Source organism: Gossypium hirsutum, chromosome A06 (genome assembly GCF_007990345.1).
Source record: "Gossypium hirsutum isolate 1008001.06 chromosome A06, Gossypium_hirsutum_v2.1, whole genome shotgun sequence".
Classification (NCBI taxonomy): domain Eukaryota; kingdom Viridiplantae; phylum Streptophyta; class Magnoliopsida; order Malvales; family Malvaceae; genus Gossypium; species Gossypium hirsutum.
In genome coordinates, this window is record NC_053429.1 from 69,137,606 (window position 1) to 69,209,694 (window position 72,089).

General features: G+C 34.8%; 1 long non-coding RNA gene and 1 pseudogene across 1 annotated transcript; one reads left to right on the forward strand and one right to left on the reverse strand.

The window, feature by feature from the left end:
• Nucleotides 1-36,867: 36,867 nt before the first annotated feature.
• On the reverse strand, nt 36,868-38,007 carry LOC121230677 (uncharacterized). The gene is made up of 2 exons (XR_005928769.1): nt 37,871-38,007; nt 36,868-37,576 (listed from the first exon to the last, which is right to left on the reverse strand). It is a non-coding gene; the product is annotated as an uncharacterized lncRNA (long non-coding RNA).
• A 27-nt stretch (nt 38,008-38,034) lies between these two features.
• Nucleotides 38,035-58,760, forward strand: LOC107962953 (protein TSS-like; annotated as a pseudogene).
• The last annotated feature ends 13,329 nt before the right edge of the window (nt 58,761-72,089 follow it).

Here is a 72,089-nt window from a genome sequence, read left to right on the forward strand (position 1 = left end):
AGGCTCGATATGAGTATTAGAATTGAGTCGGGACTAAATCAAGAACTAAGAGAATTTTTCATGAAATTTTAATTTTTTTAATGCAGGACATGTACGCCCCTGTGGTCTAGGGACACGCCCATGTGACCCTAAGACACACTCGTGCTGTAGGCCGTGTTTGACCCCATGTAACTCTTTAACTTGTACCACACGACCAACCACACACCCGCATGAGTAGGCCATGTGATCAATTTAATTTTCAAGAATTACGTACAGGGTTCACATGCCCGTATTCTACGCCATGTAGCTCACACGGCTGAGATACACGATCGTGTCGTTGCCCTTGCGCTCAATTCTGAGCATTTTCTTTCTCAATTTTAAGATGCAGGGGACATACAGCCAAACCACACACCCATGTGCCAGGCCGTGTGTCACACACGGTCAATACACACGCTCGTGTCTACCTGTGTGGACAAAATAAAGTCATTTCCCAGCTTTATTTCTCACCCAAATTAGCCAATAACCTACACCAACACTTACAAGTATATACCAGCCAATCCAAGCATTATAACCAAACTAATTTTAACATCTAACATGGTATATCGTTACATGCATACATATTTATAATTTTCTCTTTATTAAGTATATTTATTTAGCATAACTCAATTAATCCATAATATATACTCATGATATTGCAATAGTATAACCTTATTAGATATACCAAAACATAACCATTACTAGAAATTCCAATGGCTAGTTTACAAACAACATTTATAAGGAAACAATGGCCAAGTTACCTATACATGCCATTATACCAAAATGAGTTTACTATTTATACCAAAACAAAACCTAGTGGATAGTGTGATGATGCTCCAACCAATCTCTAACCATCGCAAGCTTTCGAGCATTATAAAATAGAGAAAATAAAACCTAATAGCATTATATGCTTAGTAAGTTTGTATAACAGGAATTAAACTTACCAATCTCATTTATTAAAATTAAACATACAATAACATGTTTTTCCATCAACTTGGCAAATTTCCTAAATACATACATTCAATCAAAACAAGTTAGTTACATAAGTCTCATGTATATCAAACAAGCATAGATGAGCTCATCATAAGACAATTCATCAGATTACTCAGAATTATTCAAAATATAATTTTATTTATCTCATCGCTTTCTCTTGTCAGGAATTTTATCCGTTGAATTACTGAAATATCGATGAATACTTAAATATTTAAGGTGTACATATCTATAAACTGTCAATTCTTATTCAGGGAGCATACTCTCGAGCCACATGTCAAGATGCTCAAATGGGCCTTGTAATCATGTAACAGGACACTTAATCAGGAAACTCATAAGAGGTTTTTTTACTCAAGAAGCTTATAGAGCCTTTCAGATATCTCCAAAGAGATAATATTAGGGAGATTCGGATAAGGTAACAGAGAGTTCAAGTGAGCTTAACAGGATGCCCATGAAGAGCTACGTTTATGTCCATATTATATGCCGGATCACAATTGATCGTATGTCAGGACGCTCACGAAGAGCTGTTGTAATGTGCAACAAATGCAAGACTACTACCGATCAGGATGCTCGCAAGAACTACATATATATCATTATGCTCGAGAGGCTATATCAGGATTACTCGTCCAAGCTAAATCTCATCTACAACAAATGCATATTCACATTCATATACAGGAAATCACATGTATCCATCGATTTTCATTATTCAAATTGAACTTAACATTTTAATTGTAGCAGCCCGATATTGGGGCTAGTTGGAATAGTGGTATCAGAGCTATGGTTTAGTCAGTTTTAGAACTAACCTAGCGAGAGTACGAGTCTAGCTATACATGCCATAACTGTATATTGATAGTGTGACGATTTCTGATGATTATAAATTATGTTTTCATATAGTAAATGGATCCTGATAGAACCACGGCGGATGACGTGGAAAGTAATGTGCCGACTCCCGTTGAAAGGACCGCGCCAGTAGAGAGTGAGCCGGTAACTATGGGTCAAGGTGAAGGGGCTAGATAAGCCTACCTCCGGATGATGGACGCTGGGTAGATGGAGATTGCTTATGCGAACCCGAACACTTCACCTCTCCCACCTCCTCCGATTCCTCAGTATGCCCCGATAGCTCCGCAATGTGCAAACATGTTTAGAGAAGAGAAACCTCGGGTACACAAGATCAGGAAACAAGTGGCCTAGAAATTTTGGGCTAGCATAGATGATGACCCGGAGAGGGCAGAGCTTTGGCTAGAAAATACCATTAGGGTATTTGATGAACTATCATGCACACCTGAAGAGTGCGTGAAATGCGTAGTGTCGCTTCTATGAGATTCGGCTTATCAGTGGTGGAACACTCTCGTGTCCATCATACTGAGAGAGAGGATCACATGGGAATTCTTCAGGGAGGAATTCCAGAAAAAATATATTAGCCAAAATTCATAGCCAAAAGAGGAAGGGATTCCTAGAGCTAAAGCAAGGCTAAATTTTAGTGACGGAATATGAACATGAGTTTGTGAGGCTTCGCAAGTATGCTCGGAAGTGTGTATCTACAGAAGCCACCATGTGTAAGAGGTTTGAGGACGGCCTCAATAAAGATATCCGAGTGTTTGTTGGCATCATAGAGCTGTGGGAATTTGTAAAGGTTTGAGGACGGCCTCAGTAAAGATATCCGAGTGTTTGTTGGCATCTTAGAGCTTTGGGAATTTGTAGCACTTGTTGAAAGAGCCTGTAAAGCCAAAGTGTTGATTAAAAAAAAGAGGAAAGTGGCTTTTGAGTCGCGGGATTCAAAGAAGAGACAGATGGGGAAATCATATCAGTCCTCATTTAAAAGATCGAGAGAGTTCACTACCAGATCGAATGCTTCGGTGGGGTATTCGAATAGGAACAAGAACCAGCAGAACACAACTTCTAAACCCAGACCACTTTAGTTGCAAGTGTTGGTAGCACTCAGTCAAATAGGCCAGAATGCTCGCAATGTGGTAGGCGTCATTTTGGCGAGTGCCGAAGGAATGAAAAGGGCTGTTTCAAGTGCGGATCATTGGAACACTTCATCCATGATTGTCTTGAATTGGATGAGAGAGAGAAAACAAGATGTGAAAGTGAGTAGTGCCCCTTTGAGGGGTAGGCCACAGAAGAACCCCAGAAGTGGGGCTAGCAGTAGAAGCATGCCAAGAGATGTTGTGTTGAGGTCCGAGGGTAGAGCGCCTGCAAGAACTTATGCTATACGAGCTCGAAAAGAGGTAGAGTCTCCCGACGTGATCACGAGTACCTTTTCTATCCATGAAATATCTGTAGTTGCTTTAATTGACCCAGAATCTACCAACTCTTATATTTGTATGGAATTGATACCTGGTATGAGCATGCTAGTGGAGTCCATACAGTTTGTAATAAAAGTGTCTAATCCTTTAGGCAGACATGTACTAGTAGTCCAAGTATGTAGGAATTGTCTTTTGACAATTAAAGGTCATTGTTTTCTGGCTAACTTAATGTTATTTCCATTTAATAAGTTTAATGTAATCCTTGGGATGGACTGGTTAACTTCTCATAGTGTTGTGATGGGTTGTGGAAGAAATGTTATTGAGCTGAAATGTGAAAACGATAATGTTCTTTGAGTTAGACCAGATGAGTCAGATAATCTGCCTGTAGTAATATCATCTTTGACTACCGAAAAATATTTAAAGAAAGGATACGAGACTTATCTAGCTTATGTGTTGAATACTCAAGTGTCTGAATTGAAGCTTGAATCGGTACCAGTGGTCGTGAGTTTACAGACGTGTTTCCAAAAGAATTACCTGGATTGCCTCCAGTGAGGGAAATAGAATTCGAAATTGAGTAAGTCCCCGGTACGACACCCATTTCTATTGCTCCGTATAGAATGGCCCCAACAGAGTTGAAAGAGTTGAAAGTACAGCTGCAAGAGTTAACAGATAAAGGTTTTACGAGAGCTAGTTATTCACCGTGAGGAGCACCAGTGTTGTTTGTGAAAAAGAAAGATGGGATGATGAGGTTATGTATCGACTATAGACAACTCAATAAGGTAATTGTAAAGAACAAGTATCATTTGCCAAGGATAGATGATTTATTCGATCAGTTGAAGGGAGTCACGGTGTTCTCCAAGATAGACTTAAGGTCTGGTTATTATCAGTTGAGTGTTAAAGAGCAAGATGTATTGAAGATTGCTTTTTTGACAAGATATGGGAATTATGAGTTCCTCGTCATGCCCTTTGGTTTGACTAATACCCCGGCGGTGTTTATGGATTTGATGAACCGCATTTTTCGGTCGTACTTGGACAAGTTCGTGGTGGTTTTTATTGATGACATACTGATTTACTCGCGAGATGAGAATGAACACGCGGAGTATTTGAGAATTGTGTTACAGACTTTGAAAGATAAGCAGCTTTACTCCAAGTTCAGTAAGAGTGAATTTTGGCTTAAAGAGGTCAGATTTTTAGGGCACATTGTGTTGGGTGACGGAATTAGAGTTGACCCAAGCAAGATCTCGGCTATTGTTGAGTGGAAATCGTCGAGGACTGTAACTAAAGTTTGAAGCTTTTTGGGTTTAGCTGAATATTATAGATGGTTTGTAAACGGATTCTATATGATAGCTACACCAATGACAAGGCTGCTGCAAAAGGATGTCAAGTTTAAATGGACAGAAAAGTGCCAACAGAGTTTTGAGAAATTAAAGGCTTTGTTGACCGAAGCCCCCGTGTTAGTGCAACTAAAGTTGGGTAAGGAGTTTGTGGTATATAGCGACGCCTCCTTGAATGGTTTGGGGAGCATGCTTATGCAAGAAGGTAAGGTCATAGCTTACGCTTCAAGACAATTAAAGCCACATGAGAGAAATTACCCTACGCATGATTTAGAGTTGGCTACCATAGTATTCATGTTGAAAATTTGGAGACACCATCTATATGGCGAGAAGTGTCAGGTGTTCACTGATCACAAGAGCCTTAAGTACTTGATGACTCAAAAGGAGTTGAATCTAAGGCAACGATGATGGTTAGAGCTAAAAAAGGGAAAAGATATCATCTTTTTGTTCCCATCCTCTTCGCCACCAAATTTTCAACAAAAATTAGGGGTTTGAGAGCTTAAAATTTTTAGCAACTTGAAGCACTCACAAGTAAGTGATTTCCATACCATTTGTTGATATGATTTTTGAATTTTTGAGACCCTAGTAGCATGAGCTTTCAAATGAGGGGTATATCTTGCAAAATGGTTGAAGGTCTAGGGTTTTTCCATTAGAGCATTTAGGGTGTTTTATGAAAGAATATAAGTCTTACTTGTGTAATAGTTAGCTTTTTTGAAAGGTGTTACCATGAAAACACCTAAAAGGACTATTTTGCACAAGTTGTAAAATGAATGATAAATGTGTAAAATAGAGAGAATTTGAGGTTTTTATAAGAGTAAAAAGAGTTTAGCCAGGCTTAAGATGTGAAGAAATTCGATAAAATCGATTTTCCAGCATAGGGGTAAAGTGGTCATTATGTCAAAGTTTAGGGGAAAAATAGTCATTTTATCGAAGATGTGAATTTTTTTTATTTGCTTAAATTTATTTAGTGATTAAATGAGTGCATTTTTTATTATAGATCACGAAATACCGAATTCAAGCCTAGACCGGAGGAAAGCCAAGCAAATCGACTAAATTGACTAGTCGCCACATTTTGTAATTCGAGGTAAGTTATATGTAAATAATACAACTACATTGTTTAATGTATGTATTGAATTGTATTAAGTTAATATAGCATGAATTGTTTGGTTGTGAAATTGAGAATGTATAATGATAATTGAGATAGTTGAAATTCTGATGTAACCTTAAGAAGTAAATCGGATATTCATGCCATGACGTTTGGGTAATTTGTTTGTGAGCTAGCCTAAGACATGCCTGGGACATGCATCAGCCACATTATGAGAGCCAGTGTAAGAACATGTCTGGGACATGGCATCGGCATTGAGATGAGATGTAACACCCCTTACCCAAGACCGTCGCCGGAGTCAAGCACGAGGTGTTACCAGACTCAGCTTACTAATTCGGGGCATAAAAATTTTCTTTTAAAATTAATATAGTTTCATTCATTCATTATGTTCATAAAAAGGGTCCTCGAGACCCTAAAACATGAAATTGAAACGGTTCAGGAACAAACTGGAATCAATAAAAATTTCTCGATCACTTAAACAAATCAAAACAATTTATTTTATCTTTCATAAATAAACTGTCCATCTGTGTCATGTCAATAAATAAATGATAACTCGAGTTACGAAACCCAAAATTCAAATCCATAAATTTTACCTAAAACTAAACTTGTATATCTTTTTAGTAATTCTTTTTCAGAATTTTTGGTCTAGCCAATTAGTACAGTTTATTAGTTAAAGTTTCCCCTATTTCAGTGTTCGACTGCTCTGACCTCTATTCACTACGAATTAATCATCTCCCTGTACAGAATTCAAAAAACCATGCCATTTATTACTCTTAAAAAGTAGACTCAATAAGGAATCTATACATATAAATTATAACTCCTAATTAGTTTTTTACAATTTTTAGTGAATTTCTAAAGTTAGAACAGGGGATTCAGAAATCACTCTAACCCTGCCTCACCAAAATTTAAATATCTCATACAATACAACTCCTTTATTTACTCTGTTTCTTTCATATGAAAATATACTCAATAAGCTTTAATTCTATATCTCATTCACTATCTAAATCCATTTCTACTTTTTTTATTGATTTTTCAAATTCACATCACTACTACAGTCTGATACTGTTTTAAAGCTAATTTCACCTCTTTCATGATTTCCATGGAATAACTAGCATTTAGGCATACATAACACCTAACATGTCCTTGATTAGCCATTCCAATAGCTAATCATTATCAAGCATTTACATACCATTCATTAGCCATATCATAAGGTCATACACACAAAATGGTTACGACGCTATACATGCCATACTCAAAATGAAACGTCTGGCTATACCAAAATAATCCTTGTGATAGTGTGCCCGGACCTCCGACGTATTTTACGATCTCCGAGTTAGCTTGACAAAACTATAAAAAAATGAAAATAAAGGGGGTAAGCATTAAGCTTAGTAAGTTTGCATGCAAATAAATAACAACATTCATAAGAATTATCTTACTACTTGGCATGATACTACTTAATGTAACTTCATTAATTGTCATAGACATATTTTAAACTTCTTTACTTACTCACTTACTTAAATACTTACTTAATTAATCAAATTTATTAATACATTTTACTTACCATTTTCCTTATCAAGCATACATTTTACTCAACTTCTCTAAGAGGAGGCAAACCTGGTAGTTCTTCCGGAAACACATCAGGAAACTCACATACCACAGGCATTGATTCAATTTTCAATTCTAGATCTTTAGTGTTCAACAAAAAAGCAAGATAAATTCCATACCCTTTTCTCAAACATTTCTGAGTAGACATAACAGAAATCATGACAAATGAACTATCTAACTATTCTGAATTAACCTAAAGAGTTTCACCATTTTTACATTTCAACTCAATGAATTTCTATCCACAATTCACTATCACATCATGTGTAGTCAACCAATCCATACCAAGAATCACATCAAATTCATCAAACGGCAATAGCATGAGATCAGCTGGGAAACAGTGACCTCTAATCATCAAACGGCAATTTCTACATACTTTATCTATTAATACATCCTTGCCTAATGGATTCAAAACTTTAATCACAAATTCTGTAGATTCTATAGGCATACTCATACTAGGCATTAATTTCATGCAAACATATGAATGGGTCGAACCCGAATTAATCAAAGCAATAACTCTAGTATCATGGAGAGAAAATGTACCCGTAATCACATCGGGGGAGGATGCCTCTTCGCGAGCACGGATAGCATAGGTCCTCGCAGGTGCTCTAACATCTGGCCTTACTAATGAATCTCTAGATGCACCTTTATTACATGCCCCAGCTCCCGGATTTCTCAGTAGTCTGCCTCTGACAGGAGCGTTTCCTGATCTTACACTCGGTATTGCTTCTCTTTTAATCATCTCGGGACACTCCCGAATAAAATGGTCTGGTGCACCACATCAGAAACAACCTGTCTCAGTTGCTCAACACTGACCTGGGTGACGTCAACCACATCAGGGACACTCTGGTCCATCAGGCTGAACACTGCCAACACTTGCAATCGAAGTGGTCTGAGCTTTCGGACTCATAAATCTTCTGCCTCTATTTCGGCTAGAATATCTAGCTGAAAAATTAGATCTAGTGGAGAACTCTTTAGGCCTCTTCGATGTGGACTGAAATGACTTGCTCATTACTCTTGTGTCTTGCATCTCAATTTCAACTTTGCCCTTTCTTTTTAACAGCTCCTCTGCCTCACAGGCTCTCTCAACTAGGACAACAAACTCTTTTATTTTTAGGACACCAACCGACAACCGGATATCATCATTAATCCCATCCTCAAATCTTTTGCACATAATAGCCTCTGTGGACACACACCCTCGAGCATAATTGCTGAGTCTAAGAAACTCACGCTCATATTCAGTCACTGTCATATTGCCCTGTTTCAACTCTAGAAACTCTTTTCTTTTCTGGTCAACAAACCTCTGACTGATGTACTTTTTACGGAATTCCTCCTGAAAGAAATCCCAAGTGACTCTCTCTTTCGGTACAATTGATACAAATGTCTTCCACCAATGGTAGGTCGAATCTCTAAGAAGTGATACAACACATTTCGTACTTTCCTCAGGTATGCAGGATAACTCATCAAAGACTCTGATAGTATTCTGGAGCCAAAATTCTGCATTTTCTGCATCATCATCTTTTGTAGCTCGAAACTCTTTGGCTCCTTGTTTTCTAATTTTATCAACTGGTGGCTTTTCTCTTATAACCGTACCTATGACTAGGGGAGCTACATGGGTGGTCTGATGATCATAAGGGGGTGGAGGTCTAACAACTGGATTCGTACGAACAAACTCGACAAACCATTCATTCATAGCTTGGAAGAAGGCTCCTCGAGCCCCTCCTCCTTGACTAACTGTAACGGGCCTTTCACTACTATCTGGTGGCATCGTCCCTTCTGCAGGAGCCGGTGTGTTACTCTCTATATCATCTGCACCAGCTTGTTCGGGATCCATAACAATAAAAGAAAACATTTTTAAATCGTTAGGAGTCGTCACACTATCAACATGTAAGTATGGCATGTATAGCTAGACTCTTACTCATACTAAACATTCCGAGAATAGACTAAATCTTCGCTGTGATACCAAAAAATATAACACCCCTTACTCGAGACCGTCGCCGGCATCGAGCACGAGGCATTACCAGACTTAGCTTACTAATTCGGGGCATAAAAATTTGCTTTTAAAATTAATATGGTTTCATTCATTCATTATGTTGGTAAAAAGGGTCCTTGAGACCTTAAAACATGAAATTGAAACGGTTCGGGAACAAACTGGAATCAATATAAATTTTTCGATCACTTAAACAAATTAAAACAGTTTATTTCCTCTTTCATAAATAAACTATCCATCTGCGTCATAGTCACTAAATAAATCATAACTCGAGTTATGAAGCTTAAAATTCAAATCCGTAAATTTTATCTGAAACTAGACTCGTATATTTTCTTGCGAATTCTTTTTCAAAATTTTTGGTCTAACCAATTAGTGCAGTTTATTAGTTAAAGTTTCCCCTGTTTCGGTGTTCAGCTGCTCTAACCTCTGTTCACTACGAATTAATCTTCTCCGTATACAGAATTCACACAACCATGCCATTTATTTCTCTTAAAAAGTAGACTATACATATAAACTATAACTCCTAATTAGTTTTGTACAATTTTTAGTGAATTTCTAAAGTCAGAATAGGGGATTCAGAAATCACTCTGACCTTGTCTCACCAAAATTTAAATATCTCATAAAATACTACTCCTTTATTTACTTTGTTTCTTTCATATGAAAAATAGACTCAATAAGTTTTAATTCTGTATCTCTTTCACTATTAAATCCATTTCTACTATTTTTAGTGATTTTTCAAGTTCACGTCATTATAGCTGTCCGATACTGTTTTAAAGCTAATTTCACCTTTTTCATGATTTCCATGGAATAACTAGCATTTAGGCATACATAACACCAAACATGTCCTTGATTAGCCATTCCAATAGCTAATCATTATCAAGAATTTACATACCATTCATTAGCCATATCATAAGATCATACACACAAAATGGCTACGATGTTATACATGCCATACTCAAAATGAAACGTCTAGCTATACCAAAATAATCCTTGTGATAGTGTGCCCGAACCTCCGACGTACTTTACGATCCCCGATTTAGCTTGACAAAAATATAAAAAAAAGGAAAATAAATGGGGTAAGCATTAAGCTTAGTAAGTTTGCATGAAAATAAATAACATTCATAAGAATTATCTTACTACTTGGCATGATACTACATAATGTAACTTCATTAATTATCATAGACATATTTTAAACTTCTTCACTTACTCACTTACTTAAATACTTACTTACTTAATCAAATTTATTAATACAGTTTACTTTCCTTTTTCCTTATCAATCATACATGAGCATTACATACTCACCTTTGCTCTTCTAGCATGAACTTGTCTTACCCTTTTTAGTATAACTCGTTTTACCTTACCTTACCTTGATATTCTCTTTAAATTTTCCCATTGAACCACTTGGAATACTAAGGATACACGGGTACCTTACCATTGCCATGACTTGTCATGGTCTTACGTGGTATCCTTTTCAAACTTACCATTGCCATGTCTCGACATGGTCTTACATGGTATCCTTGCCTTATGAACTCACCAATGCCATGCCTTGGCATGGTCTTACATGGGACCTTTGCCTTATAGAAACTTATCAATGCCATGTCTTGACATGGTCTTATATGATATCCTTGCTTTAGAAACCTTACCAACTGCCATGCCTTGGCATGGTCTTACAAGGTATCCTTAAACCCTAATGTCATGACATTTGTATCCTACACATTCCTAAGGTTCAACTGGGACTTTCTGAAATTACTTCTCCGTCAATTCATGCTTGAGTCTTCTTTGAATAATTTCATAAAATAAATTTACACATGCTGGAAATTAACAACATTAACATGAAATAATAGAATATTACATTTATTTATCGCAAACTTACCTCGAAACAAAATACGATCAACTATATCGATTTAGTCCACTATCTTTTTCTTTCCCCGATCTAACTCCAAATTTCATTCTTCTTGATCTATAATAAAAAAAATTAGCTTATTTAATACTCACATTTATTAAAACAATCATTGACTCAAATTTTGGCAAAATTACATTTTTCCCCTAAACTTTTACATATTTACACTTTTTTCCCAAGGCTCAAAAATTAAACTTCATCCTATGTACTTATGTTTTATGACATGCTGATCATTTTTCCCTTCTATGGTAACATCAAATTCTCACTCTAACATGTACTTATGAACATTAGGTATTTTTACCGATTATGTTGTTTTAATCGTTTTCATGTAAAATCGCTTCAAAAAGGTTGTTTAACACAAATTCAAGCTTTATATTCTACCATAAAACATCAAAACAAACACATTTCACCTATGGGCATTTTTAAAAATATAAACCCTAGGTTAAATTATTGCTAGAATAAGCTTAATCAAGTTACCGGAACTCCAAAAACGTAAAGAACATTAAAAACGAGGCTAAAACGGACTTACAATCGAGCTTGGGAGCTTGAAAAACCCTAGCTATGTCTTCCTCATGTGAAATTCGGCTGAGGGGTTGAAGATGGACAAAAATTGGCTTTTAACTTTGTTTTTAATTCATTTTAATAACTAAATGACCAAAATGCCCTTAATTAAAAACTATGGTGTTTTATCTTCCTTTAGGTATTTTTGTCCAAACTAGTGTAATGGTCTAATTACTATCCAAGGACCTCCACTTTAAAAACCCATTACTCACAAGTACTTAGTACCTTTGTGAACTAGAACACACATTTTTACAACTTTTGCAATTTAGTCCTAAATATCAAATTGGACCCTCTATCGATAAAATTTCTAAACGAAATTTTCACACAGTCATACAATCATGCCATAGACCTTAAAATGATAATAAAATAAAATTTTTTACCTCAAATTTATGGTTTCATAACCACTATTCCATTTAGGCCCTATTTCGGGATGTTACATTTCTCCCCACTTTAGGGATTTTTGTCCCCGAAAATCTTACCTGTGAAGAGATTTGGGTACTGTTTTTGCATAACCTCTTCGGGCTCCCATGTAGCCTCGTCTACCCCAAGTCTATTCTATAATACTTTCACAAGTGCAATACTTTTGTTCCTTAATTTCTTTACATCTCGAGCTAGAATCTTTACCAGTTCTTCACCGTAAGTCATGTCTGGTTGAATCTCAACCTCTGTCTGAGAAATCACATGTGTCAGATCTGAACGATAACGACGTAGCATAGACACATGAAATACATCATGAATCTTCTCTAACTCAATCGGCAAAGCTAACCGATATGCTAATGGTCCGACTCTTTCAATCACTTCAAACGGTCCAATAAAACGTGGACTTAGTTTGCCTTTCTTGCCAAATCTAAGAACTTCCTTCCACGGGGATACTTTCAAAAACACTTTACCACCAACTTGATACTCAATCTCTTTTCTCTTCAAATCTGTATACGACTTTTGTCTATCTGAAGCTGCTTTCAAGCAATCTCTGATGACTTTTACTTTCTCTTCTGTTTCTTTAACTAGATCAACCCCGTAAATCTGATTTTCCTTAATCTCTGCCCAATACAAAGGTGTGCAAAATTTACGTCCATACAAAGCTTCATAAGGTGCCATCTTCAAACTCGACCGATAACTATTATTGTAGGCAATCTCTACTAATGGTAAGTATTTTTCCCAACTGCCTTGAAATTCCAGTACACAGCATCTAATCATATCTTCAAGTACCTGAATAACTCTCTCTAACTGACCGTCGGTTTGAGGATGGAAAGTTGTACTAAAAATCAACATTGTGCCCAAAGCTTCCTATAACTTCTTCCAAAACAGTGATGTAAATCTCGGATCTCTGTCTGAAATGATCGATAATGGTACCCCGTGTAGTCTAACTATCTCTGAAATATACAACTCAGCCAACTTGTCAAGTGAATAATCCATATGAACTAGGATAAAATGAGCTGACTTCGTTAACTTATCAATCACAACCTATACTGCATCTTTCTTTCTTGGTGTCAACGGTAATTCTGTCACAAAATCTATAGTAACTCGGTCCCATTTCCACTCAGGGACTAGCACAGGCTGCAATAAACCTGAAGGTACCTGATGTTCGGCTTTACCTTCTGTAGATCAAGCATCTAGAAACAAACTCTGAAATGTCCCTTTTCATTCCTACCCACCAGTACATTTTCTTCAAATCATTATACATCTTTGTACTACCTGGATGAATAGACAAAGAACTACTATGTGCTACCTATAAGATCTTTTGAATAAGCTCATCATTCTTCGGTACACATACCCTGTCTCTGAATATCAAACAACTGTCAGAACTGATCTAAAAATCTGAATCTATATCCAACTCACACTGAGCTCTTTTGGCTAACAACTCACTGTCATTTTTCTGAGCTTCACAAATTTCTTTAAGAAACATCGGTTTAGCTTTCAACTCAGCTAAGATAAAACTATCATCTGATAAGGCTAGACTAGTGTTCAAAGCTCTTAATGCAAACAAAGATTTCCTACTCAAAGCATTAGCAACAACGTTTGCCTTACCTGGGTGATAATCGATCACTAGCTCATAATCTTTAATAAACACTAGCCATCTTTTTTGCCTCAAATTAAAATCTTTTTGAGTCATCAAATATTTCAAACTTTTGTGATCAGTGAATATTCGACACTTCTCACTGTAAAAATGATGTCTCCAGATCTTTAGTGGAAAAATAATGGCAGTTAACTCTAAATCATGTGTTGGATAGTTCTTCCCATGTGGCTTTAGCTGTCTAGAGGCATAAGCAATTACCTTTCCTTCCGGCATAAGTACACAACCAAGTTCATTCAAGGATTGATCGCGTGATTCGTAACAAGTAATAAATATTTATAATGAAAATAAAACCTAGACTAACTATTACACCACGAAAAGGCAAGCGCACCTATCGAACAATAGTATAGTAATGGCGAGACTGGGATATCGTACCCAAGGGAACCAAAAGTACTAGTAATAACTATCTTTTTATTATCTAACCTAGAAATAAAGAGGGGTTGTTTATTAAACTAATTAAACTAATTAACTAAGTAAACTAAAGTAAAGAGAAAAGTTGGAAAAAGACTTGAAGAAAATTTATTTGATAAAGACGACACCCAAAGAGGAATCCACCTAGATTTCACTTGTTATCTGACTCTGAACCAGACGATTTATTCACTTGACTTGATCCGTGAGACTCCGTAACCTATGTTATTATCCCTTTCGAGACTAACAATGTCTAACCCTCAGTTGAATTAATCGAAATTTCTTTCTTAATTAAAACCCCTAGGGAAGCAGTAAATCACTCTATGGACTCCTATATTAGGTTTCACCCTAATTCAGTAAAATCTCGTAACCTTATTTCTAGGCGTTCGATCAACTCCGCTTAATTATGCCAAATCTACTCTTAGACAGGGACTTTTGCTCCTCTACATAAGCACATCAAATCATAAATTAATAGCCGGAATATCAACTCAAGCATTAAGAACACATAATTAAGAACAAATCAAGTATTTATCATACATTTCAGATAATAATAACAAGATCTATCATAGGTTTTAACCCCCTTAGGTATCTAAGGGGTTTAGTTCATAATAAGATAAGAGTACATCTCAAAAGTATGAAAATAACAAAACATAAAGAAAACTCTAAAACCCTTGAAGGAATTCTGAGAGAGATCTTCAGTCTTGGAGTAGCTCCGGCTTTTGGGATGGATCGTCTTGCTTTCTTCAAGTAATTCCTGGCGTGTGGTTCTGTATTCTAGAAAAGTTTCGGAAGAGGCCCCCCTTTCTAGGTCATACTTAGGGTGTTTATATAGGCTTTGGATTGGCTTTCTTCCTCCCTAAGTACCCTTTTTCGTGTAAAATAAAACTCTTTGAAAAAAAGACACGCCCGTGTGCCACGGTCGTGTGACATGTTTTCCAAGCCGTGTTCGATCCGTTAAATTGCACACGACCGTGTGGGTCAATGGCCAGGCCGTGTGAATCGTGAGAGCCTTGGTTGATACCCTCGAAGGACACGGGCGTGTGAGCAGCCTGTGTGGCAAGGCTTAGGCCGTGTGATCTTCTCGATTTGGTCCATTTTGTCTTTTTTAGCTCTTTTTTGGCTCATTTTGACTCTTGGTGCTCTCCTGAGTACAAAACATGAAATAACTGGATTAATAGCACCAAAATCTACAAATCTAGTAGTAAACATCCATAAATATGCTAAGTATTTGGGGTAAAACTATGTATAATTTGGCGTTTATCAAATACCCCCACACTTAAGCATTTGCTTGTCCTCAAGCAAAACTCTCATTACTGCTAGAATTCATTCCTCTCAATCACATAATCATTACTGATAATGTTACAAGTTATTCCACAGAAAATCATACAGAGAGAATTCAACTATAGAGGCATTAAAAGCCTCAAACAATCTAAGTCGAATATTTTGATAATAAAATCATAGGAAATCTCCTTCCTCTAAGTAATTAACTTTAGTCCTAAATATACAAGAGATGGCATCCGCACTAAAGATTCACTCAAATCACTCAAAGTGTTTAAGGTTCAAGATTAAGCACTCGATTGTCTAACATGAGAAGTTATTACCATAGGCTTGCATGAAAATAAAATCTCCACCACTTGTAAATGATATGATACACTAATCAAAAGGTCTTTGCATGGCTGTAACGGGGTTTAGGTTACAGGTATGGATACAAGCTGAAGAGACAAAGGTTAAAATCGAGATAATTTCAATATATTACCCCACTATAAAAACTTAATTACCGAACCACAAACAAATATCTAAAACTATATTACATGAGCTCATGACAACTTTAGCTTGCTGAGAATTACAATAATAATACTGAGTTTTTTTTCTTTTTAAGAACAAATCAAGTTAATACAGTATAGAAATCATACTTCATGATTCAGTAACAAAAAATGGTGAACATAGGGAGGTAATAGTATTAAATTTAATCTCGATAAAAAAATACAAAGTAAATTAAGTAAGAGGATTTCAACAATAATAGGTTAATGGGTTAATGATGAAAGTTAATCAATAAAAAAAAGGTTAGTAGGCTCAAAGGGGGTTCACTAAGGGTTTAATTATGTGGGAAGGCTTTTTATGGAGTGAATGGGTTAAATCCTAAGTGCTTTATCTTCTCAGTATATCAAATCATACGTGCGATCCTGACAAGTATAATCGAAACAAGTTCTAGAATAACAGTTCAATGTTGACACACTCAAACCACAAAAGAAGTGAGCAAGAAAGAATGCTATATGCTCAAAAGGCTCAAAAATCTCACCAAAAATTTGGGTTTTGATGTCATTCATGTATACTTAAGATTTCAAGATAATACCTCAATTTAGGAAAATAGTCTAAAGATTTTAGTTCTCAAATTATCAACTTATCATGCTCGATTCTCTAATGTCTTATAATCAAATAATCATGCATAATTCCCATGGTCTAATTCATGACATATCAACAATAATTATAGATCAATCAAAATTCGTTCGATCAAGATTATGAGAAAATCACTTAAGCACAAGACCAAATTCAGGGATTTGAGAATAATGCAAAAAGTTAGGTTTCATGTTCACCCCCCACACTTAAGATGTACATTGCCCTCAATGTAAAAAGATAGATTATTCAAAATAAAGAAAATCATAAGAGGAAAAAAGGTGAAACTCCCTGGTATATGGATGCGGAGCTTGATTCTGAGGCTGGAGTGTTTGGGGAAAGTAGTAGCTGCCATTGTTCTTGGCTAGATGGAGAAATTGGGTCGTTGAACATGGCATTCGTTTTGTATTGTTCCCTATTTGTTTCCTCATTCCGTAAAATACTCCTAGCAGCTTTGCTTGAAAGTCTGTAGAATCATGAAGAGCTTATTAAGAGTTAGTGTGGAAAAGAGCGTAGTGGAATTACTTTGTTAAAAATACCAGAAAAATGAAGAAAGTAAAATTTACTAATATAGATATGTCTTTCAGAAGAAAATAATAAAATTGAAATGAAAATGAAAATAAAAAGAAAAATTAAAATTAAAATTAAAATAACAATATAAGAGGATTCAATGATCCTCGTTAGTGGGGCCCTCAGGTGGTGGTGCTGGAGTGGCGATGTGAAAGTACTGGCACAGCTACTGCATCATGGCCAGCATGACATCCATCTGTCTATCACGTCATCGATCTCGCTCGTGAATCATCTCGAACTGTGTAGTGCAATACTGCTCGAAGTGAGCGAGTCGGTCGGAAAGGTGTTCCAATGAAGCTGCCACATGAACTGGTCATTCCCTAGGTGGAAAGGCTGAAATAGGGATTAGGGAGTGGGGAAGGGTAGATTTCGACCAGGGTTTTGAAAGGAGAAAGAAAATGAACAGTGATTTGCTTATATAGGGGAGGCACACACGGCCTAGGGCCACGCCCGTGTACTTTAAGGGTGAGCCCGTGTTTTTCAAATTTTGCGATTTAGGTCGTGCTCGGCTACTACCCCACGCCCATGTGTCTTGGGCGTGTGTGGCACACGACCATGTCGGACGGTCGTGCCTAGCTTTGTTCGCTTCTCCCACGCTCGTGTGTTAGGGTACCACGCCCGTGTATTGTTGTCCACGGCTTAACGGCAACACGCCCGTGTCGAAGAAACAGAATCGAGCCTTGCCCCTGGCACGCCTGTACTTTTCAGTCCCACGCCCGTGGTCTCCTATGAAGTTCATCCACAGCCATGTCGCACGGCTGTGGGGATTTATCGCATCCCGTGTTTTGGGGAAATCATGTCCTGCTATCACATGACCGTATTGCACGGCCGTGTCTCTTCCCCTGTTTTGCCACGGCTTTACGCACGCTCGTGTGTTCTGAAAAACTTTGCAATTCAAAGATAAATTTAATTATTTAAAGTTTTAGAAATAAGAAATCAAAATATGTTAGTGCTCGAGTTGCCTCCCGAGAAGTGCTTATTTATAGTCTAAGCTTGACTTACCTCTCTAGTGAATAATTATGGTGGTTCGAGGAGTTTATACTCCTCATTTCGGCTATCAATTTGAAAATAAGGTTTTAAACAAGTGTTGTTTACCTTAAAAGTGCCGAACTTGAGATGACTCACCTCCACTGTACCAAATGGGAAAATGCTAAGTACCGTAAGAGGGATTTCTTCATTCGGTGTGGTAGTGACAATGTGGGGATTTGCGGCATCTAACAACACTTTATCTCCAATTTGAAGTTGATTTGGAGAGGTAGCAAGCTCATTCTGGCGTAATTTTGGTTTATCGCGTGTTTTCGGTTTATGTGTTCGCCATTCATCTAGCCCCCCTATTTGCAGCCGTCGTTCCTCATGGACGTCTTTGTTCTCTACATGATAGTAATGCACTGTCTCTGTTGTCTTGGTTTGAGGAGGTTCCTGTAAGGACGATTGAATATTAGTTTTATCATCGACAGGTTTTATAGCATTATCTTGAGTCTTAGAGGTTTTAACTGAGTTGCGTGCTAGGAGTGTTACTGCGTCGTCACCTGCACGAAGTGTTAGCTCTTCTGTACCTACATTAATAATGGTTCTGCCAATTGCTAAAAAGGGTCATCCTAAAATTAAAGGTACCTCATTATCCTCATCCATATCCAAGATGACAAAGTCTATGGGTAAATAAATTTATCAATTTTAACGAGAACATCTTCAATAATACCCTTAGGAAATCTAACTGTTTTGTCATCCAATTGTATGCTCATCCTAGTCTGTTTGGGTTTACCGAGACCTAGTCATTTAAACATTTTATACAGCATAACATTTATACTTACCCCTAGATTAGCTAAAGCATTATTCACTAATAAACTACCAATTAAGCAAGGAATTGTAAAACTCCCTGGATCTTTCAATTTGTTAGGTAGCTTATTCTTTAGAATAGCTGAGCAGACTGCATTGAGCTCCACATGCGTTGTAGTGTCTAATTTTCTTTTATTGGCCAGAAGTTCCTTTAAGAATTTTGTTGAGTTGGGCATCTGCGAAAGAACTTCAATAAAGGGTAAGTTAACATGTAATTTCTTTAAGAGCTTGACAAACTTACCGAATTGTTCTTCTGTTCTGTCTTTCATCATCGCTTTAGGATATGGAACATGAGGTTCATAATTCGTACTTACCTATTTAGGATCATTATCGTTTACCTCTTCTCGACCTTTGTTCATCACGTTGTATTGCTGCAATTCTGGCTCAGGTGCAATGAATCCTTCCTTATTTTGAGTACTAATTGCATTGAGGTGTTCCCTCGGATTAGGTTTAGTATTACTTGGTAAGCTACCTTGTGTCGTTCGGAGATTGGTTCAGATAGTTGGCCTATCTGAGTTTCGAGCCCTTGGATCGATGCTTTTGATTCTTAAGTGCTGTCTTGATATTTTGGAAACGGGTTTCTGACACCGAGATGAATTTAGAAAGCATCTCTTCAAGGTTTGGTTTCTTCTCTTGTTGATAAGGTGGCTATTGAAAACCCTGAGGATTTTGTGGCTTTTGATTCCCTTGACCACCCCAGGAGAAATTTGGGTGGTTCCTCTAACCTGCATTATAAGTATTACTGTATGGGTTATTTTGAGATAGAAAGTTATTGTTACCATATAGTTGACTTGTTCTTCTTCAGTTGTAGGATTAAAGGGTTGGTATTCTGTCTGCACACCTCCGCCACTTGAGTCACACCTCATTACTGGATGTACCTGCGTAGAACGAAGTAAATCGTCAATATTTTTATTGAGAAGTTCTACCTGATTAGAGAGCAAGGTGACCGAATCGATGTTATAAACGCCGACTGTTTTCGTTAACTTTCTCCTCATAACTTGCCACTGATAGTTATTCAGTGACATCTCCTCTATAAATTCATAGGCATCTTTCGGTATTTTATTGTTGATGGTTCCGCCAGCAGCTGCGTCAACCATTTGCCAAGTCAAGGGATTCAAACCATTGTGGAATGTTTGTACTTGCAGCCAAAGTGGTAACCCATGGTGAGGGAACCTTCTCAATAAGTTCTTGTATCTCTCCCATAAGTGTTTCTAAATCCATCTATACAAAAAAAGAGATATCATTACGTAATTTAGCCGTTTTAGCCGGCAAAAAATATTTTAGTAAAAATTTATCGGTCATTTGTTCCCAAGTAGTGATGGACCCTCGTGGTAACGAGTTCAACCACTGTTTAGCTTTGTTTCTCAATGAAAAGGGAAATAACCGAAGAAAAATGGCACCATCAAAAACGCCATTGATTTTAAATGTATCGCAAAATTCCAAAAAGTTCGCTAAGTGAGCGTTGGGATCTTCATCCTGCAAACTATCAAACTGAACGAATTGCTGTATCATATGAATAGTGTTAGGTTTTAGTTCAAAAGTATTTGCAGCTACAGCAGGTCTAACTATGCTAGATTCAGTTCCTGTTAAAGAAGGTTTAGCATAAACATACATAATACGTGAAACAGGATTTTGATTAGCCGCAATTGCAGGCTGATTGCCTTGGTTTTCAGCCATCTCGTCGGTTGGAGGTTGAATATTGTCTTCTTGCTCGATCTCTATGTATATTAAGTTGTGCCTTATTTCTCTTTGATTTTTGTGAATTGTACGATTGATTTCTTCGTTAAAAATTAATGGTCCCGACGGGTTTCTTCTAGTCATTAACTATAAAAACCTGCTAAGAGAGAAAAAAAGTAAATTAATAAATAATAAAATAAAATAAAATTGCAAGAAAATAAATGGCTAAAGTAATAAAAATTTAGCATTCCTAATATTTCAGTTCCTTGGCAACGGCGCCAAAAACTTGATCGCGTGATTCGTAACAAGTAATAAATATTTATAATGAAGATCAAACCTAGACTAACTATTATCACTATGAAAAGGCAAGTGCACCTATCGAACAATAGTATAGTAATGGCAAAACCAGTATATCGTACCCAAGGGAACCAAAAGTACTAGTAATAACTATCTTTTTATTATCTAACCTAGAAATAAAGAGAGGTTGTTTATTAAACTAATTAAACTAATTAACTAATTAAACTAAAGTAAAGAGAAAAGTTGGAAAAAAACTTGAAGAAAATAAATTTGATAAAGACGACACCAAAGGAGGAATCCACCTAGATTTCACTTGTTATCTGACTCTAAACCAGACGATTTATTCACTTGACTTGATCCGTGAGACTCCATAACCTATGTTATTATCCCTTTTGAGACTAACAACGTCTAACCCTCAGTTGAATTAATCGAAATTTCTTTCTTAATTAAAACCCCTGGGGAAGTAGTAAATCACTCTATGGACTCCCATATTAGGTTTCACCCTAATTCGGTAAAATCTCGTAACCCTATTTCTAGGCGTTCGATCAACTCCGCTTAATTCTGCCAAATCTACTCTTAGATAGGGACTTTTGCTCCTTAGCATAAACACATCAAATCATGAATTAATACCCGGAATATCAACTTAAGCATTAAGAACACATAATTAAGAACAAATCAAGTATTTATTATACATTTCAGATAATAATAACAAGATCCATCATAGGTTTTAACCCCCTTAGGTATCTAAGGGGTTTAGTTCATAATAAGATAAGAGTACATCTCAAAAGTATGAAAATAACAAAACATAAAGAAAACTCTAAAACCCCTGAAGGAATTCTGAGAGAGATCTTCAGTCTTGGAGTAGCTCCGGCTTTTGGGATGGATCGTCTTGCTTTCTTCATGTAATTCCTAGCGTGTGGTTCTGTATTCTAGAAAAGTTTCGGAAGAGGCCCCCCTTTCTAGGTCATACTTAGGGTGTTTATATAGGCTTTGGATTGGCTTTCTTCCTCCCTAAGTACCCTTTTTCGTGTAAAATACAACTCTTTGGAAAAGGGACACGCCCGTGTGCCACGGTCGTGTGACGTGTTTTCCAAGCCGTGTTCGATTCGTTAAATTGCACACGGCCGTATGGGTCAATAGCCAGGTCGTGTGGATCGTGAGAGCCTTGGTCAACACCCTCGAAGGACACGGGCGTGTGAGCAGCCCGTGTGGCAAGGCTTAGGCCGTGTGATCTTCTCGATTTGGTCCGTTTTGTCCCTTTTTAGCTCCTTTTTGGCTCCTTTTGAATCTTGGTGCTCTCCTGAGTACAAAACATTAAATAACTGGATTAAGAGCACCAAAATCTACAAATCTAGTAGTAAACATCCATAAATATGCTAAGTATTTGGGGTAAAACTATGTATAATTTGGCGTTTATCAAGGATGCATCACTGTAAATCACAAACTCCTTACCTGGTTCGGGTTCTACTAAAATAGGAGCTTCAGTCAACAATGCCTTTAACTTGTCAAAACTCTGTTGACACTTCTCAATCTATTCAAACTTGACATCCTTTTATAGAAATCTTATTAGCAGGGTAGCTATCATGGAAAATACCTCTACAAATCGTCTATAATATTCGGCAAGACCAAGAAAACTTCTGACTTCTGATGCATTTCTAGGAGGCCTCCAATCAACAATAGCTGAAATCTTGCTCTGATCAACCCTGATACCTTCACCTGAGACAATATGTCCAAGAAAACCAACTTCTCGTAACCAGAACTCACTTTTACTGAACTTGGCATACAACTGATTATCTCTCAGAATCTGTAAAACTGTCCTCAAATGCTCTGCATACTCAGTCTCATCATGAGAATAAATCAAGATATCATCAATGAACACAACTACAAACTTATCCAAGTACAGTTTGAAAATTTGATTCATTAAGTTCATGAAAATGGCAGGAGCATTAGTTAAGCCAAATGGCATCTCAAGGAACTCATAATGACCATACCTAGTCCAGAAAGCAGACTTCGAGACATTTGACTCTTTAACTCGCAACTGATAATATCCCGATCTCAAATCAATCTTGGAGAACACAGTGGTTCCCTCTAATTGATCAAACAAATCATAAATTCTAGGCAGTGGATACTTATTCTTTACTGTTACCTTATTAAGCCGCCGATAATCTATGCACAATCCCATCGATTCGTCTTTCTTTTTTACAAATAGCACTGGTGCACCCCATGGTGAACTACTAAGTCTTGCAAAGCCTTTATCTGTTAATTCCTGCAACTAAGCTTTCAATTTTTTCAATTCCAACGGGGCCATTCTATAAGTAGCAATAGAAATGGGTGTGGTACCTGGAATCAACTCAATGCCAAACTCAACTTCTCTAACGGGAGGCAAACCTGGTAGTTCTTCCGGAAACACATCAGGAAACTCACATACCACAGGCATTGATTCAATTTTCAATTCTAGATCTTTAGTGTTCAACAAAAAAGCAAGATAAATTTCATACCCTTTTCTCAAACATTTCTGAGTAGACATAACAGAAATCATGACAAATGAACTATCTAACTATTCTGAATTAACCTAAAGAGTTTCACCATTTTCACATTTCAACTCAATGAATTTCTATCCACAATTCACTATCACATCATGTGTAGTCAACCAATCCATACCAAGAATCACATCAAATTCATCAAACGGCAACAACATGAGATCAGCTGGGAAACAGTGACCTCTAATCATCAAACGGCAATTTCTACATACTTTATCTATTAATACATGCTTGCCTAATGGATTTAAAACTTTAATCACAAATTTTGTAGATTCTATAGGCATACTCATACTAGGCATTAATTTCATGCAAACATATGAATGGGTCGAACCCGAATTAATCAAAGCAATAACTCTAGTATCATGGAGAGAAAATGTACCCGTAATCACATCGGGGGAGGATGCCTCTTCGCGAGCACGGATAGCATAGGTCCTCGCAGGTGCTATAACATCTGGCCTCACTAATGAATCTCTAGATGCACCTTTATTACATGCCCCAGCTCCCGGATTTCTCAGTAGTCTGCCTCTGACAGGAGCGTTTCCTGATCTTACACTCGGTATTGCTTCTCTTTTAATCATCTCGAGACACTCCTGAATAAAATGGTCTGGTGCACCACATCAGAAACAACCTGTCTCAGTTGCTCAACACTGACCTGGGTGACGTCAACCACATCGGGGACACTCTGGTCCATCAGGCTGAACACTGCCAACACTTGCAATCGAAGTGGTCTGAGCTTTCGGACTCATAAATCTTCTGCCTCTGTTTCGGCTAGAATATCTAGCTGAAAAATTAGATCTAGTGGAGAACTCTTTAGGCCTCTTCGATGTGGACTGAAATGACTTACTCATTAGTCTTGTGTCTTGCATCTCAATTTCAACTTTGCCCTTTCTTTTTAACAGCTCCTCTGCCTCACAGGCTCTCTCAACTAGGACAAAAAACTCTTTTATTTCTAGGACACCAACCGACAACCGAATATCATCATTAATCCCATCCTCAAATCTTTTGCACATAATAGCCTCTGTGGACACACACCCTCGAGCATAATTGCTGAGTCTAAGAAACTCACGCTCATATTCAGTCACTGTCATATTGCCCTGTTTCAACTCCAGAAACTCTTTTCTTCTCTGGTCAACAAACCTCTGACTGATGTACTCTTCTCTGGCCAAGTGACTCTCTCTTTCGGTACAATTGATACAAGTGTCTTCCACCAATGGTAGGTCGAATCTCTAAGAAGTGATACAACACATTTCGTACTTTCCTCAGGTATGCAGGATAACTCATCAAAGACTCTGATAGTATTCTGGAGCTAAAATTCTTCATTTTCTGCATCATCAACTTTTGTAGCTCGAAACTCTTTGGCTCCTTGTTTTCTGATTTTATCAACTGGTGGCTTTTCTCTTATAACCGTACCTATGACTACGGGAGCTACATGGGTGGTCTGATGATCATAAGGGGGTGGAGGTCTAACAACTGGATTCGTACAAACAAACTCGACAAACCATTCATTCATAGCTTGGAAGAAGTCTCCTCGAGCCCCTCCTCCTTGACTAACTGTAACGGGCCTTTAACTACTATCTCGTGGCATCGTCCCTTCTGCAGGAGCCGGTGTGTTACTCTCTATATCATCTGCACCAGCTTGTTCAAGATCTATAACAATAAAAGAAAACATTTTAAAATCGTTAGGAGTCATCACACTATCAACATGTAAGTATGGCATGTATAGCTAGACTCTTACTCATACTAAACATTCCGAGAATAGACTAAATCTTCGCTATGATACCAAAAAAATATAACACCCCTTACTCGAGACCATCGCCGGCATTGAGCACGAGGTGTTACCAGACTTAGCTTACTAATTCGGGGCATAAACATTTGCTTTTAAAATTAATATGGTTTCATTCATTAATTATGTTGGTAAAAAGGGTCCTCGAGACCCTAAAATATGAAATTGAAACGGTTCGGGAACAAACTGGAATCAATATAAATTTTTCGATCACTTAAACAAATTAAAACAATTTATTTCCTCTTTCATAAATAAACTATCCATCTGCGTCATAGTCACTAAATAAATCATAACTCGAGTTATGAAGCTTAAAATTCAAATCCGTAAATTTTATCTGAAACTAGACTCGTATATTTTCTTGCGAATTCTTTTTCAAAATTTTTGGTCTAGCCAATTAGTACAGTTTATTAGTTAAAGTTTCCCCTATTTCAGTGTTTGGCTGCTCTGACCTCTGTTCACTACGAATTAATCTTCTCCGTATACAGAATTCAAACAACCATGCCATTTATTTCTCTTAAAAAGTAGACTATACATATAAAGTATAACTCCTAATTAGTTTTGTACAATTTTTAGTGAATTTCTAAAGTCAGAATAGGGGATTCAGAAATCACTCTGACCTTGTCTCACCAAAATTTAAATATCTCATAAAATACAACTCCTTTATTTACTCTGTTTCTTTCATATGAAAAATAGACTCAATAAGTTTTAATTCTGTATCACTTTCACTATTAAATCCATTTCTACTATTTTTAGTGATTTTTCAAGTTCACGTCATTACTGCTGTCCGATACTGTTTTAAAGCTAATTTCACCTTTTTCATGATTTCCATGGAATAACTAGCATTTAGGCATACATAACACCAAACATGTCCTTGATTAGCCATTCCAATAGCTAATCATTATCAAGAATTTACATACCATTCATTAGCCATATCATAAGATCATACACACAAAATGGCTACGATGTTATACATGTCATACTCAAAATGAAACGTCTAGCTATACCAAAATAATCCTTGTGATAGTGTGCCCGGACCTCCGACGTACTTTACGATCCCCGATTTAGCTTGACAAAAATATAAAAAAAAGGAAAATAAATGGGGTAAGCATTAAGCTTAGTAAGTTTGCATGAAAATAAATAACATTCATAAGAATTATCTTACTACTTGGCATGATACTACATAATGTAACTTCATTAATTATCATAGACATATTTTAAATTTCTTCACGTACTCACTTACTTAAATACTTACTTACTTAATCAAATTTATTAATACAGTTTACTTTCCTTTTTCCTTATCAAGCATACATGAACATTACATACTCACCTTTGCTCTTCTAGCATGAACTTGTCTTACCCTTTTTAGTATAACTTGTCTTACCTTACCTTACCTTGATATTCTCTTTAAATTTTCCCGTTAAACCACTTGGAATACTAAGGATACACGGGTACCTTACCATTGCCATGACTTGTCATGGTCTTACGTGGTATCCTTTTGAAACTTACCATTGCCATGTCTCGACATGGTCTTACATGGTATCCTTGCCTTATGAACTCACCAATGCCATGCCTTGGCATGGTCTTACATGAGACCTTTGCCTTATAGAAACTTATCAATGCCATGTCTTGACATGGTCTTATATGATATCCTTGCTTTAGAAACCTTACCAATTGCCATGCCTTGGCATGGTCTTACAAGGTATCCTTAAACCTTAATGTCATGACATTTGTATCCTACACATTCCTAAGGTTCAACTGGGACTTTCTGAAATTACTTCTCCGTCAATTCATGCTTGAGTCGTCTTTGAATAATTTCATAAAATAAATTTACACATGCTGGAAATTAACAACATTAACATGAAATAATAGAATATTACATTTATTTACCGCAAACTTACCTCGAAACAAAATACGATCAACTATATCGATTTAGTCCACTATCTTTTTCTTTCCCCGGTCTAACTCTGGATTTCATTCTTCTTGATCTATAATAACAATTTTAGCTTATTTAACACTGACATTTATTAAAACAGTCATTGACTCAAACTTTCGCAAAATTACATTTTTGCCTCTAAACTTTTACATATTTACACTTTTGACCCAAGGCTTGGAAATTAAACTTCATCCTATTTTCTTATGTTTTATGACATGCTGATCATTTTCCCCTTCTATGGAAACATCAAATTCTCACTCTAACATGTACTTATGAACATTAGGTATTTTTACCGATTATGTCGTTTTACTCGTTTTCACGTAAAATCGCTTAGCAAAAGTTGTTTAACACAATTTCAAGCTTTATATTCTACCATAAAACATCACAATAAACACATTTCACCTATGGGTATTTTTCCAAATATAAACCCTAGGTTAAATTATTGCTAGAATAAGCTTAATCAAGTTACTAGGACTCTAAAAATGTAAAGAACATAAAAAAACGGGGCTAAAACGGACTTACAGTCAAGCTTGGAAGCTTGAAAAACCCTAGCTATGTCTTTCTCATGTGAAATTTGGCCAAGAGGTTGAAGATGGACAAAAATTAGCTTTTAATTATATTTTTAATTCATTTTAATAACTAAATGACCAAAATGCCCTTAATTAAAAACTATGCTGTTTTATCTTCCTTTAGGTATTTTTTTCCAAACTAGTATAATGGTCTAATTATTATCCAAGGACCTCCACTTTAAAAACCCATTACTCACAAGTACTTAGTAACTTTGTGAACTAGAACACACATTTTACAACTTTTGCAATTTAGTCCTAAATATCAAATTGGACCCTCTATCGATAAAATTTCTAAACGAAATTTTCACAAAATCATGCAATCATGCCATAGACCTTAAAATGATAATAAAATATATTTTCTACCTGGAATTTGTGGTTTCACAACCACTATTCCGTTTAGGCCCTATTTCGAGATGTTACACGAGAGCTAGTGTAAGACATGTCTAGGACATGCATCGACCTCGAAATGTAAGCCAGTGTAAGACATGTCTAGGACATGCATCAACTACAAGATGATAGCCAGTGTAAGACCATGTCTAGGACATGGCATCGACTTGAGATATGAGCCAGTGTAAGACCATGTCTAGGACATGGCATCGGCACCTTACCTACGTTTGAGGCTTAATGAATATCCGATAGTGTTCCAAATGGTTCAACGGTGAACGTTATGTTCTTAAGCTAATGAGGAAAGTATAACTGTGTGGTGAATGGTACAGGTGCCTAATTGGTACGTATGAGATATGAGATCAGTATATATAATAGGTGACTTATATGGAAAGTATTAGGTAAGTTACACTTATGCCTACTTTGGTGTTATGAGCATGTTGATTTTGGATAAATTGTTGTTGTACACTTATTTATATACAACTTACTAAGCTTTATGCTTACTCCCTTTCCTTTCCATTTCTTTACAGTGTCGCCTAACTAGCTCAAGGATTCCAGAAGTCAGAGATATTGATCACACTATCAACTGAAGCATTTGGTATAGTTGGATTTATAATTTTGAATATGGCATGTATAGGACTTAGACTTTATTATTTTATGTCTTTGAGATTTGGTCAAATGTGTTGGCTTAGGTTGGAAACCCTTTAATTTGTATTAAGCTTTGAATGATAGTTAATATTCATTTTGAATTTATAAAAGATGCATTACCATGGTTAAATAAATGTCTATTGTGGTTGAATTGGTTATATGAATTGTGCTTGTGTTGGTATTGATTGGCATGTGTATGAAACTAGGCATGTAAGGGGGGCAATGAGGCTTAGTAAATAGCCTTATATTGTTCACACGCGTAGGCACATGGCGTGTGTCTAGGCCAAGTGTCCCCATGGGCGTGTGGTCCGACCATGTGTCCCATGCACGTAAAAATTTCATGTCAATATGCATGGTATTAAACACACGAACAGAGACACGGTCGTATGTCTCAGCCGTGTAGAGGGCACGGCCTAGCACACGAGCGTATGCCTTGGCCGTGTGACATCATGAGCATGCTGACGTCAGAAATAGAATGTCCATGTTTTTGCACACGGGCTACGATACGGGCGTGTGTCTGGCTGTGTGAAAACCCCTGTAGGTGTGAATTGGAAATTAATTCTACACGGGTGTAGGACACGGGCGTGTCTGAGAGTGCTTAAGCCATGTGATTCACATGGGCCATAAGCATGACCATGTCAAAATGGTCACACGGGTGTGTTACCCTTCCACACGGGCGTGTGTCCCTGTGTTAACTGACATTTTTTTATAGTTGGAAAAAGGGGCCAAATTGTCTCGAATGATTTACGATGTGTGTTTTGGGCCTCGTAAGCCCATATTCAGGATGTGATGATAAGTTTTAAAATTGAACAGAGAACGAAAGCTAGAGTTTAAAGTTGGGTAATGCCTCGTATTACGTCACGGTATGGGATACGGGTATGGGGTGTTACATTAATGACCTTTTCTATCATGTGATCATTCATATATTTATAACATTCATATAGTCACATAAATATTTACTTCATTCAAATTAAATATAACATTCAATTCAAACATGTTAATATACATAAATAAGTTACACGAACTTACCTCAATAATAATTCGTACAAGAAAACCTACTAATCCGAAACTTTCTCTTTTCCTCGATCTAGCTTTGAATTTGTGTTATCCAAATCTATATAAATGAATTTAATCATCAATTTCTCACATTCCATATTCAATTGAACTCAATTTACATCCTAGGTAAAATTACCATTTTGCCTATAAACTTTCAATAAATTCTAATTTCGTCCCTAGGCTCAGAATATAAAATTCATGCAATTTACTCCTTATTTCAAGCCTAATTGAAATTTCGATATAAAATTTACAGCACATGTATTCTATAAAATTCATAATTTTTCTTCAATTTTCATAACTTTACAATTTAGTCCCTAAATCACAGTTTCATCAAAATTAATTTGTAAAAGTTGTTTATCTATCAACAACTTTTCATTTTCTACCATAAATTTTAAATTTTCAGCATATTCATCCATGGCATATCTTTTATACTTTGATAACTTTTCAAATTAATCCTCCAAATAGATGAATTAGACTATCCCAGTTTCAAAAATATAAAAATTACTAAAAACGGAGCTTGAATACTTACCCAATTATGCCAAGAAAGCTTGTTTTCTCTTTCCTAGGGTTTCCATGGAATATTGGGGAGGAAGATGATATATAATGATTTTTATTTCTTATTAATTATTTATCATCCATTAATTTTTCTCGTTTCCAATTTAATCCTTGCCCTTTTTTAATTTTTCCATGGATGAATCATCAAAAATATCTACTAACTTTTCTTTAATGGTCTAATTACCATATAAGGACCTCAAGTTTTGAATTCCATAGCTATTTGATCCTTCTAGCTACTAGAATCCAACTTTTGCATTTTATGTAATTTGGTTCTATCCGTAATTAAGCACAAAATCGATAAAATTTTCTTATCAAAATTTTCTTATAACGTTCCTATCAAAATACTAACCATGCAAAAATATAAAAATAAATTTTCTCTCTGGCTCGCATTTGTGGTCTCGAAACCACTGTTCTGATTTCATTGAAAATGGACTGTTACATCGATGTTCACCGATCACAACCACTTCCTTATCATCCTCAGTCCTTAAAACGACCCTCTTAGATACGTAATCCAAACTGACTTGGTGCTCAACCAACCAATCCATACCCAGAATCAAATTGACTCCCCAAACAATAACTCCATCAAATTTTCTAGAAATACAACCCTTTACACCTCCAACAGAACATCCCTATAGAGTTTACTAACCCGAACAGACTGCCCCAATGGACTCAATACAGTGATCTCACTAGAAGTGCTTTCAACAGAAATCCCCAAGTTTTCAGAAACACTACTAACTACATAAGAGTGTATAGAACCTATGTTTATCAAAGCTGTCTAAGGTATATAAAAATAAAGAACGTACTCGTGATAACAACAAGAGCATCTATATCCTCTCGGTGTTGAGCAGCATAAACCACTGTAGGCTGTCTCCCCTTGTCTGACTAGCACCTCTGCACGGTGCTCCCTGTCCACGACCCATACCACTACCACCCCTAGCCGGTCCACGGCTCCTAGGTGGCTATTAAACTACTCTTTGAGGCTATACAGAACCTGGTCCTAAAGCTTGCATCTGATCAGCCCGCTGTGGACACTCTCTAATCGGTGCTCTAAAGATCTACATCTCAAATAAGCCCCCAACCTTCTCCAACACTCGCCCAGATAGCGCCTACCACAATCTTCACATGGCTGAATCCCAGTAGGAGCCACAAGAACCCCCAATCTAGTCGGCCCATCAGGTCTAGCCTTTTTTTAAGCCTTTGGACAGAACTAGAGGGCTATTAATCCCTCTTATTCTTACCTCTCTCTCGGTCCTTATTCTGGCTCTCCACGCGCATAACTTCCTCGGTGATCTTCGCCTATCCACAAGAACAGAAAACTCGAGCTCCCTCTGCACAGCAATCAATACTCTCAAATTACCCCTCAAGCCATCCTCAAATTTCTCATACTCAAATGCCACCATGCCTCGAGCGTAGTGGCTCAACTTCAGAAACTCAGCCTCATACTCAGCCACAAATCTATCACTTTTTGTGAGATTCATGAACTCATGCCTATGAGCATCTACATAGCTCGCGCCCACATACTTTTCCTGAAAGGCAGTCTTGAAGAAATCTCAATTCAAACGATCAGGCTGAGTACCTTTCTCAACCGATAACCACCACTGATATGCCTCGTTGCGAAGTAAAGAGACTACACCTTTAAGTTTCTGCTCAGATGTACAATCTATATCATTCATGATCCTCTTGGTGGCCTGATACCCCTAAACAGCTCAGCACCATTGGACCGGAGTTGTTCAGTTACCAACCCTCGGCCCCCAAATCTAGAATGGGGTCTAGAACCCAATCTTAGTAGCAGGTGAAATTGGTGTTTCAATCGTATCTAAGTTTGGCATACTGCCCAAAAAGGAAGACTTAGCTCGAGCCTTCTTATGGCCTCTACCACGGCCACGAATACCACACCCGCGATTTCCACGAGCGCTCATCGTATATTTTAAATTTTATCTACATTGTAAAATTTTATGGTTCAATTCCAATATTTATTAGCAGATATTTTATGCGTAAATTATCAAAAGTTTCAGTCTCTAACTATTTCAATACAGTTTCAGAAAGTACTAACTATAGTGTTTTCAGAACATTCTATCAAAAATTTAGAAATACTTACAGGATCAGCTCCGGAGACTCGGTGTACCACATACTTCCTCAAATTACTCAAATTATTTGAAAATCAGTTCTCTTTTGAAACACAACTCAAAATTTCATAGCCCGAGTTTTGCAAACCTAACCATGATACCACTAAATGTAACACCCCAAACCTGGCCTAGAAGTTGTGGCCAAATCCGGTAATGTTACGGTAAAGGGTTTTGAAAATGGAGTCGTTACGATAAATCATACCAGCTTATAACTCATATTTGCTTATGTCTATTGTCAAAACGTTATGAATTATTTCTTTTGCCAAAACACAATTTACAGTGGAAGTCTAATAAAATTGTTATATTTTGGAAATCCAATGCGTAATTTTCAGAAAAACCTTTTCTTTGAGTAAAACCATCATTTTCATAAACATTTTGTTAAACTATGCGAATAAACAAGCAAACAAAACTAAGAAAAAAAGTTTAAAAACCATAATTACTAAGTATAATCAGTTCCTAGATGAGTGGTCATCGCTGAGTCTCCACCGCACCAATGTGAGATTACCTGAACAGAACAGACAAATAAATGTGAGATTTCATAAACTCAGTGTGTAACCCATAGAAATAGACATACAATTTATGCAGAAATCACATATACATTCAAATTCAAATCGGACCTAAGTCTTTACAGAAACAGATAATAGAATCAAATATTCAGAATCCTACCCCCATTCTCTACACACTATCTCCGACCATCCCAACACACCATGTGGGGTTAAAAACACCCACCCATCCCTACACACCATATTGTGTCATTAAGACACGTATTAGTTAATATGCAGGCAAGATGCCAAAATATAGGCGAGAGTCGCCTTTCAGAACACTTCCTCCATATATACAATCCCACCCCAAAAGTAGATATAGAATACAGATTCAGATACAGATAAAACATGCTTATCATGCTTGTGTACAAATATCAGATATACATATATTAGAATAGTTAGATATGCATAAAAGTGTCCTACTCAAAGCATATTGTCAGAATATCAAATCTCATAATCTAGGGTTTGGTTAGCCCTTATCGACTTTACGGTAGGCCCACAGTCAATCGGAATGACCCTTGCAACCCTAGGAAAAATTTCAGAATTATGGGCTTACATGCCCATGTGGGCCCATACACTCAGATTGGCCTTGCCCGTGTGGCCCACACGGCTTGGCCTAAAACCCACATGCCTGTGTGGCATGCCCGTGTGGGCTTACACACCCAACTTGGCCTAGCCCGTGTGTCCCATACAGCCTCACTCACACCTTCACACAGTCGTGTCTCGCACATGGCCAACCATACGGCCAGACACACGCCAGTATGGCGTCGATAGTGAGGTTTTTCGGCTTTTGCTAAAGTTCAATTTTTTGCGTTTCGGGTACACACCTGGTTCATTTTCAACACGAAACCACTTCCAATACCACCAACACCTAAAAACAAAGTACCCAAAACCTTTAGAAATCTATTTATGAGTCAAACACGATTAACCAAAAACACAAAAACCAACTTACCACTAACAAAAACGACCACAACCTTGAATTAAGCCACTGCAATGAAATCTTTCACTTCACAACCTTCACCTAAACACAAATTTTATCGATTAAACACCAAATAACGGTTACCAGAAATCAAAACACTACTATTATTTTAGAACCAACCAAAGTAATAGACAGAGTTCCACTTACCAAACCAGAAGGAAAACTCGAAAATTCCACAACACAATTGAACAATAGATTGACAAGTCGAATCAGAGAAGAACAAAGCAAAGGTTTGCAGAGAAAGAGAAAAGAAAATAAAATATCAAAAAGGGGAAGAACAGAAGAAATTTTAACATTAGATTTTTGAGGGAGATAGAAAAACGAATTTTTTGAAAAAAAAAACAAAAGAAAAATAAAAATAAAACTCAATAGCTCCCCACTATTCTCTCATCTACAACCACCCACTCACACAATTTCCAATCCTATCCAAACTCTCTCAGTCAAATGAGACAAAATTTAATACCTTCGCTTGCGCAGGGATTCAAACATAGAACCTCCAACACAACAACTCCTTACCACTCAAACTAGCAAGCTCATTCTAATATGAAGTAGCATACAACCCTATATAAGCCCACTCAACAAGGGTAAGGCTAGAATTAAAAATACAACAAAATTTGACAAAGGTGAGACTTGAACCCAAGATCTCATACACACACCCATAACACTTAACCACTAAAACAAATATACACTTGTATTAGATATTTATAAAAATAGAAATAAATTAAGCGGAGCGTTACAAAATCAGAATATTACCTTATGTGCTTGAAAATGATTTATAATCAATTTGATAAACATTTATAACTATTTATTGAAGTTGTCCTAATTGCTTGGGAGAGCTCAATTTAAGATTGTGAGATACTAATTTTTTGACAACTAAGGAATTAAATTTTAATAAGGGATAATTATGGTAATAAAATTATTATTTTTTCTTTAGTCTTTTCTTTTATTTTGCTAAACCAAAATAATGAATTTTAGGTTTTATGGTTTTATTTTTCATTTTTTGAAATATTATAAATTTATATTTTATTAATACATTTTAATAAATTTTTATTCAAATTTTGTTTTATTTGTATATTCGTGTTGCATTCATGTTGTTTTTAGTATCATATCGTATTAGTATTATTTTCATGTGTTCTTAAAATTATGTATAGTCCCTCTCCAACTCATGAATAAGAGGATAATACGCTTTAGCACACTCGAACTTACATTCTCCTATATTGGTAAAGATGTCTATTCCAATCAAATTAAGATTCAATCGATAAATTTTTAAATTTTTTTAAAAAAATTATAAACAAGTTTACATTTGTACAATTGTGTTGTCTTATTGTTATTCTTGTTTTAATTATTTTTCATATGATTTTTTATATGATATCTTAATTTCAAAAACTTATACAATTCATCATAACTAATCATTTTTAACTTTAAATTTATTCATTTGAAATTAAATCATATTGGACATTATACATTAATACAAAATATAATGTTTTAAACTTCACTATAATTTCTCGAAACATAGTGAGGGCATTCTCTAGTGTTTATGCGTTATTTAACGTCAAATCTAATCATATATGAAATCAAACGTCAAATAACAATGCTAAAGAAGTCAAAATGACACACAAAGGAAAATTAAAAACATATATATATATTAAAATTTGATAAAAATAATTTAATCATATAATATTACACATTATATTAATATTAATATAATATTATACCTACATTAATAAATAAAATAAATATATATGTATGTATGTCTGTACGTACAATAAGCATGAAACAAAGTCGGATAAACGTTTTAACATGCAGCATTTAATCTCATATAATTTCACATAACAATATAATCTGTACTGTTTATAAAAGAATATTGAGTTGGTGTTACTTATTAATCGGATTTCAATTCAGTTCCAACTAAGTTAGAGAAGTTATTTTAATATCCTTTCGCATTTAAAATAAATTATATTTTTTTAGGGTATTTTAATATTTTTATTAAAAAATCAATAAAAATATGTGTATTATGAGATTTGAACCCATGCCAAATAAATTAGCAAAATTTTAAATTTATCACTCAATCAAAAATTTATTTTAACATTTTTATATACTTTAATTTTATTATTTACACTTTATTACCTCATTCAATTGTATATTTATACTATTAATAAAATCATTAACTACATTGGTGTTACTAGTCATAATGGACACCAATTCAGTTAAGGAAATTATATATTGCATAGGTGTTATTATTTTTTTGTTCCAAATCTTACATTTCATTATTCATTGTATATTATTTATAAACATACCTATCCATTTTAAATACATGGTTTCCACATGCACATGCGTGCGATAAGTTTTTTAGTACTATATAATTACTTTAACCCACATCATGCGTATGCAATAATCTTATTGATAATGTTGTCGATTGAGTTAGTATCACAAGTCAACTCAAAACTAACTGAAAAAAAATCCAGCAATGCTATGATAAACAATTGGAGTATATTTAATATTCCTAATATAATGTATTTACCTATTTCAATTTCCTTTTACTCACAATTTAAACTATTTTTTTTTATTTTAATCTCATACATATTGCATGTGTTATTATTTTCAATTTCAAATCTTACTTTTCATTATTTATTACTTTTCATTATTTATTTGTATGTTATTTGTAAATGCACTCATGCACAGTGGTTTCCACCTATATACACCCTTGATAGAATTTCTAGTATTTATAATGATAAAATAAATTGACTTAATATATAAATGGGCAATTTAAAAGAAAAGAAAGTAACCAAAGGCCAAAAATATTGGTCTGCTTAATGGGCCGCGCCAAGAATTGGGCCGTTCTCCAAAGATAGGCCGAAAGGTTATTGGGCCTCCTTTTTACAGGGACTAAATAGCACTACTTCAAAATATTTAGGGACTTAAAACTTGAATATTCCCGCAAGCCAATATTTGGCTCAAATTCACGAGAGGTAGCAGAGTTTTTCATATAGCGTGGGCCCACCACTATATTGCTTTTATTCTTTTTTCTTTCTTTCTACCTTTTCTGTTATTTTTTGTTCTTTTTATTTCCTTTCTCCTCCTCCTCCTCCTCCTCCTCTCAACGGAAAACCCTAGCCTCTCCTTTGTGCCGTCGACGGCTCCGTCTCCTAAGTTCTCGAACAGCCGTTCGACCTTCCGGTGTCTTCTCCAACCGCGTTCACCGCCGTTTTCCTCTTCTCTTCTACTTTATTTTTTTGTTTTCAAAACCCCTGGCCGCAGCTTCACTGCCGCTGCTCTCCGACGTCGAGTTGAGGCACCGCCGTCAGTGGCTTAGCCGCTTTACAACTCCGCATCCGCCGTCCGTTCAGGCGCTATCCCTGCCGCTGGTGCTGTCGGTTTTAAAAGCCATCCCTTTTCACCTTTTTTTCTTCTTGGCTTCTCTGTTTTGGTTCCGACTTCTCCTTTGCTTGGCAGGTGTCTCTGGTTTGGGTAAATAAATCAACATGATTAGACGGCATGAAAAAAAAAAATAACAAAAAATATTAATATGAAAGGCATGGGTATAGCACAAACATGTCAGAATCTTAATAAAAAAAATGATAATTTAGACAAATATTTATATCGTGTAAAAATAATATGCAACGAAAAAGGAAAAATACAAATACACCCCCACGGTATTAACCAAATATGAAAGAGCAGCAAAAGCGAATCAAAAAGGCCCCAACAAATAATAAAACAAAAATTGGAAAAAACCAGCAATAGCCGTCCACGTACCCAAATTTATTTCGACGGTCATCTTTCTCTTCCCCTTTGGCATTTGTCCCCACCAACTTTGATTTTGTCTCAATGCAAATGGGTTTCTGTCATAAGATGGATTTGTGGGTGTTAGGGGCTCTGAACATGAAATTTTTAAATAAATAAATAAAACTAACAAGAGATCAATGGTCAGAAAAGGGGCTAAGAAATCAGGCTTTTTAGCAAACAAGGAGAGGCTAGGATTGCTCTCAAATCCAATGACATTACTCAAAAATACCCTTCCCTTATCTTATCATCTCCTCTCCATACCCTTTTTCACTCTCTAAAAACACCAGCCCTTTTCTTTCTTCTGCATATTTTCACTCATTACTCTCCTATCATCTTTACGTAAACCACATTATTTTGGACTTCAAACTAAGCTTTTCAGCTCCATATTCATTCAAGTTTTTGAATTGGGTTTTTATTATATCTGTAGCCTTTTCTTTTTCGATATAAGAAATGGCCCCAAGGTCAGGGAAAAGCAAGTCAAGTAAAGCAAAAGCTGAGAAGAAGAAAGAGGAGAAAAGTAAGTATACTTTTTTTCCCCTCACTTATGTACATTTAAAAAGAATAATCAGATACTTTGAAATGCCCTTTTTTTCCTTTTTAATTTTGTTTATTGTTTTGTTTTTCCAGTTGTTCCTTATGTTCTTGACATCACTGTCATTACTCCTTATGAAACTCAAGTTGTGCTCAAGGTAGTCATTTGGTTTCTACATTTTTCTGCATTTTTTTTTATTTCAAAAGAATCATAGCAAATTCTGAAATTCCAACTTTAAATTTTTTTTTAAGAATGATTACATGAGTCTCCAATTCTAAAATATTGATTAATTTAGCTGAAATTACTGGAAATTGTTCTTTTTTGGGGGGTTCTTGAAGGGTATTTCCACTGACAAGATACTTGATGTAAGAAGGCTGTTGGCTTCTCATGTGGAGACATGTCACCTTACAAACTATTCTTTTGCTCATGAGGTGAGGGAAATCGAGTTTTTATTTTTTATTTTTTTTTTCTTATAATTTTTTAATTTTTTAATTCATTTTGTTTATGAAAAATAATGGCTAGGTCAAAGGGAAGAGATTGAGTGACAAAGTGGAAATGGTTACCTTGAAACCATGTTTGCTCAAAATGGTTGAAGGTAGGTTTTTTAGGTTAAGCCTCCTTAACCAAATCTCTAATTTTATTTTTTTAGTAGAAAAGTCCCCTTCTTTTGTTTTATTACTTGTCTCATATAATATATTAACATACAAATTCTAAATTACTTATAAATCTTTCCAACTGTTAAATTTGTAATTAGAGGAGTTAAACAACTTTTTTTTTCAATTTTTATTTTGTCGCTCATTATTAAATTGCCCCGTTAACTGAAAGAAACTTGAAGGGTTGGGTTTCTTCTTTATTATCTTCTTAGTTCTAATAATCAAGCATTAATGAAAAGAGAAATTTTTTGTTGTTGTTATTGTTGGGTATTAGTAGTTAAATTATTTACATAAGAAAAAAGCAAAGAAATAAAAAAATAATAATCTCGAATGGAGCATTCCGGTTGACATAATATATAGTAACTTTTTCTTTAAAAAAATACATTTATTAAAAATTGAAAAAAAATCCAAAATTTGGTTTTAATCAAAAGGAAATTAAAGATTAAGACAAATTATGAATCATAATGAAATAATTATGTAACTTCCCAAACCCATTGATAATATCAACTAGTGAAATGAAGTAGTTGTCGTTTTTCTTATAGCCAAGAGATTCCTTCAACTTCTTCAAAACAATTTATGATTTCGTTTTTCTTTAAATTCCAGAACAAAACACTTTAATAGTAAATAAATAAAAATAAAATATTTCAATTTTAATGGATTAATTTACTTCCAAAATAATTGTAAGTACATACCATTTGACATTTATTTTTATTTTCTTGGATCTTATGGAATTCTTATTCTTAATTGAATTTAAATAGTTTTACAATATCATGAACCCGACTCACAAGTTTATTTATTATTTGTTCATTGCTTAATTTAATTAAATTGGTTTTAGAAAACGAAATGTCTTCAATTGGAGTGTAAAATGAAAAGAAAATAAGCCTTAAATCCAAATTTACTAGAATAAAATGAAATGATACTTTTTTTAGAAGAATAAAATAATACTTTTCTAGTATTAGAGTTTTTAATTAGACTTGACGTACTAGTTGCAATGTTTAATGACATTTATTCCTGCTTCTTGTTGCTTTATGATTCTTTTCTTAGTTTTAATGATATTTTGTTATTTCCTATAAAAACATTTATTAAAGTAAAAATTAACAAAATATAATAAATAAAATAATATTGATTTGTTAAAATTTCATTTTATTTGAAAATAAATATTATTTAAATCCATTCATTTTTAAATAACGATTTACCTTTTTTTTTCTCATTTATAATAAAGTTCGAGATGTTTTTCTGTTTTTTTTTATAAAAATGTTTTTCTACTTTTTTGTTTATATAAAAATTATATCGTTATATTTTAAATTTAATATTTTTTTGGTCCAACAATTTACTCATTTGATACATTGGTAATAGAAAATTGTAATTCTACAAGTAGATTCGAATACTATATCCTTTTTTTTTAATTTAACTTTATTTTTCACTACATTTTGCTCACCCTCTAACTTGTGGAGTATAATAAAAAAAATTAATCTCAAAAAACATGTATTTTCAATTAAAAAAAGGCGAAGTTAACACAAGCAGATATTTTTAATGAATAATTAATTCTTTAAAAACTAAATTTTTTTTTGAATATGTATAATTTTTTCAACATAAAAATACAATCCAAAATTACCAGTAATTTGTATGTGTAAGACTTAGATGCAGGTAGTAAAACTTGAAACTGTACACAAGGGTTTACTGACATTAGTAAAACGACAAATATGTATAAAAATAAATGTTGATATATCTTTTATTTTATTGTAGTTGCTGCATGCCTGTCTTTTGACTCTAATACCGCTTAATTGGATTTTAAACAACACGTTTTACACGAGAAAACGAAATCGACTCTAACAATATGACATTGCCCAATAATTGTTCTGTAGTTACAATAATGCCACTTTGATGCAGAGGAGTATGCGGAGGAAGCTGAGGCGGTGGCTCATGTGCGGAGACTGGTAGATATTGTAGCATGCACCTCCAGGTTCTCGAGGCCTAAACGTCCCCGATCACAATCCTCATCAGCGCCGTCAGATTCAAAAGCCGAAAAGGTCAATAGGCCCAACAACTACGCTCTTCCACCTGCGCCCTCGGATGGCGGAACGACGCCGATTCCGGAGAACTTGGACATGGCTGCCATTCATCCCACCCCGAAATTATCGGAATTTTACGATTTCTTCTCATTCTCTTACCTCTCTCCTCCGATTCTCAGTAAGTGCTATTTCTTCTTTTGAATAACGCAAAAATATTCCACCTGTTATTTAATTCGTTTCCTAAACTATACTTTGCTACTTAATTACATTCTAACAATGTTAAAATGGCAAGCATAAATGAAAAATAAATTTTTTTAAATATTTATAAATATTTAGAATCAACCTAGATAAATAGATTTCTAAACTTAAAAGAATCTAGATGTCATTTTATTTAGATTCATTTTAAACTTATTTTTTAATAATTTTATATATTTTTAATTTCATAATAATAATGTGAAAATCTCAACTTTTAGAATATTTATTATTTTTTAGGAAAATTCTCAAGGTATTTTTGGAATTTTTAGAATTTTCTTTAGTTTTCTTAAATTTTTTATTTTTTTTTCATTTTTTTGAATTATTTTCCATCTTCAAAAAAGTTTCTTTTATCTTCAATAAAGCTATCAATTTTTGGAATTTTTAGAATTTTCTTTAGTTTTCTTAAATTTTTGATATTTTTTATAACCTTAGAAACTTTCAAGTATTTTTTATTTTTTTTTCATTTTTTTGAATAATTTTCCATCTTCAAAAAAGTTTCTTTTATCTTCAATAAAGCTATCATCTTTTGCTTTATTTTTGTTCGGACATTTTCTTCTTATCTCTCACTCTTTATATATATATATGTACCAAAGTAAGTAGGATTCACTTTCTTTTTATATGTTTTCTACTTTGTTTATGTTTCAATAAGGTAGGTTACTTTAATAATTTGTTTTTGACTTTTTAATAATTTTGGTTGAAATAAATTCTTGATTTTAATACATTACCAAGAGTTTTATAAAAAATATTTGAATTTTTTAAATTCTTACTATTTATATATTTCGGTATTCATATAATAATTTTTTTATAAAAAATAAAAAATATATAAAATTATTAAAAAAGTTACTCGAGAATGAATTTGAGCAACAAAATGTCCAAGTTCTTCTGAATGTGAAATATTCTTTTTTTTGAACGTAAAATAACTATTTTACATAAATTTATATATTATAAAAAATATTAATATTTTTCACATGTTGCCACATTTTATCTATTATTAATTGTTATTATTATATCATCACATCCTAACAATTTTACAACATGAGTCCTAAAATATCTGATAGATTTTAAATTTAAACACTAATTAAATTAAAAAATTAAATATCAAATTACAAATTTAAGAGTAAAATATATATTAACTTTTTAAAATAAATATCTCTTTTATTTTTTTTTTCTTGCCTGACAATCGAGCTTTTTAGTTTTCGGTAAGGGTAAACATTTTAAAATGGATTTTTTACAGTTTTTTTAATCGTAAATTTAATGCAATTCAAATTTATTCGGTATTCTGACCCAATAAAAAACTTTATGTGGTATTAATTAACTTCAACGAGGTGGCTAGTTTGAAAGTGAAATTACCCCTGCACAAGTTTTTCATATTTAATGGTTGTTAAAATTTAATCACAACTTCATATAAATTAAGATAATAATAGAAGTTAAAACTTCATCTTTAAATATAATAATCTGGAAATTCTAGTATTTGCTCTTGTTCTCGGTCACATTTTTAATTTATTATTTTTGTTTTGGTGAAATTTTTTTAAATTAAATTATTTCACCAAAACAAAATTCTTATTTATAATAAGACAGTAAGAGCATCTTACGAGACAAAAAACACCAAATTAATTAATAAAATTTCAAATAAAATTGTTTTTAAAACTGAAGCGATATTATTTTAATAAATATAAAATTGAGTGAATATATGTATATTTTACAACTTTAAGTAGGAGCAAGTTATTACCATACACATACCACAAGATGATAATACTTGATTTCAAAGTAAAACCACGAACAAATCTTCGCCATTCTATCTTTTTATTCTTTTTAAAATTTAGAATTTTTTAAGATTTAAGATTTGAATCCTTAGAAAAACATGCACCTTATTTAATTTGGGTGATGGAAAAAAAATAGTGAAACGGAAATGATTAATTCACCTATTTGACTATTAATGGTGTTGACATGATTGAAGAATAATGCTGAAGTAGCTTTTATTTGGAATAATAAATATAACTAGCTATATTTTGGCTTAAACAAAATTATTCATTTTTTTTTACTTACAAAATATCAATATCTTTTAATACATTATTATTTCTTAAAAAGAAAAAAAATTTAAAAACTCAGCCACGGGCGTGCCAAATTATTATAGATGTTTGCAGAGGTGCCAATCATCTGCTTGGGATGAATAAAATCAACAGTATGTATTCATTTCACCTAAATTTCATGATTTACAATGCTTGGCACCTGAAAAGGTATTAGTTCCATAATGCTCAACTTCATTTGCAAAATGAAACAAAATTTATTTATGAAAAGATCAATACCCATAGTTTGTAAAAAGGAAAGAAACTGGAATTTGTGGATGCTGTTTCAGAAATAAATTTATGAAACATAAGAGATTTCATTTGGGAGACAGAAAATAAATATAATTCTCTAAATCAAGAAAGAAATTCTGTGCATTGTGCATGGTTATTTGCTTGCCACTAGTGTAGTGGTAAATGGCTTGCATTTTTTTAAGCAATTGAAAGATGTAAACCCCCCCCCCCCTTCTCAAAAAAAAAAAAAAAAAACTTTTAATCAAGTTGCTTTGGTTAGATTGTTATTTACTAATTTTAGATTTTGCAGATTTGAGGAAATGTGACCCCAAGGATGTAGAAGGGTGGCGTGACGGTGACTATTTTGTAATGCAGGTATGTTCTCACTCTCCATCTTAATAAATCTTCTTGATGGTGGCTTCCTAAAGAACCAAAAATTGTTGATGCAATTTTATCCCATATATTGTTTGAGGCCTTACTTCATGTCACCGTGATCACTGTGAAAATGCTATTTCTTGTTTGTCTTTTGCTAATTGGAGCTCGTTTTCTCCAATGTTGTTACTTTGACCTCTTAAACCATTGATAAAATGAATCATCATACTTTAATTTTGTTGCTCTTCTTGTATTTTTTTAACCACCTTTCCATTTCCATGTATGGTTGATCTCAAAATTTCATTAGATAAAAATCTGCAACGGGAAGTTGATACAAGTGGTTGCATCAATAAAAGGGTTTTACACTGTTGGAAAGCACTTCTTCAAGAGCCACTCTTTGTTAGATCTTTTGCAAAACCTCAGTCAAGCCTTTGCCAATGTAAGCATTGTTTGTCTTTAATTACTTAGCTTCCATGAACATTGCACTTATGTTGATTTGAACCCTTTACCGCATTGGATATGCCACAAAAAACCTCCTTGCTTTATCTTGATTGCAAAATTTTAATAAATATTGATAAGCAACATTTTACTTTTTAACTTTTTACCTAAGATGTTCTGCAAGTCTATTACCCAACCTACCCTTCTTTCTAGAGGGAACAAAAAAATGTTGGTTGTGTTTGTGATACATCTCAAGAGTATACTTTAGAACTATAAATGCAAAAGGACATCGAGGAAGGAAAAACAATTTTCTTCTTTGTCAAGTTAGCCACAGGGATCGATGTCACCAATGTGCTGCTCTGCAGTATTTGACTTTGCCTTATCCCTTAGAAAAGCTTAAGCCAACAGCGGCTTCGAATGGTTAGAGCTTGCCTTTGACTGTGGATTGCTCTGAGTGAGATTTAGGCTTATCAGTTTGCACGCAGGATTGTGGTGGTGCTAGAATTTAACAACTCCATTTGTGCTGGGTTTTGTTTAGGTGATTAAGTTTCAGATAGATTTCCAATGGACCAAAATTTGATCCAACCTGATCCATTGGCATCTTTAATTCTCCACTGCTGAACCGCGTTTTTGTTGAGTATTCATGTCAATACAAAGACTGGTGTTTACCATGTTGAGTGTAGCTTTTCTTGCTCTGTAAAATTTGGATCAACCTTGTTCAAATAATGTAACAAATCTGAAGACTGACATGTCAAAAGTTTGTTGTGGCATGACATGACTTTTGTTGTAGCTATCATCTCTCGCTTATTTATTTGTCTTTTATGTTGTAACTTATTCTTGCTTGTGCTTGATGCAGGCATATGAATCCCTTATGAAGGCATTTGTAGGACACAATAAGGTGACATTTTCTTAATTTGCTTCATAGGTTTTTTTACCTTGCGAACCATGACACCATGAAAAGCAATTCTGCAAGCTCTTATGCTTTTTTTTCCCTCCAGTTTGGTAATCTTCCCTATGGATTTCGGGCAAATACATGGCTTGTCCCTCCCCCTGTTGCTGAGTGTCCAGCAAACTTCCCCTCTTTCCCATCAGAAGATGAAGAATGGGGTGGTAATGGTGGAGGTCAGGGAAGAAATGGTGAATATGATCTTCGGCCATGGGCTACAGATTTTTCAATTTTAGCCAGCCTTCCTTGCAAAACCGAAGAGGAGAGGATTATTCGAGATCGCAAGGCCTTTTTGCTCCATAGCCAGTTTATTGATGTCTCAATCTTTAAAGCTGTTGCTGCAATATAACATGTCATGAATTCCAGATTAAATGTCAAGGGCCATCCAGACTCTGTCCTTCATGAGCATCGCACAGGTGACTTGTCCATTTTAGTAAAACATGACTCGGAAGATGTGAAACTTGAGTGTGGGGTAAAGGTTGCTGGCCATCAATCATCTGGCATGACTACCAGTGAAATTGCTCGAAGGAATTTACTTAAAGGGATAACTGCAGATGAGAATGTAGTTGTTCATGTAAGTCCACAATCTTCTCTTCTCTTCTTAGGCATCTTACATCATCCTAATTTTTTCTTTTCTTTTATTGTAATGAATTTTATTTGCTTCCTAGGAATGTGCGTGCCCTATAGCTTTTCATCTTTCCCTGTCCCTCCTGTCCTCTCTCTTTTTTTTTTTTCTGTATACATGGAGCATGTGCTTTATTGGCTGCTGCTTTGTCATCATTGTATTTTGTTTCCTTTTTTACTTCTTATGTATCTTCTAAAACTTCGAAGAGTATCTGATTTGTCACCTGAGACTCACATGGGTCACTTTCTTTTTCATCTATGCATACCAGCCTTTGTACCCATGCACATTTGTCTGAAGTCTCTCTGTGTAGTTTGGTGGTCTTTATCACGTATGACCAAACCTTGTCAATTTCTTGATTATGCATAATGCTAGAAGTTTTCCACTAAAAAATCCTTTTCAAAAGCATATTGTTTGTTTGGCTAATCAACATGGTAACCATCTCACGGGATACTTCTGCATTGGGCACTGTCATTGTTAGACACTGTGGGTACACTGCAATTGTAAGTGTTGTTGGTGATGTGAAGAAGGAAAAATCTGGTGCTCGGGATATTGAAATTGATGATCAACCAGATGGAGGAGCGAATGCTCTTAATATTAACAGGTCTGAATTGTTTGATGATGCTCTCATTTCTATATCATGCAGATAACACACACCTTGGGCCCTCCGGTAGGGCTTAACTCGAAGTTAAGTAGTTAACTGCATTATATCAAATCATATTATAATTTTTACCATCCATTCTGTTTAACCTAGAACTACTCAATCAGCTAAGGGAGAAGATAATTAAATAGGATATGAATTGATCTTCTGAAGTGAGTGAAGTCTTATATGAGAAATTGAGAGTTTGATGAATGGACCAAAGAAAATATGAAATTGAGTGCCAGGCCGTCAGCTAGAGACATCTCTCGTATGCTGAGTGGTATTATAATACGTCTATTAGGTTATGAATGAGGCTTTCTAATTTGAGCTTTTCATCAATTGCCAAATGGTTTTGAGGTGGATGCTTAAACAATACGTCATGAGTACGGGTTTTTTCTTCCCCGTTTTTCATGTGTTATTTTATTCCCTACACTTTTGTAGAAGTGTTCCATTTCTTAGAATTGGGCTTTTCTGTGAGGGAGAGTGTTAATTTCACATCAGTTGAAGGTTTTGTTGTGGTCTTATTTTGAAGGTCTCTTCTGCAACTGGCATTTGGTTTTAGACTCAATGCAAATAATTACTACTTACAGCTTGTCCTAATAAATTACAAGGAATAAGAATTGTTGCATGCATTTTACTAATAATATTCAATGATTTTACTTTGTTTTACCTGAAAACAGTATTGAATTTATTGCAGTCTAAGGGTTTTACTTCACAAATCCAGCCCTGCGGAAGTAACTGGTGGAGGACAGTCAAATCAGTCCAACTTGATTGATTCCAAATCTTCTAGATGTCTTGTTCAGCGAGTAATTAAAGAGAACTTGACAAAATTAGAGGAGAACTCAGCTGCCCCTGAAAGGACTATTAGATGGGAACTTGGTTCTTGTTGGGTGCAGTATCTACAAAAGCAGGAAACTTCAACAGATGCTACTTCAAAAGGACTTGCAAATGATCAGGAGGCTGAAGCTGCTGTCAAGGGTCTTGGAAAGCAGTTTAAATTTTTAAAGAAAAGGGACAAAAAACCAAGTAATATCAGTAGCACAGTTGAGAAGGAAGACAATGATTCTGAGTTATGCAGTGAGGATGTGAAGTCCAATCTAGGACAGGAAAGCAACGTTGAGTTGAGCAGTGAGATGGAATTGAAGCACCTGATTTCTAAAGAAGCCTTCTCACGTCTTGAACAAAGTGGAACTGGTCTTCACTTAAAGGTTTCCTTCTCTCACTCTTCCTTTTTAACCTACATTTACCTTTTTCTTTACACTCTTTAAGTTTGGCATTGGTTTTCTATGCTATAGATTCGTGTGCCTGACTGTGCTTCAAGCTATCTATCTTTATAACTACTAATTTTCTTGTTGTAAGTTTTTTATTGTTATATTTTGAACTCAATCTTTTAAGTTTGCTGTTCGCAACAGTCAGCTGAGGAGCTTATTAAGATGGCATGCAAGTATTATGATGACATTGCTTTACCAAAGCTGGTACTATTCAATAGCCCAAGCTATTATCTTTTAAGACATACTTTTTGGGTTTAATGCACAGTTCATGGACAAACTTTTTACTTCATTAGGTAACAGATTTTGGATCGCTTGAACTTTCTCCCGTTGATGGTTGTACGCTAACTGACTTCATGCATTTAAGGGGATTACAGATGCACTCTTTGGGTCGTGTGGTGAGGAAACTCTCAAAAAAATCAGTCCTCTTGAATCCTTTTGCGAAAGTGATTATTGGTTATCTTAAATCCTTTCTTATTGGCACTAGGATAGTTTTCAAGTAATACTCTCTGACTTCCTAATAAATGTAGTTTTATTCATGAAAAATTACATAAAGTACATGCTTAGAAGTACGGTTCCTTGTTTTTGTTGACTCTTATTATCATTGTACAAGTCAGGTTGAACTTTCTGAGAAGCTTCCTCACATACAATCACTTTGCATCCATGAGATGATTACTCGAGCTTTCAAGCATGTAGTGAAAGCAGTTGTGGCATCAGTTGAGAAAATTGAGGATTTACCTGTGGTTATAGCTTCAACCCTGAATTTCTTACTTGGAAGTTGCGGAGTGGATGTTAATGCCTCAAGTGCAAATGATGACTATTTAATCAAACTGACGTGGTTAAGAAAGTTCCTTGGAGCAAAATTCGGTTGGAAACTGAAAGATGAATTCCAACATTTAAGGAAACTTTCTGTTCTTCGCGGACTTTGCTATAAGGTACTATTTCTTGTTGATATCTTTCAGCTGCTGAGTTCATCAGATGACAGATGCTGAGTTTTACTTATATTTTTTTCCCAGATTGGTCTAGAGTTGGTTCCTAGAGATTATGATATGGAATGCCAAGAACCGTTCAGAAGTTGTGATATTATTAGCATGTATCCTGTTTGTAAGGTGGATCTCTTTTTCATTACTTTCCCATTATAGCTATATTCATATCTATATCCATATATGTATATTTTGTTTCAAGATTGTTATTATCTAAATGGACCAGCTTGTTATGGATTCACCATAACCAGACTCTGCCTGTAATGATTTACAGCATGTAGGATGCTCTTCTGCTGATGGCAGAACATTGTTGGAGTCATCCAAGATTGCTCTTGACAAAGGAAAACTAGAGGATGCGGTTAACTATGGGACAAAGGTATTTTCCCATGCAGTTACACTTTGCATTTATTTATGCCCTATGTTTGGTGAAGGGTAAGAGAAAGTGATATAATTTTTATCTTCTTTTCTTTTATATTTTCTCATTTGGTTAAAAATTTGAGGAAAGCAATTGAAACAGAAAGGATATGTAAAAATTATATCACTTTCTCTAACTGAGTTGGTGTCTATCTAATCAATAACTGATCCCCTCACTATTCCTATTTTTCTCTTATTTTTATTGAAAGGACTTATCTCCTTTCCGTGCTTTTTATATATTAATGAGTTAAGCTTACAGTTAATGTTTAACCTTTTTTTTCCCTTCTGTTAATTAACCACAGATAGAGCGAATGCGATAAATTTGTAGTATGTAAATGTTAGCATGCATTTTAACTAATTACATCAAGCAACAGAAGAAATGATGAAAAAGAACAAAGTAGCCCTTTTCCTTCTCATTCCTCTCTTTATTTTCTCTTCCTTTATCCTACATTGTGAAGGGATGCAATGTTACTAAATAGAACTTCAATTGGTCTTAAGTTATGTGATACTTGCTTTTCAAGGCATTGACAAAGATGATAGCTGTATGCGGTCCTTATCATCGAACTACTGCAAGTGCTTACAGTCTTCTTGCTGTTGTTCTCTACCATACTGGAGATTTCAATCAGGTATCAAAACCTTCTGCTATATTTCAGATTAAGATGTATGAAAATGAATTCACCTCTCAGTCTCCGAGATACTGTTTACTTAGCAAGCTAAGGATTCAGATAATATATTATCATGTTATCTGAAAATAATATTTTTCTATCAAATTTAACTGGACATAATGGGAAATATATCTAATGTAAATTGTTTCTTGCTGTTTAGGCAGCCGTATATCAACAGAAAGCTTTGGATATTAATGAGAGGGAGCTTGGTCTTGACCATCCAGATACCATGAAAAGCTATGGGGATCTTTCTGTATTCTATTATCGGCTCCAACACATGGAAATGGCTTTGAAGTGAGTCGGGATCTTTTGTGGTTTAGATTGCATTTAATTTGCTAAAAGGCTCACAGCTCTCGCACTGCTAAGAGTGATGCCCTTTTCTTGCTTGATGATGATATACTCTTTTGGAGTATGTGTTGTTTATTTTGCTTTCGATTTTTACACTCTTGACAAACTTATTACATTTTTCGCAGATATGTAACCCGTGCCTTATTCCTTCTTCATTTTACTTGTGGATTGTCTCACCCTAACACTGCCGCAACATATATAAATGTGGCTATGATGGAAGAAGGCATGGGAAATGTTCATGTTGCTCTTAGATATCTACATGAAGCTCTTAAGTGCAACCAGAGACTGCTAGGAGCTGATCACATACAGGTCTGTCTCATCTTTGTTGTTTGTTCAATGAGATCGTACATACGTGTCTAATTTTCCCATAGTTGAATCTTTTTTTTTTTTTTTGTGATTTCCTCCCATGACAGACTGCCGCAAGCTACCATGCTATTGCCATTGCTCTTTCATTGATGGAAGCTTATTCATTAAGTGTGCAACATGAGCAAACTACACTCAAGATACTTCAAGCAAAACTCGGACCAGATGACCTTCGTACCCAGGTAAATACGCTGGTCATGACTGTCTATACCACTTGGCTAGGCAATTTTATGCTTCTTTGTGCATTCTGTTAGATGAGGGTTCTATTGAGATCAGAAATCGAAAAGATTGAAGCACTTTTTGTTGGCTGATTAACATTATTAAACTGTTTATGAACTGCTTTCCTTTTGCAGGATGCTGCTGCCTGGCTTGAATATTTTGAATCAAAAGCTCTAGAACAGCAAGAAGCAGCACGAACTGGAACTCCGAAGCCAGATGCATCAATTGCAAGCAAAGGTCATCTTAGGTATTAATATGGTATATCCAAATTACTAGTTATTCAATTATATCATCATTTCTTGCAGCACCAAAACCTGTGACCGTTTGTTGCAGTGTATCAGATCTCCTCAATTACATTAGTCCCGATCAAGATTCTAAAGGAAGCGATGTGCAGAGGAAGCAGCGGCGTTCCAAGGTACTTGATAGTTTCAGACCATGTTTCGCATAACTCTTAAAAAAAAATCATGATATCATCTATGATTTTGTTTCAGCTTATGTAATGTGACCCTCCACTTATAACAGCACAAAGCACCGTTTCTCTATGTTACTTGAACTTGGTGTGAGTGTCAGATACATGTATATATTCGACACGAGTATGTTCAGTTTTTCCCCCATACCCAAGTCGAACATGAGTATTTGAAAGAAAAATTAAGAGTTGGATCAACATAGCTATTTTTAACTCCAAAATAAGATACTACAGTTTTGAGGTGCTAACATAAAAATGTTCCCTTGTCAGAAATTCAATAAGACCATTGTTTTAAAAAATCTCCAAGAGCAAACAACAAACTCTGATTAGCTTGACCATTCTTTAATGGCCATCAGAACTTTGTTGACTGAAGATGAGGTTGCCTTTGAAGTTTTCAAAAACTTTCTTGTTCTAATCTCTCTTATTAGTATATCCTTCTAAATTGGCTCACTTGCTTATCTTGATGTTCCATGCAGATCCAGTCATTACTATAGATACGGATTTCCAATATCTCATTGTTCTTTATGCTGCTTGACATATAACATTGACATTTTTTTTTCTAACTTGGCAGGTGTTACAGATTAGTGATAAAACCCATGATACACGTAACAACTTACAAACAGATGGTGCTGTGTTTGTTGATGCAACAGATAAAGCTACGGCAACTGTGGATATTAATGAAATAGGTACCCTGTCTTCTATTCATCCCGAAGAACCAGAAGAAACCGATAATATTTATAGTATTGAGCCAACTGTTACAACTGAAGTTGTTGAAGATACAACTTCAGATGAAGGGTGGCAAGAAGCCAATTCGAAAGGTCGGTCAGGAAATGCCACTGGAAAGAAGTATGGAAGGAAGAAACCAGTTTTTGCAGAGCTAAAGGTGAATGGTTGTGAATATTCAAATGGTAGAGAGAGTGGGAGTAGGCGAGACATTATCTCACCAGCAGGAAAAACTGTCCCGAAGAACATTATAAAGGAAATGCAAACAGTAAAGCAATCTAAGTCTGTTGGATCTAAGTGCAACAGCAGCAAGCTTCAACAGAATGCTTGTCGAACAAGTCTCGTGACTTGCAGGAGAAACAAAGCAGAAAACTCAAATAGATTTTGAAGCAAAACTAAAAAACGGAGAGCATATGGATGAAAACTTGTTGAATTCATTCAAAAAACTGAATATGGCACAAAGCCAATACATAAACAAGCTTACAACTTGACAAAACAGTAGGTTAACCTAAACTTCACCTACTACCACTAATACACATAGTAACTTGTGCTAATTAGTTTGAACAAATAAACAAAGCTGATTTATCAGCTCAATCAACATCAAAATTACATCAAACATAAACCTAACATAGTTATAAAGCAACTAAGTTACATTACTCTAACTTAAAATTACAAAATGAAACATAAACAGCTTGCTGACTAGATGAACCAGTAGCTTAGCTTCTGCATGTAGTGCCTTCGATAGTCTTGGTTGCTGCATGCTGACCATGGCTTCAACACTCCTCCTTGGTTAGCATGTTGCAAACTCCCATCTTAGTTCTTAGGTGTTGAAACTTGGAAACACTGAGTGCCTTTGACAAAATGTCAGCAGTTTGCTCTTCAAAACTACAATGAACTAATTTGATAACATGAGCTTGCTCCATTTCTCGAACTGCATGAAGTTTGATGTTGAAATGCTTGGTCCTTTCATGAAAGACAGGGTTCTTTGCAATTGCAACAGCAGATAGGTTGTCACACATTATTTCTGTTGCTTCATTCTGCTCATGGTTAAGATCAACTAAGATTTTTCTAAGCCATATGGCTTGATTAACTGCTGCAGCAGCAGCTATATATTCAGCCTCTGCAGTAGATTGTGCTACTACTGCCTGTTTCTTTGAACTCCAGCAAATCATACCAGAGCCTAGGTTGAATGCATAACCTGTTGTGCTCTTCATATCATCCAAAGAACCTGCCCAATCACTATCACAATAGCCAACTAACTTTAAGTTCTCAGCCTTGGTAAATTGCATTCCATAGGACAAAGTTCCCTTGATGTATCTTAGAACTCTTTTTGCAGCTCTAAAGTGACTTTCATTTGAGCAATGCATGAACCTTGAGAGTAGACTCACAACATACATTATATCAGGTCTGGTAGCAGTCAAATACAACAAACATCCAACTAGACTTCGATAGGTTGTTTCACAGACCTTTTCATGCTTATCTTGGCTCGAGAGTTTTTCTCCAACAGCAATTGGTGTGCTGGTTGCTTTGCAATTCTCCATTGAGAATTTGTTGAGAACCTTCATAGCAAAGGTCTTTTGACTAAGCCAAATTCCATTTTCAGCTTGAGTTACTTCCATGCCTAAGAAGTAAGACATCAATCCCAAGTCAGACATCTCAAAGTGCTGTTGCATTTTAGCTTTAAAGCTGCTTAGCATCTCTCGATCTCCTCCTGTCACCAGTAAGTCATCGACATATATTGACACAATGAGCTGAATTTCAGTACTAGTCAATTTAACATAGAGAGTTGGCTCACTTAGACTTCTCTTGAATCCCAAACTGGTCAGGTATCCATCAATTCTGCTATACCAGGCCCTTGGAGCCTGTTTCAAGCCATACAAGGCTTTGTTGAGTTTGTACACCATTTCTTCCTTGCCAGACACCTTGAAACCTTGAGGTTGCTCCACATAAATCTCCTCTTCAAGGAATCCATTCAGAAATGCTGATTTTACATCAAGTTGCTGTATCAGCCACTGTTTTTGTGCTGCTAAGGCAACTAGCAGTCTAATGGTGTCTAGCCTGGCCACTGGTGCAAAGGTTTCCAGGTAGTCTGATCCATACCTTTGACTGAAGCCTTTCACAACCAATCTAGCCTTTAACTTGTTTAGGCTACCATCAGCATTGTTCTTGACTCGATAAACCCATTTAACACCAATAATCTTCCTGTTTGTTGGTCTATCAACCAGACTCCAGGTCTGATTCTTTTCAATCATCCTGATTTCTTCAATCATTGCTTGCTTCCAATCCTGCTGGCTTTCTGCTTCTTCAAAGCAACTTGGTTCAACAGTAGCCACTTGTGCTCTTTCATAAACATCAGCCAGTGATCGAATGCCTCTGATTGGAACATCATCTACATCCATTTCAGGTGTGTTTTCATCATTTTCAACTTGGTCCACTGCCAGATCTTCAGCCACTGGCTCTGGTTCAGCCTTCTCCCAATTCCAGTGTCCTTTTTCATTGAAAACAACATCCCTGCTAACCAATATCTTGTTTGTAGCAGGTTCTAGGATTCTGTAGCCCTTTTTAACCAAGCTATAGCCGATCAGGATCCCTGCTTGAGCTCTTTTATCTAGCTTGCTTCTCTTCTCAGCTGGAACTTGAGTGTAGCACAGACAACCAAAGGTTCTGAGATGAGCCAGTGATGGCTTAAACCCAAACCAGGCTTCAAATGGAGTCTTCTCAGCCAGAGCCTTGGTTGGGAGCCTGTTTTGGAGATAAACTGCTGTGTTAACAGCTTCAGCCCACAGAGTTTTGGGCAAATTCTTCTCAAACAGAAGACATCTTGCCATGTTCATCAAGCTTCTGTTTTTCCTTTCACTGACCCCATTCTGTTGGGGTGTATACACATTAGTCAACTGGTGTTTGATACCTGCTTCTTCACAGTAGGCTTGGAACTGAGCTGAGGTGTACTCAGTTCCATTATCTGACCTCATTGCTCTAAGTTTGCAACCAGACTCAGTTTCAACAGCAGCTTTATACTTTAGGAACACAGATGGAACTTCTGATTTCTGTTTTAGAAAATAAATCCAGCAGTATCTTGTAAAGTCATCAATAAATAGAATAAAGTACCTGCTTCCTTTGAGAGACTCAGTCTTCATTGGTCCACACACATCTGTATGCACAAGCTGGAGCTTCTCTGATGCTCTCCATGTTGTGCTTGTTGGAAATGGCAATCTTGCCAATTTTCCTTGCTGACATATCTCACAAAGCTCATCATTCTTCACTGAATCGATGAAATTTTCTGCCAGACCTTCATTGACCATGCGGGCTATGGATTTGTAGTTTGTATGTCCAAGCCTCTGATGCCAGAGTCTAGAGTCATCAGTGGAGGCTATGCAGGCTGAATGTAAGTCATTTGGCCAGTCTACTTCAAAACATTTATCAGTCATGGTGACTGTTATGAGGTTTGACCCACTTGGATAAAAAAATTGACATTCTTTCTCCTTGAACACAACTGAGTAACCTTTCTCAAGTAGTTGAGTTATACTGAGAAGGTTCCTATCGATTTCAGGTACCAAAAGTACATTTGAAATGATTTTGCCACCTGTAGAGGTATGAATCAGCACATCTCCTCTTCCTTCAGCATTAATTAACTGACCATTTCCAATTTTTACTTTGGTTTTGCAGGTTCTGTCCAGGGTTTTGAAGATAGTTGCATCTGGTGACATGTGGTTTGTGCACCCACTGTCTAGAAGCCAGCCCTTTGAACCCTTCTTCTGATTTGCTGCACATGACACAGCAAAAACATGTTCTTCTTGATCACTGCTTTCTTCAGCTACTCGAGCTTCTACCTTTTGCTGCTGAAATTGATTCTGTCTTGGTTTGCTTCTATTTTTGCAAACTCTTTCAACATGGCCTTTCTTCTTGCAGTGTTGGCATACTGCATCTGGTCTAAACCAGCATCTATCTTCTGGATGACCAGCTCTTTTACAATGTCTGCAGAGTTGGTCACTGCTCCTAGCAGCATCAGGCTTAGGCCTGTTTTTCCAGAACTTTTTGCCTTTGTGAGTTTTGATGCTCGAGGCTTCTTTGGCTTGAAAAGCCCCTTCCTGGTGCTCCTCTTGTCTGCTGGCTCTTCTTTGCTCTTGTGCATACAAGGCATTGATTAGCTCAGTTAAGGAGATAGTTGTCAAGTCCCTTGAGTCTTCGAGGGATGAAATTTTAGCTTCATACCTCTCTGGTAGAGTGGACATGACTTTCTCAACCATTCTAGCTTCACTGAATTGCTCTCCTATGAGCCTTATGCTGTTTACAACAGCCATAATCCGATCTGAGTACTGTTTAACTGTTTCTTCCTCTTTCATTTTGAGATTTCGAAATCTCTTCTCAAGTTGAGCAGCTGTTGTTGCCTTATTTTCTTAGTCCCCTGAAATTCTTCTTTCAGCTTGTCCCAAGCCTCCTTTGGTGTTTCACAGGCCATGATCCTCATAAAGATCACATCTGTCACACAATTCTGTATGCATGACATGGCCTTGTGCCTTTTGTTCTTTCATCAGTGTGTTGCCTTATTTGAGCAACTGTTGGATTAGCTCGAAGTGGTGCTGGCTCAGCATCTGTGTTGACAACTTCCCATAGGTCGAATGCCTGCAGGTAAGTCCTCATCTTAACTGCCCAAATGTTGAAGCCCTCTCCATTGAAGACAAGTGGTGAAGCTGGCGAAAAACCTGATGATGCCATCGTTTTGATACTGAACTACAACAGGTCCTCTAAGAATATGGCTCTAGATACCAATTGTTGGATCTAAGTGCAACAGCAGCAAGCTTCAACAGAATGCTTGTCGAACAAGTCTCGTGACTTGCAGGAGAAACAAAGCAGAAAACTCAAATAGATTTTGAAGCAAAACTAAAAAACGGAGAGCATATGGATGAAAACTTGTTGAATTCATTCAAAAAACTGAATATGGCACAAAGCCAATACATAAACAAGCTTACAACTTGACAAAACAGTAGGTTAACCTAAACTTCACCTACTACCACTAATACACATAGTAACTTGTGCTAATTAGTTTGAACAAATAAACAAAGCTGATTTATCAGCTCAATCAACATCAAAATTACATCAAACATAAACCTAACATAGTTATAAAGCAACTAAGTTACATTACTCTAACTTAAAATTACAAAATGAAACATAAACAGCTTACTGACTAGATGAACCAGTAGCTTCTGCATGTAGTGCCTTCGATAGTCTTGGTTGCTGCATGCTGACCATGGCTTCAACAAAGTCTTCCAGCTTGAATCCTAGAGGGATTTCAATTGGTTTACTTGCTTCTGTTTCCAGAGGTTCCTCCCCTTCAGCAAATCTTAGTGCCATTGCTTCAAAATCACTTTCTTACAAAGAAGTAGCTGCGGCACCTCCAGGTACAGTTCTAAAGCCATTATTGGAACCAAGTGAGGGAAAAATGGAACAGTCAATGTGCGCCGAGACAGCAAATGTAGAGGATGGGAACAACATCTCTGTTGTCGATGATGTAGTGGATGACAATGATGAAACTGAAGGAACTCATGATACTGAAAGTCAGTCGGAAGAAACTGCTCCTGAAATTGATAAGGTGTCTTCTTGTAGTCAGGAAAAAGGTTTAGAAGCAAAAGGGAGTAAGCTATCGGCATCAGCTGAACCAATCAATCCCGGAGCACTCTATCACCCGTTAAACTCAGTTTCTGTTACATGTGTTTATGATGTAACAGCTAGTCAAGGCATGCTTGCTGAGCCTGTTGTACCTCCAGTTGCTGCTCGAGTTCCTTGCGGGCCAAGGTCGACATTGTTTTACAGAAACAATAATTCTTACGGTAGCTTTCTTAGATACCAAACTCCTTTTTTGGAACAAAATGGATTTGGATCTCCGAGAGTTATGAACCCTCATGCACCTGCGTTCGTTCCAAGCAAAATTTGGCAAATGACTGGAACTAGTGATTTGAGTGTCTCTGAAGAAGCTATGAACACAGAAGTGAAGGAAGTTGATAAGAAGTCGAGTAGGGAAGTTAACGGTTCTAATCCAAAAAAGAGCAGCGCAGAGGAGAAATCTGAGCTCGCAAGGCAGATTTTGCTTAGCTTCATTGTCCGGTCCGCCAAGCAGAACATGGATGGTGCATGTGAGGCTTTAATCAATGACAAAAGGCTCAACCATTCCCAAAACTCTTCGGATGCAGTTACAAGAGACACTGCAATAATAAAAATTCTATATGGGAATGAAGGAAAGGACTTGGATTCTCAATTCGGTAGCAATGAAGAACCAAAAGCGTTGGATGAAAATAAAAAGAAACCCGGAGATGGCGAAGGCTTTACAGTTGTAAAGAAACGGCGGAAAAACAGGCAGCAGCTTACTAATGGAGTCACTGGGCTATATAATCAGCAATCCATATGTGCTTCTGCAAGGTGAAGAAATAACCTGAGGAAAATAACAGTGTAAGTGTCATCATGTTCCATTTCCAGTTTTATTTATTATCATATCCTTGCTTCCATATTAACAAAGCAATTTGGAGTGAAGCCTGGTTCTTTAGTTCCTACTTAATTTTGAGAACAGCTTGGTATTATGCTAATAATCTCTGCAAATTGGTTCTCTTGTTTAGAGATTTTGTTTGATCAATAAAAAGGCCAATTCGTAATTTTCATACTTCAATTTTTCATTTTGGAGATTTTTGTAGTTTTATGGAAATACTGTGTCCGACAATGAACAAATTTACAACATATATATGTTCCCATAACTGTTGTAGCTAATATTTAGATTTTAAAATTTTTTATTTGAAATTGATGATTTTCATATTTATGATTTGAATTAAAAATGTAAAAACCCCTTAAATTTAAAAAAAAAAGATTAAGCTTTTGTGTTTTTTTCTTTTACACCTAATAATTTTCAAAATGCGTTAAAAAGCTAATCAAACTTTTTCAAAAAAAAAAAAGCCTTTTTTTGTCCTCATACAACCATAGCGTGACATGCGGAAAAAAATATAAAAAAATACAAATCAATAAAAGTAATAAAAATTATTAAATTTTAATAAAAATATAATTTTTTTATAAAATTTAATAAAGTCATAAGAAAATTATAAAAAATGTAAAGAAATATAAAATTTGTAAAAAAATTATAAAAATTATTGTACTAAAAGAATCATTTTATAATTTTTCTATAACTTTATTTGAATTTTATTTTTTTATCATTTTTCATCACATGTCATATTGTGTTGTGACACGTAATGGTTTTAACTGAAAAAACTGAGGGTCTTTAAAGTGTTAAAGTTAATAGTTAAAGAGTTTTTTTTGAAGCATTTTATTATTTTTATTATTTTTATAAAATTTTACAATTTTTTTATATTTTTACGATTTATATATATTTTCTAAATTTTAATAAAATTTAAATGATTTTATATTTTTTATTAAAATTTAATAAATTTTATAACTTTTATTGATTTTTATTTTTTATATTTTTTTGTATGTCACACCGTGATTATGACATGTTGTGGCTTTAATTGAAAAAATTAAGGACAATTAACTCTAATGGTTAATTTAAAGTACCAATTGAGTGCCAAAAAAAAAGTAGGGACTTAATTGCTTTTTTTGAAAAAGTTTGAGGGTTTTTTTGATGCATTTTGACAGTTTAAGTACTCAATTGAGTGAAAAAAGTGGAGCTTAAATGCTTTTTTCGAAAAAAATTAAGGGCCTTTTTGATACATTTTGAAAACTCAAGTAACTGATTAAGTGTAAAAAAAAAGAGAGCAGAGAGTTAATTGTTTTTTTTTTTAAGTGTGAGAGCTTTTTACAGCCTTTAAGCCTTATGATTTTTAGATTCTTTATTTTGAAATTAAAATATTTAAATTCTAAATTTAAATCCATTCAAATTCATTATTTGGATAATTCAAGTTTTATTTCAATTTTCATCTAATTTTAAGATTTTAACAACTTTTATAGAAATAAATATTTTCTATAAATTGTAAAAAAAAAATACTACAATAAAGATAATATATATAAAATGAATCTCATGTCCAAGCATAAAACTCATCACCAAATTAAGATTTGAATTTTAAAGCACTTCAAAATTTTAAATTACTTGAATTACAAAATATATCTTTTGTAATTAATACTAATTCATGTTTTATTATAAATCTGATTTTAAAAAAAAAATCTAAAATCTAGAAAATATTATACGTACATATAAGTTTTCATTCTCATTGAGATAAAATAAATAGAGCAGAATAGGTTCATCTTTCATAACTAATACACTCCATGCTTTTTGTGAATGTTCCAATCATTAAGAAAAAGTTGTAAACCTCCATGATTCAATCACATCAAGAAAAATGCAACCAAAAAGCACTCTTGGCATGGATATGAATTTTACATACCAACAAAAAATAATCTACAATCTTTTCACAAAGCTACAATAGTAAAGAACACGTATACAAAGCACAACATGTGAAATGATCAACCAACATTTATCCGGGTCAAGGAAAGTACATGAATCTTTCCAAACAAAGATAAGATGCAGGGCAATAGGGCAAAATTCAAAGCAAAAGTCATAATCTGTACCAACATAACAAAAATATAGATTGAACACAATAAATAAAACGCAGCAACCACCCCACAATTATTTAATCATTTCGTATAAATCTAATTTGATTTATATCCCTAAAATTATAGGCTTCTAAAAACAACTTAAAAATTTGTTTGTTTTAGTTGTGGGAAGAGTTGTCGGCACAACGAATAACACAACCACAATAAAATAGCAATATAAGAAATGTTTATGCTATTTGGATTTAATTTACTTCTGTAGAGCTTTGTTTAGTGAACCAAACCACTAAAATCTTTATAGTACAAAGAATAATGACTTAAGCCCAACCCATTTCACTAAGTTGCAGCCTCACCTTGTATGATCTAGTTTGATTCGTACACTTTGCTCTCTCAATCACTTAGTAAGTGCTTTTCATAATTATCTGATAATGATAGAAGAACTCTTACATATTAATTCCCAATATGAACAATATTTTCTCTCAAAATATTATGCCTAATCTCTATATCAAACCATTCAACCATAACCCTTGATATAAGGTTCAATAGCCTTATATTCGATTTGAAACATGGGGCCTTCTTTCAACCATCTTATCTTTTCTTTTTTCAACATAAGATAATAGATAAAGTTTTTAAACATGAAATGAATCTTCCTTAAACTTTATTCTTTAAGTGAGATCTTCCCCTTGATGTGGAAACTTGAAGAGTCTTTATAGGATCCTATAATTGATTCAAATGGGACACTCTATGCTTGGTTCAGAAGACGATCGAATATAAAGCATCACATATGTTGCTGAAGCAACCCAAACAATCACTAATACATTTAAAACAAGTTTAAAGTCAAACAAAAATCATTTTAGGCATTAACATATCACTATAAATGACAATAAAGATCAAATGCCCTAATATAATGTTTTAGGGTTAAATACGGTCAAATAAGGGGACACGTTTCGAATCCCAGGCCAAAATTCCAAAATAAGGAAGGATGTTTCGAGACACAGGGTCCATGTCTTTAGACTTGTGACCCCTGAAACCAGATTTTGACTATTGACTTGCATGTCTCGAGACTTAGTCCCCCATGTCTCGCGACATGCACCTAAAAAATGCATATTCACACAATTTTGTTCAACCTATCTTGTGACATGCTCAATATATCATGAGACTTAAGCCTAGAAATGCAAAAGAATGTCATTTCAAGTCATGCAATCATGCCTCTAGGTTTTTCTAAACTTGTTTTGCATGTTACAAAAAGCATACTGATAAGTTAATCAAACTAAAACATTTACATAACATATGAATTCATATTTAGTAATATACAAATTCATAATGTTGTCATGCTAGTAAAATGAAAAAAACATATTACTTTATGCATACTTTTAGAAATTTCAACATAAAATCAAAATATGTATCTTAATGCTAAATAACCAAAAACAACATATAAGTCCAAAAAAAAAAAAGTATCTCAAAGACAACTAAAGCCTAAGTACATGCTATAGTTTACTAGAAAGCATAAAGGGTTTTACAAAAGCAAAATAGGTATTGAGACTTTGAATGTTGATGCTACTCAAACATAAAGTCCACCCTCAAATTACCTGTAACCTATGGATGAAACAATGATCCACACGCTAAGCTTTCCTCAAATGTTAGTGGCACTTTTCTAAAAATCTAATACATTTCTTAAATAAAAAAACATACTAAATAACAACATCATTAACTGATATTAAGTCATATAATTGATCCAACAACAATCACAATATAACATCCCATCAATAACCTCAATGAAACCACTATGAATGCAATCTTTGTAATTAACATCATATATATCATCCTCAAGATTTATTAACCTTATCACATAAAAAATTGTAATATTTTTATTAATATTCAAATACCAATTCAAATTTTTCCCCTATTAATCAAACAAGGAAATGTGAAATGAATACACACATAACCCCAAACACACTTAAAATATGCAATAGCGCCATAAATGGTAATGATACTTTGGTGCGTGTAATAACATGAATTCTAACTAAACACATCAAATATTGTAATGTGCAACAATATGCCCTCCAAGCAACACCACTACTCTTGGGCGTTTCAAGCTAAAGCTTTATTAACACTTATTCATCCATTCAAACTTTACATTTTTTTAAGTAACTTGGTCAATGGAGAAACATGTAGGATTTAGTGCCCTAAGTGAAGTATTTTCATCTATGTATACTTGTATTTTTCAAACAAATTGGTTAAATAAAATATTTATTGATTACATTAATATTTATGTATTATCCTCAACAATTTTTGCACGCAAAATATAATGGAAGCAAATATTGGCTCACTAATTATCTAGCATTTAACTAATACTAAGTGCTATTACATGGTCAGATCGTAATACGAAAAGACATCTTGTATTAGTAGATAAACCTAAACATGTCCTTAGTCTAATCGAAAATAAGCAAACCGATTGAAAGACTAGTAAATTGTTTATCAAGTCTAATTGGGGAGAACTTCAAAGCAGATGAATCCCAAAAGATAGAGACATAGATGTCATTGATTGAACCAACAATACATCAGACGGGACCTATGTGGAATAGATGATTGATCCATTTACGGATTTATTCTTGTGATGTTTATAGTGGTATATCTTAATCCTGAGTGGATGATGGACTATGTATGTGTGACTCGTATACTTTGATATAAGTAAATTCCTAAGTTTACACAGATAATAAACCAAAAGCTGGTGCATTAGGTATATGACTTTTGCAATATGTAGCATCATTTACAGTTGTGACAGCCCTAAAATGACCCTAGTCGGAAAGCGGTTTCGGGACCGCTAAACCGAGTCACCAAATTATTTGAATATGATATTTATTGTCTAAAATATGTGAATATGAATGTGTGAAAGTTTTGAGCTTCGATTTAGTCGATTGCATGTGAATTTAATTAATAGGACTTATGTGTGGCACTTTTAAAAGGTGATAGGTTAATCTATAAGGACCTATTAGTGCATGTTATGAAAATAATAGGCTTGCATGTCAAATTTCCACCTATGACAAGTAGTGGCCGGCCATGCTATGGGTTAAAGCCTATTATAAACATTTTTGTGTTAGTGATTTATGTTAGAAATAATAAAATAAAAGGTTAGTAATAAAGTAATAAAAAGGGAGGGGTGATGAAAACAAAGTTGTCTCATCCTTGCTCCCCCTATTGCCGTGACTTGAGGAAGGAAGAAGAAGATGATTTTCTTGCTTCATGATGGGTTGGTTGATGTTTAGGAAGAGGTATGTTAATGCTCTTTCATTGAAAGTCTTTGTATATTTGGAGTGGTCATCAAGTATAGAAGCTAACTCATGGCAAATGTTTTTGTAAATTTATGAAGATGACATTCGATCATGGATGTTTGTATTTCTTTGATGTTGTTTTGATGCTTAGGTGTATTGAGGGTTGATTATAGATGAGTTGAGCTTGGTAAAATTGAATATTTGTGGCTTAATTGCTTAATGACAATTGGCTAAGTTGAAATGCCAAATTAGTGCTAAATTGTAAGTATTTAATTGAGTGTTCGAATATGAATTTAAGAAGAATGATACATTCGACTATGCTTTGATGTGCTTGGATTATTGTTCATTGAGTAAGTGATTGAGGAATGATTAGAAGAATTTGAATGCTAAACTAGTTGATTTGTTTATAATGTCCGATTATGATCAATTATAGAGATGTGAATAAAAATTTGTTTGGTGATATATATATGTATTCGGCAATGGGATAAAATGTGTATCAAGGTAAGTTTCATGGTGATTATGCTTGTGATGTTGGGTTAATATTCGGCATTGAGTAATGTTGGGGTAAGGTGATTAATCGGCTATGAAATTAGCTAAATTAAATAAGCATGAAATCGAGTCATGGTATGTTTTATCGAATATGATACATATTGAAATCTATTGTTTTAGATATAGATTAAATGATATGTGATTGCCCAATGTGATAGTTAAGTGAATAATATTGGTTAAGTACTTAAGCAAATCTATTGTTTTACTTAAGCTTAAGAGCAAAGAGGATCAAAGTCGGATGGGGGAAAAGAGAAAGTAAACAAATAGCCGTGGATATCTAGTCGTCGACCACTTCCGAGGTAAGTTTTAAGTGATTAAACGTTGAGTAAATTCAATCATAATAGGACATAATGAGTTGATTTAATAAGATATGATGTGGCCATGATATGTCTTAAACTCAAATGGTAAGTTCATATGTGTTTGGACTTGGAAAGTTAAGAGCAAATTGTAATAATTTGCTTTGGACAGCAGCAGTAACGTGACTTTAGAAAATCACTATAAATTGTTGGTGTGGAATTATAGGCTGAATAAAATATGTAATCAAGGCTTAATTAGTCTAGTTTCTTATAAAAGAGACCTTGTGAGCAAACAAATTTCCTATAAAGAGATGTTTAAAGTTGTGTGAGACGGTGTCAGAATGACTCCGAAATCCCCTGTTCTGTTTTTAGAAAATCATTATAAATTGTACAAAAATGGTTATAAGATAAAATTTATATGCTTAGACTCCTTAATGAGTCTAGTTTCAAATGAAATCAAATACAACACATTTTGAATTCTGTAAAATGAGAAATTTGATTCGTAGTGAAGAGTGGTCAGATTAGTCAAACAGTGAAACAGGGGAAACTTTAAGAAAAATCTGGTATTGATTGGCCAAACCTAAAATTCTGAAAATTTTATGGATGGAAGATATACGAGTCTATATTCAGGGAAAATTAACGGCAAGTGATTTGGAGTTTTGTAGCTCCAGTTATAAATAATTTAGTGACTACTGCTCAGGAAAACAGCTCGTAGTGAATATGTGATTTTGTTGTAAACATGGATAAAACTTGTTTTAGTTACTCATAAGCTATTGATTAAACCCATACGTGAATTCTAAATCGTGATATTGTAAACGATACATGAGTGTTAGATGGATCTTTGATATTAAAATTTGTGAAATTGTAAGTTTATGAGTATTCGAATATGAAATGATAGTATGGCGTGAAATTGAATTATTCATTGGGAAATGATTAATGTAGATTCGGCCAAGACAAAGTGTATACATGATAGTATATGTGATATGTGAAGTATATTTGGATAATTGTGATGTGAGTGTATATATATGTGATAAGGCCTAATGGCCGATGTGATGAATGTGAAAGTGTATATATATGTGATAAGGCCTAATGGCCGATGTGATGAATGTGAAAGTGTATATATGTGATAAGGCCTAATGGCCGATGTGATGAATGTGAAAGTGTATATATGTGATAAGGCCGAATGGCCAATGTGATGAATGTGAAAGTGTATATATATGTGATAAGGCCTAATGGCCGATGTGATGAATGTGAAAGTGTATATATATGTGATAAGGCCGAATGGCCAATGTGATGAATGTGAAAGTGTATATATATGTGATAAGGCCTAATGGCCGATGTGATGAATGTGAAAGTGTATATATGTGATAAGGCCTAATGGCCGATGTGATAAATGTGAAAGTGTATATATGTGATAAGGCCGAATGGCCAATGTGATGAATGTGAAAGTGTATATATATGTGATAAGGCCTAATGGCCGATGTGATGAATGTGAAAGTGTATATATATGTGATAAGGCCGAATGGCCAATGTGATGAATGTGAAAGTGTATATATATGTGATAAGGCCGAATGGCCGATGTGATGAATGTGAAAGTGTATATATATGTGATAAGGCCTAATAGCCGATGTGATGAATGTGAAAGTGTATATATGTGATGAGGCCTAATGGCCGATGTGATGAATGTGAAAGTGTATATAGGTGACAGGGCCGAGTGGCCAACGTGATGGATGTGAAAGTGTATAAATGTGATAAGTCCCGAAGGGCAATTGTGTCAGTACTATATCTGGGTTAAAACCCCGCAGGCTTTATGCGAGAGTATTATCCTGATTAATGTCCGTAGGCTTCGTGCTCGTACTATATCCAAGCTTTAAAGACCCGACGGCTAAATGCTAGGATTCAAGTAAGACTTTGATATTGAGTATCTGCATTAAGTTACCATCAAATAAGTATTATGTATTCAAGATGTTCAGGTACGTATTACTTACTCATCGGTGGAGTGATTTCGAGGTGAATTATCAGTATCAAAGAGGTAGGTAAATGTGATTAATATTATAACTCCAAATGTGAGAATGTGCTTTGGAAATATTTGACCATCTAGGTCATTATTATTCGAAAGTATATATGTGGTAGCCAAGTGTTGCGTTTAATGATATTATAGATCGAGATGAAGCTCTAGATTAACTTCATCGAACAGTTGAAATGAATGACCAATAATAGTGATTGAGAACACTTTGTCTTGCTTAAAACTTACTAAGCATTAAATGCTTACTCCGTTCTTTGAATCTCTGTTTTATAGATTTTGGTTTGTCAGCTATCGGACTCGGGATTATTGAAGTCGAAGTCGCCCACACTATCAAAGCCCTTTTGGTACACTTTTGGTTGAACTCTGAAAATGGCATGTATAGGACTACCCTTTTGTAGTGGGTCATGGACCCTTTGGATTTGTATAATTTTGGATAGCCATGTGAAAATGGCTTATATATGTTTGAGCATAATGTTATAATCATTTAGTATGGATATGGTTATTGAGAGGTGTGGATATGCTTAACAAGGATTGGCCATGGGAATGGTCAATCACTATCATAATTTGTGCTATTTATGCTAAAAGGGCTAGTTGAATCATGGAAACTATGAAATAGGTAAAGTCTACCTTAAAGGCAGATGCTGACAGCAGCAGTGATGTAGATTTGGAAAATCACTAAAATAGTAGGAATAGAATTAAATAGTGAATAAATTATTTAAATGAACCTTGATGAATCCACTTTCATATGGAAGAAACTAAACGGTCATATGAGTGGTATGTTAAGAGATAATTAGGTTTTCGTGAGACAGGGCCAGAACGGTTTCTGGATTCCCTGTTCCAACTTTGGAAATTCATTATAAATTAACCAGAGATAATTAGGAGTCATGCCATATATGTATAGATTCCTCTCTGAGTCTAGTTTCTATAGAAACAAACGGCATCAGTATTGAATCCCTGTACATGGAGATATCCGAATTGTAATGCATGAAGGTCAGTGTAGTCGGACCCTGTAACAGGGGAGACTTTAACTAATAAACTGTACTAATTGGCCTGACCAAAAATTCTAGAAAAAATTATGTAGATGGACATAGGAGTCTAGTTTCAGGGAAAAATCACGAAACTGATTTTCGAGTTGTGAAACTCAAGATATGATTTTTAAGGTGACAGCGACACAGTTAGCCAGCTGTCTGGAAAAATTTAAAATGGACTGCGATAGTAAGCGAATTTAGTCTGTGAACCCCTCGTGTCCGACTCCGGCAACGGTCTTGGGTACGGGGTGTTACAACAGTAGTGAAATTTATAGCCCAAGTAATAGGTAAATGATATCCTCTCATTGATATTACACGATAGATGAAAAAAATAAATGTGGTCACAGGTCATTTTTCTTTGTGATAAATGACTTGATTACTATATGATAGTAATTGAATTTTTATGAAAGAATATATAATGGTTACCATAAGGTAAATTGGGAAAATGAATTTATCCCAAAGAGATTAAGGATATCCTATGAGGGTAGCGCACTTATGACGAAGTCATTGGATGAACACTTGTTCAGTAACTTTTGTAATGGTATGTAATTAGGGAGAGCTCAATCACGATATTATAGTGAAATGACTTCATTACTAAATAAGTTTATGTTAGGATTTCGACCCGATTAAGTAACGAACAAGAAAATAGCAGAATAAATTGAGAAATTGAACACACAAATTTAACGTGGAAAAACCCCTCCAAAGAGGATAAAAGACCACGGGCAAAGATAATTTTACTATAATGGCAAAAGAACGAAGAGTACAAAAGATGGAGATAAAAACTAAACCCCAAAAACCTGAAAACAAAGAACTCACAAAACGTAAACACAAAATTCTCTAAATGTGTTATGAGTTCTAGTCTCTAATGGGTGTGTTTTCTAAGGTTGTAAAAGAGCTTATTTATAGGCTAAATTCATAGATCAAATAATAATAAAATAATCTAAACTAATAGTGTTTGATTGAAGCAAGTAAACAGAGTTTAACTGAAAGATTATTTTTCAAATTTGACTAAAAATAGGAGTCATATTTAACAGTTTATAATTAATAGGAGAAAAGCTTAAACTTAATTAAAAATTATTCAAGCCCTAATTATATATATCTAATCGTCCCTATGCTAGCTCATTGAAACCAGAAATGAATTGCATGTAGAACCAAAAGAACATAAATGAATGGAAACGATGAAGTTAGAGAAATGAGTCGCATTCACAAATGAATGTGTTTTCTCACTAAGTATAGAAATGACTTAATAATTAATTTAATATTTTCAAATTATTATTTAATTAAATACAATTAAATAAGTGAAGTTTAAAAATAGAATTAAATTAATTAGTCATTATAAATTCATTGGATAAGGAAATTAAATATATTTCCTCATAGATTCTTTTATGATAAAGTTGTCATGACTTTGATGGAATTAGAATTGGGTTAAGAAAATTATTTAATTGGAAAATTAATTTAGTTAATTAAATTAAATAAATCATATTTATTTTGAAAAATAGAAAACAAATATTGGGTTGGATTAAATTATAAAATGTTGGGTCAAAAGTCTAGGAATCACATATAATTGAACACAATACATTAGAGGTCCAAAACCCTTCATAATGGTAACAACCTTAGTATTATTAACTAGAGTGTGTTGAGTTGGAACGCTGATGCTGTAACACCCTCAACCCTACTCGAATCACCGAGTCTAGATATTGGATGTTACGACATAAACACACTTAGCATAAATTTTTAAACCATCTGCGAATAACTCTTTTTCAACTTACTTCCTATTATTATAAATAATTTTTTTTGAACAAAGAGATAGAGGAAAACATTCAAGAATACAACATACTTTTAGAAAAAATAAAGTACATTACAGCACAAAAGTTTATTAAAACAAACTCTCATTAGCATAGAAAACTATACAATATACTCCTAAGATATCCCATGTATGCATAATATCCCAACTTGCCATTTTCTCTAGCACATCCCTAGCTTGGTCCCTCCTGGAGAACTCGTTCTTACAGCAACACCTGAAATATGAACAAAACACTTGTAAGTTCACGCGAACTGTGACACCCCTAATTTGACCCTAGTCGGGAAGTGGTTTCGGGACCACTAAATCGAGTCATAAAAATAATTAACCGTCATAATTGATGCTCATTATATGTACATGTGCATGTGTGAAAATTTCATGTTTGAATTTTGTTAATTGTAAGTGAATTTTATCAAATAGGACTTATGTGAGAAAATTTAGAAATGTGCTAGGCAAATGCAAAGTGGCCTATTAATGCATATTGTGAAAATGATGGGTTTGCATGTCAATTTACCCAAATTAAGGCATAGTGGCAGGCCATGCTATGAGTGGAAACATGTCACAAACATGTTATGTTAGTGATGTATGTTAGGAACAATAAAATAAGGAGTATGGGTAATAAAGAAATGGAAAAAAAAAGAAAGAATGTGTGTGATTGTTTCTCCCCCCTCCCCATTGCCGTGAATGTAAGAAAGAAAACAAAAAAAAAGTGTCCATCTTTTTTTCATTTCTCTTGGCCGAATGTTCTAAGGAGGAAAGGAAACAAGTTGTGTTCTTTGGTTCTTCTTGGCTGGATTGAGAGGAGGAAGGAAAGAGTGAAGCAATCGGTCATCTTAGGTCGATATTAAGGTAAGGAAGTTGATACTAGTTCTTGAAATCCTAGTTGATTTTGAGTGAGATATCAAGTTATTGTTGGTAACCCATGTTGAAATTGTGATTTTGGAATAAGTAAGGTTTTCAGCTATGGAGATTAATAAGGGTGATGGTTGTGTTTCATGCTAAATCTAGATGAACAATGGTAGTTGCTTACATCTTGATGATTATGAGTTTCTTTCTTGGTTCTACCTTAGATCCATGAAGTATATTTTTATTTGGTGTTGTTGGAAGTATCGGCCATGGTATATCCATAAGTGTGATTTATGCTTATTGCATGGTAGGTAAGATTTATGTTTTGGATATATGTTTAAATTTGGTTATAATCAAATTTGTGATTCGGCTCTTGCACATATATATATATATGATTGCACATGACGTATTGGTATGACCTATATATTATCTCAAGGTATATACTTACACATGATGGTGCTTCGGTTATGGATTAAATGATGGATGCGTATTGAGTTATAATATGTAATGCATTAGTTAGTAAAATGTATGCCATTTATGTGTGGTATTAAGTATATAATCGGCCTCAACATAGACATGCATATTCGGCCATAGGAAGAAGATGGTGTTGCATGTATTCGGTTAGAGGCAAGCATATTGATACTTTTGTCTTGGCTTAGAAAATTTGGCCAATGGGGAATATTAGCTAAAATGTTGAGTTTGATTCATGATTCCATATATATATGTGACTCTAATGCCTAAAGTATATATGGGCTAAGTACCTTGAGGTTTTCTTTTGATGTTCGAATGAATTGTATTAAATTGCTTGATGTGATTAAAAATGCATATGACCATTGTGTAGTTGAGCTAGAAGGTGGCCATATGACCAATCAAACTCCTTGTCATATTCGGCCATAAGCTAGCATAATGAGACTTTAATAAGTTAAATTTGTTTGAATTAGCTCAAGAGCTTAGAGGACCAAAGTTGGATAAAGGAAAGGAAAAAGTGATCGAATAGCCGCCGAAATCGTTCAACAACATCCGAGGTAAGTTTTAAGTGATTAAACGTTGAGTAAATTCAATTATAATAGGACATGATGAGTTGATTTAATAAGATATGATGTGGCCATGATATGTTCTAAGCTCAAATGGTAAGTTCTTAAGTGTTTGAGCTTGGGAATTTAAGGGTAAATTGAAATAGTCTGCTTAGGACAGCAGCAGTAACGTGACTTTAGAAAATCACCATAAATTTATGGATTTGAATTAGAGGCTGAATGAGACATGAAATTAAAGCTTAATGAGTCTAGTTTCTTATAAAAGAAACCGTGTAAGCAAAGGAATTTCCGATAATGAGATACTTAAAGTTGTGTGAGACAGCGCAGAATGACACTGTAATCCTCTGTTCTGTTTTTAGAAAATCATTATAAATTGTAAAAAAATGGTTATAAGATAAAATTTATATTCTTAGACTCCTTAATGAGTTTAGTTTCAAATGAAATCAAATACAACACATTTTGAATTCTGTAAAATGAGAAATTTGATTCGTAGTGAAGAGTGGTCAGATTAGTCAAAAAGTGAAACAGGGGAAACTTTAAGAAAAATCTGGTATTGATTGGCCAAACCTAAAATTCTGGAAAT